The sequence below is a fragment of the Ascidia mentula genome, chromosome 3 (assembly GCF_947561715.1).
Source record: "Ascidia mentula chromosome 3, kaAscMent1.1, whole genome shotgun sequence".
Taxonomy (NCBI): Eukaryota; Metazoa; Chordata; class Ascidiacea; order Phlebobranchia; family Ascidiidae; genus Ascidia; species Ascidia mentula.
Window position 1 is genome coordinate 13118969 of NC_138568.1, and position 68896 is coordinate 13187864.

The window sequence follows — 68896 nt, forward strand, 5'->3', positions numbered from 1 at the left end:
ATTAATTTAAGAAAAATTGCAATTTAAAAATCGAAATTTGGAAAGAAAAGTTATAAATCTTGCACATCACATTGGCCACAGTGTGACGTTTCGTTTAATCGAACAATTATACTAGGATTTCTTACTTTGCAGCATTTTGTATAGCCATATAATTGGTTCTACTTCTTCCTCCTAAGTGGATTAATTGGGGGCTGTTGGATGGCCCTTTTTACGTAAAGACGCTTCCGAAAGCTTCAGACCTTTCGGGGAGCACCAGTCCAGAAACTTCGGAGGGTGAAAGGGTGGTGGCAATGAGTCTTTGTTGAGGGTATTGTAAGATGTGTCGTGGACAGATTAGTTCCGGTTTTTGGGATGTTTCGGTGAGTTGCTTGTCGGTGCTTTTTCCCCTCTTATTTTGAATTTGTGGTGGGGTTGTAACTTTATGCTTCCCTTTGGATTCTCTGTCTGGTTGTCTCGCGTATATTGTGGCCAAGGTACACTGGTGCGCAAGCGCACAACTTGTCAGGCAACCTTCACATTTACGTAAGGGATCTCTACCATTACAAGCAGATAACGCAGTATTGTTTTATGCAACGGCATGATTGGCAGGATCGCCCACATTGTATCAAGATCATGAGTTTTACAGGCTTCGCAGCCCGGCTTTCGCATCTCGCTCCGACTTATCTGGAAAAAGTGGTTGATCCGGGCCTTGATCAACCGGGCCGCGTTATTGCGGTCGACATCTCTACCTTAACCCACCTTTAATATTGTGAGTATTTATGCCCCTTCTGGAAACCCAGTTGTAAATAATTTATTTATTGATTCACTTAATCCCCCAGACAATTGTTTTTTGTGGAGATTTTAATAGTATGGAAAGTCATTTGTAAATTAAGTTTCCCCCGATAAGAACCTCTAACTCCAGCATAAACCTCGCATACTTGTTAACCTTCGAAGTGATTCAGTTCAATTTTCCCGCCATTCACCCAACGCCCGATCCCGAATTAACGGTATTGATGTTACTCCTGTGTTAATTCCAAAGAACAATCCTTTATTTGATCCCACTTTTCTGCTCCTCATTTCGGTTTCCCCTACTTTTAATTTGGTTTCTGTCCAACCCGAGGGCGGAGGTCGTTGAAAAAACAACGTCAAAACTTTGATAAAAAAACTGAAGAATCCCGAACCCAAATCAATACCTTGCAACAATCCCTATAGGGTTATTATAATAACTAAAGAAACACCCTCATTCTTTACTGTCACGAACAATTTTACTTTCTTTCAATAAGATAAAAACATCCCTCAATGACCTATAATTGAAAAACGCTCGAGGCAACCTCTTCAAATCCCTTACTTCTGACAACTAAATTCTGTAGCAACACGCATGTTTCCCTACTTAATTCTTTACATATTTGGAACACATACGGACCGAACACTGCAGACGGTGTTAAGCTTTCCTGCCGGAGCTCCCATAGGCTTTCCGGCAGAAATCGCACAGCCTTCTGGCATCCGGCTCGACGACAGACCTTATTCTTCATTGTAACTTGTTAAACACCCGTTCACACTTTTCTCTGTCTCGATTCGTTGTTAGGATTCGTTGTCATAATTCGCTTTCATTATTCTCTGTCATTAACTTTGCCTCCCAACTATAGTTTCGGTCACTTAACTAAACAACTGACACGCGGTAGAAGTTACTCGCTCAGTCACTAACGCGCTTGAAACAAATTAAACTTTAAGCCACCTGGTATTGCAATCGTGTCTTTCAATTAATAAATAAGTCTGCCACGGAGTTTCAAATCAAGTAGTCTTCAGCAAGAACACGCAAGTGTAACATACGTCACAGAAAGCAGTGCTTGTATTGCGTAATGTTTTGCGTGTGTAACATACGTCACAGAAACCAGTGCTTGTATTGCGTAATGTTTTGCGCGCAGCTTTGCACATGTACTGCATAATCCCACAATGTGACCCAAATGATTGAGCCATCGAATATTCTCGAGTAAAGTGATTCATTCAACATCCTGTTTACCACATAAAATGTTCTCCTATGCTTATGTCACATCACACCTATGTTCTTGTATTATATTACTTCAAGCGCCTCATGATATCACGTGACATTATTGACCAATCAGCTCTCATAATGGAGAGTGTTGAAAAGCCCAGGTTAGACCGATAAATCCATTCTAATTCATCACATTTGATTCTATTTGCTGGCATCCTAACAACGTTGTATTGAAAGTTGTAATGTACCGTCGTAATGAAGAAGATAACAGAAATGAATACAATTATTCGGGAAGAGATCTTGGTTCTGGGTGCTTTATAGAACGGGGCAGAAGCAGGTTTAACCATCAAAGAGACTCAATAACCGCTCAGGCCATCGAGACACTGTTAAATATCTCTGAGACCCTTAGAGTTATTTACACAAGCAGACTTTAGATTCAGCAAAGCAGCGACGGGGAATTATATTTGTACGCTGCACTAGTGAACTTGCCCGACGTGATCACAAATGCTTTAACCAGGTTGGTTTGTTCCGTTTATTTTTGGTAATATTCTATTGCATTGTACTTTGTGATTCTCACGAAATTTTACTTGTTTAGGTGTGAATTTCGTGGCGAAAGGTAGATGATGGTTCTCCATTACCACGACGGACTCGAGAAAAGATGTGGACGCAATGACTAAGCATCAATTATAACCCGGTACTGTAATTTTAATTTAGAAGTTTTAACGCAATATTAATAAGTCACTACGTTTAAAGCCAAACTGCTCCTAAAGCATGTTTTGTCTGTGAAACTATACTATGCTAAGTATACTATGCAAGTAAAACGCCTATCCTATATGGTTATGTCAGTATGTATGTATGTGTGAATTATATTCTTTTGTTTCAAGAAAGGGGTCCTTTAGTTGAGGTAACTCATGTAACTAAAAAGTTAGTTTTATTGGCATACGTGTTTGACGTTACTTAATGGTGAATTGTGGACCCTAGCCTAAACATTTTGTCTGCTTAGAAAGTCCTCCATATGCACAACAGCAGAGGCGCGGCGCAGTTAAGGAACCTGACGTCTAGCAAGGTCACACAGATACAATTTTCAGTCATTATGTCGGAATACCTTAGACCTTCCCTGGTCTTGACGACATGACTTCTATGTCAATGGCATTTAGTCAAGCACGACTGACGTTCCTTTAGGAGAAATTCTTGCACTATTTTAGCTAGGGTTGTTATGGCTGGTTGAAGCATGAAACTGCTGATTAACCTAACTCACGTATGATTTTAAGTTTTGGCCCATATTTTTTGTGAAATGAATTTATCTTAAACTAAACTACCACTTTTAACGTTTTATGGTCTTTGTTGCTGTCTAATCCAAAAACAAATTTTTTACTACTATAAACCTTTTTATTTGTCATGCAGCACGCAATTTCCATAAAAGCTTGATATTTTAAATTGTTTGAGCATTTTACTGCCGGTTTTCTTTTGTACACAGAAAAAAAGAATCACCGTGACAGCAAAACCAAGACGATAATGCGGCCGATAACCACCACAAGTCACCGAATTCAATGCAACCCAATTCGCAACAGCCAAAGGTCAAGACGATATTAGATTTCGGATAGAAACTATCAATCTTCACAAGGAAGGGACATGTGTAGCAACACGCATGTATCCCTACTTAATTCTTTAGACATTTGGAACACATACGGACCGAAGACTGCAGACGGTGTTAAGCTTTCCTGCCGGAGCTGCCACAGGCTTTCTGGCATCCTGCTGGACAACACATTTTTTTCTGACACTTTGTTACAAAACGCCCATTTCGTATCCTTAGGCTTCACAAAACAACCTAGGCTAGTCTTGTCTACTCTCTTAGTCGCTCGACCTCTCTCGGCCCTGTTGTTATTCTCGCCATCGCGCTGTGACGTTCACACGTTATTTTGTTAGTGAATTCGCTGCAATTCAGTCACGTGTTAAACGCGCTTGAAACAAATGAAACTTAAGCCACCTGGTATTGCAATCGTGTCTTTCAAGTAATAAACAAGTCTGCCACGGAGTTTTAAATGCAGTAGTTTTAACAGCAAGAACACGCCTTTAGCTTCAGCAAAGCAGCGACTGGGAATCCTATTGGTACGCTGCAATTCTCTTGGTTTAACACTCTTTAAGAAGGCAGACTTCTGACAGTAATTTTAAATACGAAGGCCTTTATATTTTAGTTACGGGACCCCTACCGTTATTTCCGTTAACAACAATCAGAACACACAGTTTTTTTATTTAAATAAAATCTCATGTTACCTTAACCCTCTGAAATTTTTCAAAAAAATACAACCTCGTACATTCCATACCTTTCATACAAACTGCAACCTTACCGGATCTCATATCAAAATAGCAGTCTTTCTTTTCCCTCGTGGCAAAATCATCAGTCCCCATGGTGTCGGTTCTGAGTTTTTCTCTACTTCTTTCAAAATCTCGGTATCTACGAATCAAACTCTTTATTTGTGAAATAATTTCCCCAAATCAGTATTTCAACCCGGTTTCATTTCCTCACATACTTCGACACTTCTCTGCGACTTTTACCACCAGGCAACCACACGCAATTTGGACTCTTTCGACTTTCACGAACTGTTGACTGACTTTCCTTTCTACCATTCACTCTTCATCCATGTCCTCGTTACCGGGTTTTAGGGTGATCCCCTTAGCCTGATATTAATCCTCTGCTCGCGGCAATCCAGAACCACCCATGTATTCGAATACTTGCCTGACGGTGTGGTGATGTGATCTTGGAGGATATTGCGTCACCAAACTACCACCCTACTTTGATCTATTTTATCTCTTTCCTATCAAAACATTACAACAATCAACACATTTTGGACACCTCGCTATTACCCTACTTAAACACAACCGGATCCAAGTTACTCAACATGAGCATCAGATATAACTTACCTCACGCTATCACACCTCCCCACTAAACACCTCTTGGACTTGACTAAAATATATACCCGCTCTGAATAGTCAATGACCAACATTGACCCAAATTAAAACCTATTTATTTACGTTAAACAAATTCTTTTCTTAAAATCCCTTCTTTAACTGACTGGTCTTAAGGTCATCATCTCTTATAACCTGGCTATTTAACAACCTTAAATTATCAAAATACTATATTCCAAAAATGTCACTTAACTGAATCATTCAGACAGGCACTCTGTATGCGCCCTGAGTTGCCTACGAAACCTTACAACACCTTGGGAAACACCCCCACTTCGCCTTTTAGTCCATTTTTTAAATCTCTGTTCCTAAAATCCATTTTATTTTTACCAACCAAGTCATTTAAATTTTCCTAAATTTGTATTTAATGATGCAATGAATTTAACATTACGAAGCTCAACTATTGCTACGTCATCACCACAAAAGCAATCGCTCAGTTTTGCAATATATTCAATGCATGTGTGTGTTAAATAATCCTGTTTTCCAATGTGAACTGTTAAGTGCCAGACTATGTTAAAGCGTCCTTTGTTGCAGTCTTGGTCATTCTGCAAAATGCAATAAAAACATTTCCAATGGCAATAGTAACGAATTTATTGCAATGTATTATTTCTCATGGAGTCGCTGTATGTGCAAGCGTTTCGTCACTTGATTTCATTTCAAAATGATTTTATTGAGTCTTGTCACTGAAATGTGAGTATATTTTTTTTAGGTGCGAATAAAATCTTTTAGAGGACAAGTTTGGAATTAAGCCTTTAACCGCTGCCTGCATAGAAAGTCCTTAAACGGAAGCACACAGACAAGAAGCCTATAGGAAAGTCGCCTTGCACTATAGCTAGGACAGTTTTGGCTTGCTGAAGTATAACTTCTGACTGTGCAATCAAGCGTTTGGTGTTGCAGTTTGGCAAAACTTGACATGAGCTAAACTAAAGCTAAATTACAACTTTTAATTAGTCTATTCTTTAAGTAGGCTACTCCACTATTTTCGTATAGTCAACGGAACAAACTGCAAATGAAAAAGTACGAGGAAAGAAACTTTTACTTGAACCTTCAATATATGAGCGTACGTCAAATAAGCGATCTATGTGAGTAGAATGTACCACTAAGAATTAGTTTAGTAAGTTAAGTATAGAAGCAAGATCGACTGATTTAACTGACCTCAAATTTAACCACCCTCCCCTTAACATTTCTATGACGACATATGCCGCATACAAATCAGGAAAAACATGTTTTCGTTTTAAATTAGCGTAGTGTAACAACAACATTGCGACAACTTCGTATTTAAGGTGGTTCTATGTATTTATTCAACAAAACGTCGCAGGTGGTCATCGTGTGAGGGTTTATTGTTAAGGTTAAACTGTTAATTTATTGATGGTGACAAAGTGGCCACATGGGGCGCTACAATAAAGTGTTATAATCCCAAATACGACACTTCTGACACCAGCACGTAAGTTATTTAAAGGTGTTAAAAGGAAACAACAAAATCAGGAGAAAGCAGCAACATTATTGCTTTCAAACTAAAATAGAAAAAATTGCGCTGCTTTTCCGATAAACTGGTGATTGTTTTTTTCCCGAGAGTTAACGATTTTCACAGAAGTCTACCTACAAATGTCCGTTTTTTTACGTCCACCTACAAATGTCCGTTTTTGAGGATGGCTAAGCGCGGAAGGAACATTCTCTTTCAAACAACACTTACAAAGATTCACTTGCGACGCACCAATCGTAAATTTATCAAGAAGATTCATTGTTTCAATGTTTATCATTTTTAGTCGAGGCTGACTTAACTTTTTCTAAAAAATTAAATTTTATTGTAAGACAAACAATTATTAGCCCAAATAACTGCTATAGTAAGCCCAAGATATTTGGCCCGAAGCTTTAACCCAAGATTTATAAAGTCGTGAATTATGTTCAATAGTTTTACGCTCTTGAGAACTCAAAATGACGCACAGTTTGAGAACCTCGGTTAGGTATGCGGTTGTGTCAAAGTTTGTGTGTAAAGTAGTCAACGTTAGGGAAGTTCGTCTGAAGGCCATTCTAACTCTTCCGAAACCACGAGCTAGAGGTGCTTCTTGCGCGTAGCCATAGGCGGAAATCCTGGGTGGGCGCAGGGGACTTGCCCCCCTAATATTTTGGTTGGTGCATGGGGACATAGCCTAATATGATTTAATTGTCTCCTCCAAAAATTCATGATTTTTTTATGTTAATTGTTATAACTCCCACGAATATTGAAAGTAGGTTTTGTCGGATCAATGAATTTTAGAAACTGGTTCGTTTATAGGACATATAGCCCATCGTTTTCCCCACTGTAAAGGTCCAGTAGCCTTTGTGCATTACAGCCCAAAGTCGCCATTTCTGTCGCAGGACGACCTCACAGTGGTCTATTAAACAGAAGTTTTAGATGGGTGGAAAATAAGCCTAGGCTACATACCCTACGTTTTGTGTTTATTTCCATATGCTTGAATCCCCGACTTAGCCTATGTGGCAAATAATGCAATAATGTCTGTTTTTTGTAGTTTTTTTGGCAATTTGACACAAAATCTTCGAATAAACGAGCGCCATTGTTTGCTTTATTTCGTGATTTCCCCAAAGTTCCAAACTGTATGTGGGTGCAAAAAAATTAAAACAAAATTGGCGATATAGCAGTATCCTTGCGATACATTCATGTTGGTAATCGCGATAAAAGTTTTTCGGCAATAAAAGGAAATACAACGCGGGTAGTTGCAATCAAATCAAGTCATTTTCCAAATTTTTCGTAAAAGAACTCGCAATAGCGGTGAAATACATTTTATTTTAGAAATACCGACACCGTCATTTTTTCGGAATTATCAGCATGATTCTTTGTTTTCTTCATTCAATCTGTTGGTCGCATTTTTTTGCATTTTTCTTGAAGGTTTAGTTTGTGTTCTTGTGTGGGTATAATGAGGTTCTAAAGCCGAGTATTTTGGAAATGTTTAGTCGATTTGCGTATGAACATCAACGAAGTTCGAAAATACTCTTTTCAGGTTTGAAGTTTTTCATTTTTTTTTCTAGTTTCTTTTATCTTCTATACATAGGCTAGCCTTATCTGCTTAACTGCCAGTGTAAAGGTTTTTGACAAACAGAAATTTCTGTTTTACAGAAAACATTTCCTCATTTTCAGACAAGGTGAGTGATCATTTGAATATAGGCAGTTATATATTTTTGGTTGTTTGCATTCTATGACTGTTCATATGCTGTTGAAACACATTTTTAGTTTGTAAAACCAATACATTGTCCTGTTTTTGCTCCTAAGATGGCTTCTATAAAAAGAAAATTTTCTTCTGATTCGAGCGAATGTGAAAATGAAGTTGAACCTAAAAAGAAAAGAGTTGCAGAAAGGTAAATTGTGTTGATATACACACCACTTTTCCCCAAATAGGCAATGTGATAGGTGAAAGGTATAAAACGTTCGGCAAAGAATTTGCATTTGTGTGAAAAACAATGTTTTATGAACAGTCTGTCCTTGTTAATATGAGCTACTTTATTTAGTTTTTTAGGGTGTCCCATTAACAAAAGTTGCACAGTAAGAAATCTGCTTATTAGGCTTTGTTTCAGGATTCTCTTTAAAGAGGTGCGATTGAATTACATGTAAAATTGTGCAAATAACCCAATAACTTACGAGCAATGGAGCCATTAATATGTTATTAGTGAGCTGCTACCAACAATTGTTCTTATGGTGTTCATAATTTGGCATCCAACAACAAACTTTTTTTGCTTTCAGCAACAAAAATGTTTTATTTGTTTTTAGAAATGACTTTTTTTCACCACAATCTAGTAATGATGAAAGCGATTCTGGTAAGTGCATGGTACATGGACTATTTAATAGTGTAATATGGTAAACTGGGAAATTACCTGTTAATGTTCAATCCCACTTTTAATTTGTAAATGTGTTTTATTAATGTAAAGTATGAATCAAGCTATGTCTGTAGCCAAAAGCTACTTATGTCCTAACATTTTAACAATGAATAGCAGTTTGTGTGAGTGTTTAATTTTATACATATATTACACAGAAAATGTGGAAAAGTTTACTGCAAGTTCAAAGTCTTTCAATGCACCAGAATCCCCACTGTTTAAAAACAAGAGAGCTGTAAGACCCTGCACATTGTATATTTAACTTGTAGTGGTTTAAACTGCAAACTGCTCGGGGTCAAAAGTTTTTTTTTTATAACCTGTGACTACCAGTGCTGTATTACTTATGATTTAATTGCTCTTTCAATAGAGAATGTAAACACTTCATCAGATAAACTTTCAATCACATATAAATTTTGATACTTAATCCAAAATTATAACATTAACAAAATTTACCTGTTTTTTAAAGCTCTCCTTTGCTTTGTGTAAAATGTGCCGCAAACTGGTTAAAGTTGCACAACAGATGAATATTACTTTTGACAAGTATCATTTTTATGTTCTTAGAAACGTTGTCGTTTTGTAAGTGAAAACAGCAGTTCTGATGAAAATGAGGAAGTGGGAAAGTGTAATTCCATTGGAGATAAAAAGCAAGCAGACGCTAAAAACAGCAGTTCTGATAAAAAACATATTTTGGAAATGAGTTCAAGTGAAGATGAAAAGACAACAAACCATGAAACGCATGTTAGTCCTAAACTTGCTGCTCATAAAAAATTTGTGAGGATTTCTCGAAGACGAATTATCAGTCCAAGAAATTCAGGTAGGTTATTAACACGGCCACTTTTACAATTTATTGGACACATCCATATGTGTGCCACTGACATCCATATGTGTGCTACTTTTATGTAATGCAGTGATTCCCAACCTTTTTGTGGTTGTGGACCACTTGGAGTTAAAACAATTTCGCGTACCACCTAGTTGAGTGTTACAAAGTAACCTAGGGGATGAAGTAACGAACATTTTGGGATCACTTACATTTTTTCAATTCGAAATATATATCCGCTAATTATGAAAGGGTGCTGGCGTACCACCTGGAATGCCATCGCGTACCACCAGTTGGGAAACACTGATGTAATGTATGCCTGTTGATACCCCAAACGAACAAGACTATATGTTTTCACAATTTTAAGACTGGCAAAAAGATCTATAAAGTAAAATGTTTTTCTGTGAAGTTGACATCCTGCAACCTCCTAATGATGAAGCAAAAGAAATACCTCACAAAAAATCCAATAGAAATAATGAGTCTGACACAGATTGGTCGTCTGAAAGTGATGAGGATCATATTAGTACTAATAAAAAGAATAGTGTATTGCACTTTTTTCAGGTTTGCATAGAATTTCAATCAATATTTTTGTTCTGCACGTTACTAGGATATATATATTTGTTGCAGGAAAGCTCCCTGGATGAATTGGGAACAATATCTGAGTGTAGTTTAAAAAAAGCACATGTTATTACTGGTTTGAGGCCATTTCTTTCTTGGGATGACTTGGTATGGACAAGGTTTATTTGTGTAGTTTTTAAAAAATGTTGATTTTCGTTACTCTTTGTTTAGATCACAAAACTTGAAGAAACTAAAAATTTAAGTCAGAAATTGATTTGGTCATGTATTGACTTACTTCAAGAAAGAAAAACACTGTGTTCATTGATGGAAAAATGTGGAACGATATCTGACAGGCTAGAAAAGGAATTTAATGAAGTTCGGGATGCAAACACAGAGTCACCTCGGAAGTCAAAATCCATCATGGTTGCACAGCAGCCTGCCACAATCCCTCAAAAGTATGAGGCAATGGCTGTGGGCCTTAACCAGATTACTAAAATATGTTTTGTTGTGCAGCCTTTTCCTAAAACCATATCAAATGATTGGTCTCAACTGGATAGCTTTGTTGCATCGAAATAAAGTAAATGGAATTCTAGCAGATGAGATGGGTTTGGGTAAAACAATTCAAACAATATCTTTCTTTGCCCATTTGCACAGTTTAAATGAAACATCAAATCCACATTTAGTTGTTGTTCCCACATCAACATTGGGTAAAACCAATAAAATATTAAAAAGTATTTACATTTTCAATTTTGTTTTGTTTTTTTAAAGAAAATTGGGTGAGAGAATTTGGTCGGTGGTGTCCATCATTACATGTGCTTCATTACACCGGCTCACAAATAGATCGGAAATCTATTCGGTCTGATTTGCTGAAGGAAAGAATATTATGTGATGTCATTTTAACAACTTATAACCTAGCTGTGAGCACTCCAGAGGATAGGAATTTGTTTAGGAAACTGGAAATATGCTATGCGATTTTTGATGAGGGTCACATGTTAAAAAATATGTCATCTCAGCGGTATCAACAACTCATGAAAATAAGGGTATGTTGATATTGTCGCAGCTAATATAACAAACAAACATGCTGATGATGAAAACAGATAGCATAAAACTACATTGTGATATTGTCACCAACTTTGACAATCATTGTTGACGGCAAGTAAAAAAGTCAGTTTTGAAGCCACTTGTTTTCTTTAAAATTTTATCTTTGTTCCATTTGTCCTCCCAGGCAGAACGTAGACTCCTTTTAACTGGCACACCACTACAAAACAATTTGTTGGAATTAATGTCATTGTTACGTTTTGTAATGCCTGACATGTTTGATGAGACAACCAGCACTTTGGTTCGCATGTTTTCACAGGTAAAAGTAACTTACCAAATGTTTATGATACTTTTACACCAAATTTTTGACAGAGTGGGCATGAAACCGTGAAAAGCAATTTCTATCAGAAGAGAATTGAACATGCAAAACAAATAATGCAACCATTTGTTCTGCGCAGGCTAGTTGCCAAGGTGTTTTTTTTAATTGATTATTAAAAAATTAACTATTGCAGAATGAAAAAAGATGTGTTGCATCAACTCCCTGAAAAACAGGAGACAGTATTTTTTTGCGATATGACATCAGCACAAGAAAAGCTGTACCTAAAAGTAAAGACCAGTTTAAAAAACAAATCAATGAAAAAAAGTTGTAAGTATATGTGCGTGCATTTGTATTTTGCCTTGGAAACAAACTATGTTCTTCATTCGCAGTGCCAAAATCTGAGCTTCGCAATGTTTTCATGGAGTTAAGGAAAGTGGCCAACCACCCGCTGCTACGTCGTGAGAATTACAGCCTAACTAAACTTCGGAAAATGGCTCGTCTTTTGAAAAATGTATTTGGCATGATATATGTTTTTGTGACATTGTTTTGTTAAAAATTATGTCAAAAATTGAAAGGATGTAAATTACATGGAGTCTGAAGAGACATACTTGTATGAAGATATGGAAGTAATGACTGATTTTGAGTTACATAATTTATGTATGGAGCACCGTGTAATTGATAAGTTTCGGTTGAACAATGAAGTTTTGTTTGATTCTGGAAAATTTTTGAATCTTGATTCAATTCTGCCTAGACTGCACAAAGAGGTATGTAAGAAGTAGTTGTTAAAAATATGTAGGCATAATTTGGCCTTTTTTGACTTTTCAGGGAAAGCGAGTTTTAATTTTTAGTCAGTTTACAATGATGATGGACATTCTACAAAAGTATTTGGAAAACCGCCAACATAATTTTCTCCGTCTAGATGGACAAACTCCTATGGCAGAAAGGTGAATTTTTTATAAACTGTGAGAATAAAGTAACTGTTGATGGGGCTTCTTAGTGACCTAATATTATTTTAAGTTAAAAAGACAAATAGATACCTTATTGAAAACACTGAAAACCCCACTAAAAATGCCTCAAATTCGCCATAGTAACAACACACACATCTGTGCTTACTCAACTGTAAAATTGAACCATTGTGACGAGGACAGAATGGGTGGGCATTTTTTCTCCAGCGAAACTTATTTTAATAGAAACATAGATATGCCATCTTTGTGATAGTAACAGAAATTCAACATTTGTCCAATATTAAATAAAACTATTATTTTGTAGACTGAATTTGATTGATACTTTCAACAATGAAGCATCTTACTTTATATTTATGCTCTCTACCAAAGCTGGAGGTTTGGGTATAAATCTCACTTCAGCCAGTGTTGTTATTCTGCATGATATAGATTGCAATCCATACAATGACAAACAAGCTGAAGACCGTTGCCACAGAGTTGGACAAACAAGGTTTGAATGTCGTTTGTTTATTGCACAAGTTGGTCATTTGTTGCATTTCTTACACAGAACTGTTGAAATAATTAAATTGGTGTCTAAAAATTCAATAGAAGAAAGAATGTTTAAGTTTGCACAAAACAAGCTGCAATTAGAAAAGGAAATGACTGAAAACAGTAAGCGAAAGTGGTGGCAAACCAGTATTCTGTGTTTAAAATAATCTTTTTTGTAGGCACTGATGGAATAGACCTTGCTACTCTCATCACAGAATCGTTGTCCTCCTAACCATATTTTTGTTGCAAATGTGTCAATAAATTTAGAACTTTATTCCTATCTGGAATCCTTTGCTGCAATGAACTGTTGGTACTTCAGAATAGACGAGTAAAAATTCCAAATGGACAACTCCGGCCATAATACATCAAGAAACTGCAGGCATGCATGACTACATTGCCATAACAAAAAATCACTTAGTCGTATCTGAAAAATAAAATTTCAGCTTTAAGAGCACAGATTAAGCAGCTGGAAAAGTTCAATTTCAAAAGTCACAAACACATCAAATTACATACTTCCCCTGATGTTCGAATGAGCAAATCAACCTTGGGAATCTGCAAAGTTTCCTGGAACAATGTTTCACTAATGGTGTCTTCCTGTAATGTGCCATTTTCCAACTTTGCGCTTATGTCTTTCATGGCTTGGATCATTTCGTGTCGAGAGGTATATGCCAGACATACATTCAGGCAGCATCTAGAAGTAAAAAGTTATAATATTGCACCTATACAATCAAAAAATTTTTTAGACTTTGCATGATCTTTAGTCAGAAGCATCACTTCATTTGCCATTCGTTGTACATCGTCAGGTAGTTGGCTTAACTCTCCAATCACACGAATTCTCACCCCATTTGCCCTCAGTTGGTCTCTTTATTAAACACAAAATTAGAATTTTATTGTAGAACTTACTATATTTTAGTTCCTAAATATTACCTTTCTTGGATAATAAGTCCAAGTTTATGCCGTGCAAGTTCCATTAGGCTTTCCACCTCCTCTTTGGTTCTCTTAAAGTTTTCAGCACTAAAGGCATACACAGTGACTTGCGCTACTCCAAGGTCTTGACACCATTTTAGTACCTGACCAAACAAATTAAACAACCTCACAATCAGTTTAATATTCAACAAATCTTCAGAGCAGCATGTGCATATAAAAGTAAATTAATGACATTTCCAAATTAAGACAGTGATCCCAGAAAAAATAAAATTAATTCAGAACATTTTACCTCTGAAAGTTTATCAAATCCACGCGTATGTCCTTCTATTTTTTCAACTTGCTTTTTAGCTGCAAACCGCCGATTTCCATCCATTATAAACGCCACATGTTTTGGGATAGGTCTTTTGCACATAAACCGACAGCAACATCTCTGAATCCATGTTTGTTCAAAACTATTGTCAGAACGTACTAACGCCATAAGTTCGCTGTTATCTAAAGACGTTTAGTTTAACGTCCGTAAACCGTAGTTTTATTAAACATATAACTTTCTGTTAAATTGTAGGAATCATTGAGACTTATACAACTATCTTGCTGATGTCGCGTTGGAAAAAAAATACTCATCGGGGAAATACCCTTTCTGTGACGTAGTTTTACGCAACGCGCGTTGCGCGGATGAATATTTTCATTTGTGAAAATGACTTCGCTCCTGTTCGTTTAAAGTTAGGTGTTTTTGTTCAGCAAAAAGCAATTACCTTATTGAGGTCTTCAGTAGGCCTTTTCAAAAATATTTCACCAATAGGACAAATACAGAACGGTTGTTAAAGCAATCGTGACACAAGCTGCACTGGTCTGCCTGCAGAGTTTTTCATGTGATCCAATGGCAAAGTGAATTCTGTTGAGCTTGACAGGAGGGCAGATGTATGGCTTAGCGTTGGTTTATTTCATTGAATTTTTACTCGTACATTATACAAGAGATGGCTTGCACTTCAGAAAATAAATCAGGAGATGAGTTTGGTAGGTTAAATTGGTTTCCATGCCAGTAGAGTTGCCATGTTGAAACTAATTTCCATACATATGTTGATGAGGAGTATATTAAATTATCTTCTTTTCTGTAGATCTTTACCTCCTCATTGAGCGTTTTTTATCACGGGGGCCATTTCACACAGTAGCAAAGGTTAGTAACTATACAGAAACAGTTTCACTAATATTCAAAGCGTTTGTTCTGTGATTTGATCAGAGTAATTTTTCGCAGATGATGCGGGAAGAGATGTCATCTCTCGAGGTACAATGATTTCAAAAAGTGAAAAAATACACACTACATTGCCATAGTATTTCAATAGTTGACTTTGGATAAGTTAGGAAATCGTGTGCTCAAAACATAAATTGCAAAACATTTAGATGATCCCAAAGAGACGTGATTGGAAGGGAGGAGTTCATCTTCAGAGTTTTGCCGAGTTTGTGAGTTTGCGAATCCGCTTTGTATTTAAAGCAATTAGTTTTATGCATGTGGGCACTAAATCTTACATTTCATCCAAGTTAAAAGCTTTGTTGTCAATAATCTTTGTTTTGTGTTTAATAACGAAGAATTGTTAAAAAGAATGCATTTGGTTTTTACCGATGCGACGGCAGGAAAGCTGTACGGCTCTCAGAGAACGGTTCAGCAAAACGCGTACGTTTGCTTTGTCTTGCCTTTTTCTCTCGCCAGCCAACCGCCCAATCACTCGCTGTTCTGTTTGAGTGACGTTGTTCCTGCTCGTAATACTTACCCGGTCGTGCGTGACGGGGAAAAAAGGGAGCTTGTTGGACGGCACTTTTACAAACATTGCTGTGTCACACGGTTTTATTATTTAGGGGAATTTGGCTCCACAATATTTTTACTGATATTTAGCAAGTAAAAAATTGCACAAGCAGTAAAAGTAAACCGTCATTTAAGAAATGTTGACATTATACATTATCATAAAAAGGAACCACAAACATACGGTAGCCATGTTTTATGCATGACATTTATTCAAAAATTTACCTGATTGCCTCCCCAACAATATTATTGACCTTTTTTTGTAATAGTATTTATTTGTTTTTGGTTTCAGCAAAAAAACTACGGCGGGATTCAACCAGATCACCTGTTGCAGATTTGTACCAGAATAGCCCCACTGCTTGAAAAATACGTTTCTACCTCGATTTTCCAAGATTCCGCTTTGCTAAATACCGGCAGACGAAATTCCCTCCTTCGAAGTCGAGAATCTGCTTCCCAAACCACATGGGGTTTAAAACACTTTGCCGCATCGGTGAACGGTTTATCTTTAATTCCACCAACCTCACTTCAAATTACCAACAGAGGTGCGTGTTGTTAATTGCCTCAAAAAAATTATTATTCGTACATAACTTGCTACTTACATGCAGTTTATGAATGATGTTAATAACCTTGTGCAACAAAACAACTCACAAATAAAGAATGGTCCAGTCAAATGGTAGTGACTTATACTTTGTTCTTGTGGCTTTGCTTTCCAGTTTACTCTCTGCAAGGTCGAGAACTCAGACAATCATGTCGACGAAAACTTTTGCTTCCGGTCACTTTGTACGGCAACATGAAAATGTGTTTACGCTGCCTTGGTCATCTCTCCTCAGTTTATTGTGTTTTATTCGACAGAACTGGAACAAAAATTTTCACTGTAAGTATTGACCTAAATTTAGTTTTTTTTTCGAGAAAGTGTTGTTTCGAGGTTATGTACCATGTGCTGGTATATGAAATGTCTGAAGAGAGATATTGAATGGGTGAGATTCGTTTCTGGCGTGTTTAGAGATTTCAAGAAACATTCGTTTATTACAAACCCCATCATATCTACTTTGAGCTGTCCAAAAATATTTGCGTGTTAGATGTAGTAACATGGCGTTTGTTTGCATGCCCAGGGTTCAGACGATTGTTTGATAAAGTGTTGGTGTGTGTGGTCTGGCCGTTTGCTTTTCACATTTCGTGGACATCAAGCAGAAATCTGTGATATGGATGTATCTTTTGACAATCGGCTGCTTGCTGGAGGAAGTTGTAACAAGGTGCTGCTAATTTCCCGTTGAATAACTTTTAATACTGACACGGAAGTTGTAACTTTTTGAAATTAACTGTTTCAGGTTATTCGAGTGTGGAATTTACAAACTGCCGCTCCTGTTGCAATCCTTCAAGGTCACACGGCTACACTTACCTCATTGGAGGTGAGGATATCATTTTTCTAATATTATGTTAACCAAGCAAACCATTAAAAGGCGCGCATTATAACGTTCAAATATCTTTTTAAATATCGTTACGGTCAGAGTCAAAAGTTTTTGATTCGTATATTATATTTACATATTTTTTGTATTGAGTAATTTTGCCCCCAAAAAGTAGAATTTCAAGGCATAGTTGCGTTTTGTAATATCTGTCATTAGCCTACGAAACTAGGCCAGACCGCACAAAACATAAGCATGTTTCTGTTTTGAAAAAAGCTTTTAGACTATATGTGCGAGCCTATATAACCATTATTAAAAAATTCAATAAATCCACATAATATCCGAACCTTAGACACCCGCCCTGTTTCTCACCTATATACGTCGATATCTGTTGTTAGGCTGCCTGCCCTGATTTTGAAACGTCTTCGTCGAAAATTGATAGCCCACACGTCCTGCGATAATGCAGTTGTATCTTTTATGCTTTGGTTTCTCGGTTAGTGGTGTCGAATTGTCTGATCGACACATAGGCGTATCCAGGATTTTTTGAAGGGGGGGGTCCAAACTTTTTTGGGAATTCCACGATTTTCAGGTGTAAACTAAGGTTAATTGTGGTCGAGAATCGCAAAATACGAACGCCAGTGTTTGCGCCAATCGTCACATAAACGGTGGCTTCCTGGCTTGCGCAATTGTGTAGCGCTATGGAACACTCGATGCAAATTTTTGCGGCAGTACTTGCGCCGCCATTACAACAACGTGACCACTAAAAAACGACATTTCGTCCTTGGACTAACGAAAAATGACACTTGTTTCGTAATAATTGTACATGTTTGGTAACAATGTCAAGTGTTCGCACGGTGCGGTTTTTAGGTCAACGCTAACCGAGGGCTAGATTCCTCTACAGCTACAAAGCAAATCGCTAAAGAAAGTTTGTGGTTTTCACGCAGATTTTGACAAAAAAAAAACAGTGGCGTTTGTTTAGCTAAACAGACCAAAATATTTCACAAAGGGGGGTCCGGACCCTCCCGGATACGCCCATGGATCGATACATAACGTTACTTTTCATTCGTTTAGAATGCAATGTTAATGTTTCACAAACAAAGGGTTTTAAACTCAAGTCTTTATTGTCTGTGGATTGAAACAACTATGATCAATAAAAACAGAATTTTGGTTGAAGTTTCCCAAATTATTGGCTCCTAAACCTCTTAACGGTTGCGATTCGTTTAGGAACCTGCACATCTCATTCAAATTCCAACTGCCTCATAACTGATGTTGCTGTAATTATGTTACTGTGATCATTTTTACCTTCCTAGCACTATTTTATGTTTAAAACGAAAAACTTCTGTGGGTTATTAAAAATTTATCCCCGAATTAAAGCATTGTTTGGCATACCTGTCCAAAACTTTGTATTACATCCTGGTATTGTTGTTTCAATATAGATTCATTAAAAACTGACTTGAAAATTTAGTGTGCTGCAAGCGAATTCTGAGGATCCAAGTATGCAGTGACTACAAAGTTTAAGAACCACTGTGCTAAAATTTGATTGAAACATTTTGTGTTTTGTCTGTTTTTTTATGTTTCTTATCGTCAATAATTTTTTTTTTTTTTTTTACTTGTCAAAATTACAATTTATGTTTTTGTTTTCCAATTATAGTTCAGCCCTTGCATCCATGGGGAAACCCGATACCTAATCTCAACTGGACGTGATGGAAATGTTTGTTTTTGGCAATGGAACATTAAAACTCTGGTATTTTGATTTGTTTGAAAAAAAAACATTTCCATAAAATCACAAGAATGTCGTGTATGGTGACAAGCACATAAGTTCATGATGCACTAATTATTTACAGAAAAATTGTCTACTTTTGTTTGACTTTGAAGCATTAGTATCTTAACTTAATATTATGAAAGTTTGCAATAAACCATTTTCCTAGAAATAATTTAACTGAATATCTTATTGTTTTTTATTTATTTTCAAGATAATGTCGTGATTTTAATGATTTTATGCTGAATTTAGGAGTTTTCAGCACAGCCTATCAAATTCCAAGAGCGTAACAGACCTGGTGTTTCGATGCTGTGTTCATCATGGAGCAGTGGAGGCAGATTTGTAGCAGTTGGTGGATCAGATTATTCAGTGTACATTTATTACATTGCTCCAGAGTTGGAAGTTCCTTGTAGACTTACAGAGCTGACATTACATGCTGTAAGTAAAAAGAATAAAAATAAATATGTACTTGGGCCTAACATTAATAAATGTGCAAGTCATTATTGATGAATGTTTTTGGTTTTAGTGTGATGTTGTTACAAATTGACTGTTTCAAAATCTAAAGTTTTCCTTCAAAAATAGAAACAAAATTTCCAAAAATAGTTGGTACAATAGCTAAAAACTTAAAAAAATTATAAAAAAGGATACTATTGCATGAAATAATGTAATAAATTTTACTGTTTTATGAGTACCTGACTCAATAATCCTGGTGGTTTTATTGGTACCCATGTCATTTTTGTTCATCTGTATGTATAATTAACACCAGTTTTTCAGGAAAAGTAAAATGATTTGATGAGATTTTAAATAGTGTTAAATGTCCGGATATAATCATTCCTTTATTTGCAGGACAAAGTAGACAGTATTTGGTTTGCTCACAATGGCTTGCGATTTGCAAGTGGATCTTGCGATGGAACAGCTCGTATATGGACATTTGAAAAAAATGAATGGAAATCTTCTTGTCTTGATACTTCAACAGAAAAGGTAAACAGTTGTGTAAACATGCAAAGTTTTACAAAATTGAGTACTTAAGATTTATCTAAAGATAGTCTCAGTGTTCATTATTGTTTAAATGTAATTATGTGAACAGAACAATGACTCTGGATCATCTGACAAAACTAAAATTAAAGTGGTGATGGTTGCTTGGGATTGTAATGACAAACAAATTTTCACTTCACTCACTGACTTTACAATTAAAATTTGGAAGCCTGATAATTGTGAGCTTCGAGGTGTATTGAAGGTAATCATTCAATGTGTGGTTTAGTGTGTTAAAAATTATGAATGTTGAAATCTCAATAAAGGTTAAAAGTTAAATGCCTCATATAATTTTGTACATCAAAGTACAGATTTTACAGCAGAGCATAAAACAAGGATTTTTAACTAAAACAATTTTTTGTGTAAAATGTTTACACCCTTAATAATAAAAATAAAATCATCACAAACCATTTTATTGTGGTGCAATAAAAACTTGTTGCAAAAATAAGGGCCATGATGATGATGCCTACTGTTTGGAAGGACATCCAACTGATGAAAGGATCTTGCTTAGTGCAGGACATGATGGAAAAGTTTTTATATGGGACGTTTGCAGTGGAACATGCATCATGCATTTTTATAATATGGTATGTACTGTTAATTTGTACAACTTCCAACCTCAAACAAACATGTTGCTTTTAGCTTGAAGGTCAAGGTCATGGTGCAGTGTTTGATGCCAAATTCTCCCCAAATGGAGATCATATTGTTTGCACAGATTCACATGGTCATTTACTAATATTTAGCTATGGAAATGGCCTTGCATACAAAAAAGTAAGTGCATTATAAATGTGTGTATTTCAGTTTTGCCAAGTTTTTTATTGTGCCCCACTGTGTAGGTGCCAGAAGAACAGTTCTTTCATACAGATTATCGGCCTTTAATCCATGACTCTTTTGGGTCTGTGTTGGATGAACAAACACAGCAGGCACCTCACCGGATGCCTCCACCATTCTTGGTGGATGTTGATGGAAACCCTCATCCTGCACATTTGCAGAGATTAGTTCCAGGCAGAGAAAATTTAACAAGCGAAAGTTTGGTGCCCATTGTTGCAGTTGCGGAAAACGGTAAATTATTTATTGATGTGTTCTAGCCTGTCTCCATTTTATCATTCATTTGATCATTATTTGTTCTGTGACTTCAGGACTACAAGAAGTGTTAGGTGTAAACGATGGTAACATGGATGATGACAATATCCCCCAACCACAGGCAAACATTTCGGACCAGCAAAATGGTTTGCAACTTTTTTCATTAAAATGCATCAATTTCAGTTAGGAGCATTATTGTAATATTTCTATGTGATGAATGCACAGATGTCGCACAACCAGATTTAGCATCTCCATCACGAAATGTTGCTGTGGGATTAAGGAGAGAAGGGGAGGTTGCAGGTGTGAGACAAATGCACAGCAATGCCCCAAGAAGTCAGATGGCGTCGGATGCAGATCTAATGGCTTTAGGAAGGAGGACTTTGGTGACAAACAACCTATCTCAGTTTAGAAGGTTAGGAATCTACTTGCTAAAACATCCTAAATAGGTTATGAATTTAATTTGCAACAAAGTAATCAGCTGGTGTTGTTTAAACATTACAACAATTTTCTTTCAACAGGTTAAACGAGAAATTTTTTAAAGAACAAGGTGATAATGAAATATCATACTATAAGAATGAGAAAAAAAATTGTGTAAAACCACTTTTAAAACACAAAGAAGTGAAAATTTCCCCTATAAAAGTGACGAGAATTTCAACAAGAAGAGTGAAGCAAAGTATTTTGGTATGTTTCAATCAAACCGTTTTAAATGTACTCCAGAGTTACATAAAAAACTTCTGCTAACACTGTTTGTTTGTATCTCGAATTGTGACAAACCAGTAAACATTGATTTTTTTGACAGTGATGAAGTGTGTTTGTGATAATTCAGCTTCACTTAATCTTCCATTTTTAAAACATTTGTAATAGATTTAGAAAACAATCTCTTTTTAATGATATATTGCAACTATACAGACAACAAAATAAAAAGCAAAAATTCCATGACTTAAAACAAACTTTGCCTTAAAAACATTATGAAGGTATCTGAAGAAGATGAAGAAGATGAAGATATTGTAGGTGAAGCAAGCAACGACAGCGCATCATCAACTAGGCTTGCACTAAGCAGATTTATCAACAAACAACGTCATACATATGGGACAAGATCCAATATTGCAAGAGAAAGTGGTAAATTTCATTATTTGTGTAAATTATTTAGTTGTTAAGGTATAATTTTATGTTTGAAGCTGAGAGTGATTTGGAATTAAGTGATGAGGAAACGCATGAAAGATCCAAAAGCATGCTTAGCAGTGAGAGTAGTAACCTACACAGTGATAGCGGTAAGGATTCCATGAAGAGACACAATTCTACCCGTAATAAAAATTATCTGTTATAAAATAAGAATAAGTGTTGCTTTTATTTTTACCTTTATAAATATACATGAATAACTAGATAGTTTTTATTTTACTAACATTTGAGTAATCTTACAAAAATTCTAGCTGCATTGTACATTGCTATGCAGATTGTAGCACTAGTGTGACTGATGATAGAGAATCATGGACGTCACCACAACATTCCACTTCAATATTGGATGACAACAGAATTGGTAACTTATTCCTAATTATTTGTCTTGAATGCGGTCAAATTAACATTAAATATACATAGGAATTAAAAAAATTTTTTTTATTTAAGGTGAATCTAGAACAAGCAACAAAAGAGCTCAAAGAAAAAAACGAGTACGTTTACTATCTGCCGTATCATGGGAGCAAAACCAGTCTGATGGTGGGAACAGTAATGAACACACGTGTTCTTCAAATGGTTTGTCTTTGTTGGTTACAGGCACAGAATAGTTTTTTGTACTAATTATTTCACACAAATGACAGGTTCTGATGTCGAACCAATCAATATTCATGAAATAGAGTCTTCAAAGATGTCACTGAGAGCAAGTTTTGGTGAACAGGTAGATAAAACAACTGAAACCAGAATGCTTTTGAGATATTTTTGTTGTTTTTACATTGTATTTGAAACTTCAAAAACTGAAAAAGATTTATTTAAGTCTTTTTTGCTCTGTGGGAAAATTACTTAATAAACTATGATAATTGCATTTATTACCAAAATATTTGCCATATACGCTTATAAAAAACTAATATTAAATTACGCATTTTGTGATTTGAACAGATGGAATCACCTTTTCCCATCATACCAGGTATAATACCTCCCACTGAATACCTTCCAACAAAGTGGATTCATCAAGAATTTCCACGCCCCTCTCCGTACTTACCACAGATTGGAGATGAAATTATGTACATTAGAGAAGTAAATAATAATTGCATGCAATAATTCCCTTTTACAATATTTGCATTTTTCTGTGGGCTGTAGTTTTGATACATACCTCGATTTTCAGTGGACCTCATGTTTATCAAACTGTAGCTGGTGTATTTTACTGTTTTTCACTAAAACAGAAAATTCCACTACTATTTGTTTTCTAACTATATTTTAAATTTGCAGGGTCATCATTTATATGTCAAAGTTATTTGTGAGAAAAAGGTTTGGAATATTGGAGACGTTTCAGATATTTGTTACAACCAGATTCAACTTAGGTGAGATTTGTAAACTATTGTGCAGCTCGAAAAAACTTTCGAACAAGTTATCAATGCCCTCATATGATTATGATGTAAATAGTATATCCATGTTTTCCATTGTGTTGAAATTGTGTGTTGCTATAAAAGTACCTATGAATGAACTTAAAATATTAGTTTGTACTAAAAGTAAGTTGTTTTATCAGATCTGTAGAATACTGTCAAGTTGATGACATCACTTTTGAAATTGGTCCCCCAACATTATGCAACTTGAAACTTGTTCGCCTTCATGAAGATGTTGATGATGACCAAAAAGTTTTTTCCTTTAGGTTTCATGATATGCCAGATGTGATTGACTTCCTTGTTTTAAAACAACAGGTACCTTAACTGTTTAAGTGCTGCTGTTACTCTATAAACAAGTCAACAATATTGTTTTAAAATTTGAGTATGTTGCTTGTGAGCTGTCACTTTTTACTGTGTATACATTTTGCACACTTAATTAGTTTAAATATTGCAATTCATGCAATAATAGTTTGTGCGGGTACTGGACACATTGTACACTGTAAAGTGTTAAACATGTATGAAGCTAGTTTGCATCGAAATCAATAAAAATGTTTCTATTTTAGTTTGATTTGAGTCTTCAACGGGAATGGAAAGTAGGTGATCGTTTTAGATCTATTATAGATGATGCATGGTGGTATGGAACAATTATATCATCATCTGCTGTTGACCCAATCTCCCATGAAAATATTTTCCAAAGTCTTGAAGTAGAATGGGACTCTGAGGTAATAATACTTTTATGCTTCATGATATTTTTAGTTACATGATGAAATTTTGATTGTTGGCAAAACATGGTGTATTTGTAAAATTAAAACTAAAAAACAGTTAATAATTGTTGGCACATAATTTTGAGTCACTTTTTGTGGTTCATATACTGTATGTTTTTTAATATGAAAATTAAATAGATGTCTAACAATACCTGGTCAATAATTTAACTTGTGGGCAGAGCAGAATTATAATATTTACTTCTAACTATATTCCTTATTTTCTCTCCTCTACACTCATTTGTTTTACCAATTTTAGGAAATTGAACGAATGTCACCATGGGATTTGGAACCGATTCCCGATTCCGAAATCATTCCAACAAGAACTCGACACCAAGAAAAACTCCAACAAACTTGTGGTATTTTTCTGCAACATTATAAACATCTAATTCATCCATATTCCATTAAAGCAGTATTTCCCAAACTGTATGTCGTGACACCCTATAATGTGTGGTTTTCAGTTTATAAGTAGGTAGCATAATAATTTGATTTTGAGATTTTTTGTGAGTCAAAATACAGTTTGTGTCAGTCTTCTCCGACGGAAAATTTTAAACGCATTAAGAAAGCTGCTCGCTTTGTTTAATTTAACTTTCTCAATTATCATTCGATTAGGAAAATTCTTTTCAATGGTGCGTGGTTCGGCGAATCTTTCGTAGCATAGGTGTAGTTGCCACTGTCTTAATGAATCATGTTGGCGGTTATTTCTTTCGAAAGGTTTGCCGATCGCTACAGAAGAAATAAATGAAATTTTTCGAGTTCGTCAACTGCCCAGCGAATGGTGGAGTGAACCACGTGATCTGAATGACGATTTGGTGGAATTGGTCGACCGTGAAATTAGCCGAATCGCTCATGCCGTTGAAGTACTTCTAAACATCAGTAAGATTACAAAACGTATTATCCGCCTTTCGTATGCCCCGAAGCAACAGGAGGATTGTTTAAGCTCCATCGATTTGGCACAAATTAACTTATTTTTTACAAATTTGCTAAACTGCAAAGGTTTATAACGCGCTTCAACAGATAGTTTGCAACTTGTGATTTTTTTTCAGAAATGTTTTTCCAGTTTTCGGGTCCCGTCGATTTAAAGGTTTATCCTACCTATGTCCTTGCCGTCCCCTATCCAATCGACCTAACCCTGATCCTGCTAAGATTACAAAGTCGATATTATCGTCGATTAAATGCACTTGTGTGGGATGTTAAGATGCTTTCCAGTAATGCGTTAGCTTTTAACAAAGCGGATTCAAAAATTGCCAAGACGGCGCAGGTTGGTCAACATATCACTTAAGCATACTAATAACAACAACAACGCTTAACACTGTTTTGTTTCAAACGTTGGTTTGCACTATAGCTACTAACGCTATGTTTCGTACGTGTAAATTATGCAAAGATTACGTCTGCAATATATTTTATGTTTTCCAACGCAATTAAACTGATAAATGTTTTCGTTATTTTAGTTTTTGGAAAGTCTCCTGTTATCTTTCATCAGTGATAGGGAGTGTGACGACATCAACCTCAGGTTGGATGAAATTTCGATGGACAACCAGTTTTTTGATGCAAAAACCAAGGAAACAGTAAGAAATGATTATATTATAGTCAGACACTTTGTTGGACGTATGACGTAAGCCTACATGTGATATTTTTCGCATGACAATAAAATTTTTGTCGTTATACTTTGACGATGTTATTTATCAAACGTGTATCACTTACATTATTTTGGTAACATCCAAAATATCTTGACAATGGAAAAACCTTATTTAAAAAAATAGTTTGTACTTGGTGTTCCTATTTTTACAATATTCAAGGGAGCAAGTTTATTAATTTAATAACCAGTAGCAATTCCCTTGTTCGCTCTTGGTTTGGTCAATCACCGCCAAACTTTTTTTATGAATTAGTAATATGCAACCTAAATGAATGTATTAAAAAATATTTCGCACGAATTCGTACTGGGATTGATTTTTGCGTTAAAGTGACAACTGTTTTGTTGTTATTTGAAATTTAGAAACGATACGAAACACGCAAGAAATCCACGAAATACCCAAAGCGTGTAAACAGCAAAAAGAAAATATTAAATAGAGTGAAATCAAGTGAAGAGAGTGAGGATCTTCCTGATGTGGATGACTGGAAACGTGCTTGCACGGAACTCCTTACCCTTGTGTGGGATACGGAGGATGCTACCCCATTCCGAGAAGGAGTAGATGAGGATGATTATCCGGTTAGTTTCTTTTGTAAATTTAATTTCAGCAGAAAGAAAACAGATTCGTTCTTTTTGTGTTTCCTCTTGTTTATTTTTTCTCTGCAATCTGATGTGATTTGAAATATCTATGTTGCGACCATCTTTTATGTTTTAGGATTACCGTGAGTATGTTGACGACCCGATGGATTTAAAACAAATCCGAGAAAAGTTGGCGTTTGGAAGTTACGAAAGTCCCAAAGCGGTCAAGGATGATATATGTCTTATCTTCAAAAATTCAAAAATTTACAACACCAACAAGAAATCTAAGGTGTGTAGTATTTAAAGTAAAATCAAGACTACAAATTTTGGGGAAACATATTTTTGATACTTTATTTAGTTTTTGGGCTTAGTGATAGTATGACTCGCAAGTTGTAAACCCATGTGTGTAGTAACATGCAGCTAGTTTAATTTTCAAAAATGCGCTTTATATTATACTTGTGCTTCAAATCGTTTTGTATTTGGCCAAGGTTCACCTTGAAAAGTAATATGGAGTAATCAACGCAGTTAATTTTCGATAAGCCCCATCTTATGAAATTAATAGCACAAAAATCTATGTTCTGTTTAGATATACAGCATGACAATAAGACTACAGGCGTTGGTTTTTGCGCGAATTGACCCAATCATCACGGAGTGGCAAAATAAAAAGGACACATTTGCGTCCATAATGACCAACCGTTCCTATAGCAAGTAAGTGGACTTGAATTTTGCTTGTTTTTAAAAATATTTGTAAGAAACGTGTTTTTCCCTGTACTCTATCTCCCGACAGACGTAAGATTAGAAAGAGATTACAAAGACGGGTCGTTATAAAAAAAGAGGAAACAGAGGTGAATGGAAAAAATCTTCGGGCAATGCGAAGTCGTACATTGATGAATTTGCCAACGGAAAATGATGATGAGCCTTGTTCATCCACATCAATCAACTCAAAACGCTTCGAAACTCCCAACATCGACTCTGACTCATCAAGCGTGACCACGCGGGAGGGCCGAGAGGAATCTGTTGTCAGGAGATCTCTTCGTAAAAGAACTCGAAATAATGCTTTGATCGATGATACGAGCGATGACCCGGAAACATCAGTTGTGAAAAAACCGAAACAAGAGCAGGAACATACTTTTAACCTTTCTTCTCCGGTGGTCGGGTTTCCTTCAAGTAATGAGAAACAAAAATCAACATTTTCTAACACTTACGAATATGATCCCGACTTCAACGATCGTGAAATTCCTGCTCAAAGTGATCATTGTGAAGGTATTTTGTGTTTTCTACTTTTCTGTTTGATAAAACTTTCACCGAGGCTGATGTTTAAATCCATACAGATGTGGCCGATTCGCCGTTTTCTAACGGATCATCCGACACAAGTTCAGACGAGAACGAAGAATCGAACTTTCAAACACATTCAAAGTTTACAAGCGTGCGATCATCTAAAAGAACTATAAAAAAGATAGCTTGCTTTGTTGAAGACGAATTTGAAGAAAATGATGAAATCAGCGACGATGCTGCCGATTCACATGACATTAAACTGCCAAGACTTCGAAGTCGCCGAATATTGGAGAAACAAAAACCTTTGCGAAAATCATCTCGAACAAATGGTCGGCGCAATGCTGTTTACAATCAGACGTATTCTGAGTTGAGCGATCACGACTCAGACGAGTTAAGTGATCACGTCACAAGTGTATCGAGTCGCGGACGTATTCGTCGTATGTCAACTAAAGCCATGGAAAGTCGTATTTGTTAATTGATCGCACTGTAACTAATATGCAAATAATTATGTTAAGGTTTTTGCTCTTTTCTCGATGTGTGTTGTTCAGTGCCTCGAATTGTTAACATTCTATGTCACTTTTTAAAGTTGGATTCATTTCTGTTTTGCACTCATTCCTAGACGCGGATGGGGTGATTTCGTCGGATCGACTTCGCGACAATAATTTATTTTTCAAAAAAAATTTCAATCTGACCAAAGTTGTCATGTAGAATTGATGAAATTAGGTGACTGGTAACAACATTAACATGCTACCAAATTACACAACTCTCTTCTCCACGGTTCATATTCGAATCGGCACTGCAGCTGAAAGCTTTACTGAATTCATCGAAGTTTGACATCGAGCCGATAACCCTGCAAACAAATTTACAGAAAAAAGTGTGAAGCATGAAATTATTGCCCCAATATTTTCCCACATAATTCCGTCTGGGGGGGTTGGGAAATAAAGTTTAATCTTTATTTAGGTGAAATGTAACTTACCTGAATTTACCAGGGCTGTGAACATCAGTTTTAATGGAATCCTTGGCTGCCTCTGGCCTGTAATGGCCGCAACGGACCTTAAATTAAACAGGGCTTTAAACATTGGCAAGGCACCAATTATGATTTATTTCATTCATGAAAACACAAATGCAACAAATACATACATTTGCGTATCCAATGAAAAACATTTGATCATTATTGAGGGAAATTCCAGGTAGTGGTTTCTCTTGGCCTTTATCCTTAATCCATTCTTTGTATGCCTGCATTGCAACAACATTTTGTGCATTTGTAGAACAAATCCCATAAATAGCAATTAAATAGAAATCAATTACAACCATGCTTGTTTAATTCAATATTTTGCGGTTTCATAACAGCTGATAGATTTTTAGGAAATTCGTACATAAAACGACTCCCTCAATCCACCATTGTCAGCGATGTTTTCTCCCAGGGTGTTTTCACCGTCAAGCTTTAAACAAAGACATTTAAATTATGGATGCATTCTGTAAGCTTGAAAAAAACACAATGATTTTCGAAAGGTTGTGTGTGAAGTAAAAACAAACACTTTCAACTGTGTTGAATTTGTAATCTTACATTTCCCTCGGCTGTATCCCAGTAATAATTGTCGTATTGATCAACCAGACATTGTGTCTCTTCGTTAAAAGCAGCAATTGACGCATCAGTCCACCACTGAAGTCTATTTCCATTCTTGTCGTATTGCCTTCCATTGTTGTCAAAAGCATGAGTGATTTCATGTCCGATAATTGTACCTATTGCCCCGAACTGAAATGAGCTGAAAGTAAATAGTTTGGATGGCCTTCTTTGCTCAATTCTTTTTTTCCGATGTGCAAAATTCAAAAGACATCATATTTTTCCATTAGTAAAGTTTTAAGCCTTACAGATGTACAACATGACAAACCTATGCCAATACCCATCGTTACCACCAGTCCAAACCAAAAAAAACGAACACGCCAACTGTTTTTTTTTGGGGGGAGGGGGTTAGTTCATAACCGTTTTGTCCCTTTTTATGTCGACATACAAAGTTAATTTGTGGTTTTGGACGCCAACACACTTCCTAAAACTTTCGCAATTGATGAAATTAAAGTTTATTTGGGTGAAAACCTAAGCACGAATAGGCTATCGCTTGGAAACTTCGCCAGTTTATTGCAAAACATATGATGATTCAAAAGGACGACCCAAAACCTTTGACATAGTTGTCAAAGAAGTTGTTTACAATTGCAATTTTCTGCGAATCAGATGCTTAAGGCAATGTATTGTACAATATTATGACCAGTTAAGTAATAAATGTACATTTTATACTTTAAATTTGATCGAACAAAGCTTAAAAATGTAGCGCCAGGAGTAAACGCATGCTATAGCCCCGAATTTGGTCCAAATATTCTTTGACAAAATGAACAAGCCACTATTAGATTAATTCAAAATCATACAGTTTAAGGTGGGCTTGAACAAATTACTCAAGTAATTTAACAATTGTTAAAATACTCACAACATGTATTCATCTCCCCAAAAGAACGGATATTGCAATTCGCCAGCTGGAAATGCTAAAAATACAAATAGCCGTTTGTTGTTGTTGATTAATGTTAGCAAAATACTATAACCAAGGTTATTAGTAATCGAATCAAATCTTTTCAAATTTGCACACAAAACTGCCATGAACAATTAATATGAGAATGCAATGACATGCGGCATTCATAAATTCATATGAGGTTGCGAGTCAGGCGTTATACCCAGTTGCAGTAATAGGGAAAAAACACATATTTGAAACATTTCTCCTTGTTACAAATCATGCATGGTTGTTACACCACAATATACTTACTTATCCTGTTAAGTGTGGGTGAGTAGTATGCGTTAACAGTAGTGGGGGGTGTACTCCAGCCCTCTTTGTCCACCGTTGTGTCAATGTACGGCCAGTCTTCTTGCGCCGCATCGGCGAGAATATGAACAACGTTGCCAAAATAATCTGTTTGATCTATTACAATCTACCATTCAAACAAACTCATTAACTTTAAACTTAATTTAATCATTTTTTTATTCCATAATTTATCAAGCTATAAGAGAAAATCCGCTTCAGGTGTAGATTTTGCGAAAAATATTAATAATGCCAAAAGGTTCCTATTAAATTGTCGTCGATCATTGGTTTACCATCTTTAGTTGCTCATGTCAAAAAACCTTGCCGACAAATTTTGAAATAAACGACACACATTTCGGTCATAATTAGGCGCCTCAGAATACTGCAAATTTAATACGTTTTCTTCTTTATTTTATTACTTTGCTTTTTTTAATATGAGTTACAAACATTAAGGTGTTTGTAAAGTTAAACCTTTTAAGGCGTCGTTCTCCCCCCTATTGATGATTTATCCCATCACCAACTTTTAAAAAAAAGTATATTGTGGTGATAATGTCATTGGTACCCAAACATAGATTAAATGACGTAACAAATATAATTTACTTGTTTGCAAATAAAGTTCGTTTCTAATACACAGCAGTGCATACAAATAAACTTTAAAAAAATCCTATAAATACTACTGACATCTTTAATGTCTTCAGCTAGGTAGGTTTTGTTTTTGAAGAATTCGGCGTAACCGATCTTGGGGTCAATATAATCGCACTTTTCCCTGGCAACCACTTTGCTTTCTTCATCCATCCATTCAACTCCAGTGTCAAGCAACCATTTAAAAGATGTTTTGAGCCGATTTACCATGTCCAAAACCTAAAACAAACAAAATATTACCCTAAATGTATGCCTATAATCTGTTCAAGTATTAAACATGAGTAGTTGAAAGTGTTTCGTTGCGTATTTTAGTCATTGAATGTTGTGATGACATATTTCTTGGTGTCATCATCAATCATTTAACCTATCACTTGAAATGGCGAGTTAATTTATACTTACGTCCAACCATTCTTGCTTAGCACTATTTTGACCAGGTTACGTAACTTCACTCATCTCGCAGCCAGCCAAAAGTTAATTATTTTCAATATTGGTCTTTGTGGCGCTCAACACCCTATGTTTGCATACCCTGACATGGGTTTACAAACGCTAATACTTTGTATGCGCAAAATCTTTCCACGTAAAGCATTTGGCAGAGGATCGTAAAAATCCTTTTGTGATTTACAATATTACCGCAGGTAGAAGTATGTGATACGAAATTTCTACCTGATTATCGAGTTCAATTTGACTCTTGATCCCAACGAAATTGCGATTTTAACATTGGTAGAAACGTTTGACCCAAAAGGTTTCGCACATTAAAAAACAGTTTACAGAAAAATAAAATTTCTAATAATTGCGTACTGTGTCTTTTTTTTCCTCTTCAAAATAATTTTCAATAAAAAGATTTCCTGTAGGTCCCGGTAGCACAGCATCCACATAATCAACGCACGAGTACCAGCGTTCGTTCAAGCTTGTCTGGCCAGTAATAACCTGAAAAACATTCAAACATGAAAACGTGTAGTCATATAGTTAACGCTTTCGTTGCCAACTAATGGTTGTGGATACGGATCATATATGCAACTGGTGCAAGTAAATGTTGACATTAGTATGAACGCCCTTATAGTTTTACAATAGGTGCTTTTCACAGCCCTGCTTGCAACATGTGATAGTAGTGCCACAAGAACACATCTCCCCTACAGTGTCAGTCGCCTTGTCCCTAGAGCTCATGTTGTTACGATAAATTAGCTTAAGGTCGGTTGGGAATACATGAGATCGCCATGTCTTAAAACTGCCAGGCTTGCAATTATGATTTCCAATTACGCCTTTTAGAAAATTTACTTTAAGTCAGAAAGTAACTTTTGCTTTATATTCTGATTGTGATCATTCTCAATTGTCAGTTGGAAAATAATATTTGAGCTAATATCAGGTTTATAAAGCAACTTTGTGCAACATACCTTGTTAAACTCTAACAGGCGATTTTGGTATTTCTGACCGAGATTGTTAACACGATTTTTCACAATTCTCCAAACCATGTAGTTTTGCTTTATTCTGTCAAACAAAATGTGTTTAGTTATTTTGTAAAAATCCGCATGCAACTGACAATAATAATAATAATGTTTACCTATTTGGCGTATCTTTTAGTAAAGTAACCAGGTTTTTAAAATAATCTGGAACTCGGACAATTAAAACTTGGCTGGAATCAACTATGCTTGTTTTAATGATTTCATCTGCAAGTTTCGTCCAAGGAAACTAAAAATATTGTTTTGTGCATGAAAGATGTCCAATATACAAAATCCTCAGAGTTCTCACATCAGGAATTAAAGATTCCATTTCGCCCAACGTCATTTTATTGTAAAGAGCGTCGCTTGTTCTGTTCGCGCTTGGTATCTAAAACAAATATTAGTGCTTTACTGATATGGGCTGATTTAATTACATGTTTTTATCGCTGAGGCTTTTTATCACTACAAGAGGCTTTCCTGGCAAAAATATTCGTAAAAGGCAGTCGAAACGTTGATACTTACAAAAATGTTTGCCAGGAGAGCCCGTCCTATAATGAATTAATTATATCGTAACATACCAAGATATTACTTAACCCAAAAAAAGTCAGACTGATTTTGTTAAAGCTAGTTCTTTATGAGCATATTGCTGTGCCTGAATACAATTTGTTTTCTATTCTGGCATGACAAATTGTTTTCTTACCTTTATTTGAGCCACCTTTTTTTCAAAATCGAAAGCGTCTGTCATTTGTTGTGTAATATTATCTTCGTCGGGCACAACACTTGCATCTTGTTTAATCATGATCACTATGTCTATCATCAAAGATTTAAGTGCATTTTGATACTGCAAAATTAAAAATTCTTTTTACGAGCAGCACATGTTGGTTATTCTTGTCTGGAAACAGTACAAAGACACGTGGGCAACAGTAAATAGTTTTTTACCGGAGGAAGTATTTTTGATTTAAAATAGGCTGGGCTGAAATTGCGTTCTTTTGGTTTGTAATGCATAAATAGTAAAAATGTTGATAAATGTCACACATTCTTGCCAAAGATTTCATGAGCCTGTTTATCGTCAAACTCGTATTTTTGGCAACAAGTGAACAATACAGCGGCATAATCGTTATCGCTTTGGTTGATCACTGGATCAAGAGTTTAATGGTTTGGGGTCTGCCCCGCTGATGACAAAGTTTATCAACGTAGGGGTGAGTAAAGTGTTGGTAACAACCTAGACCAAACATTAATCATGTCTAATATGATTGCAATTATTTTCTCCACATTCTACGGCTATAGCAGCGTCAGAAGCGCAAATTTATAGCAGACAAAAGACACAGTAATCATAATCTATCGGAATAGGCCTAACTAATTTTAGTTTTGTGCTGACATTTTTCGAAGGTTTTACAGGCGGTCAGCTGTTTTATCCGGTATTCATTTAAATTACCTCGCTGTATAGTAAATCGTTGAGGTAGTAATCGTCAGTCATTGTGAGGCTTGCTTGGTCTACCTACAAAATCATTGAATGTCATGTTTACCATTGCATTGGTAAAAACTAAAACCGACCTTCAGGACGTAGACTGAGGAATTTGTGTCGTCAGTTCCCACGTAAAAGTTCACCAAAATATCATTACTGTATCCTCCTTGTAGTGTTGCTAAAGTTCCTATTTCATCGTAGTCGCCATCTGCCCAACTGGCGTCCAGCACAGGCCATTGTAAGTCACCAACAAGAAAATTCAATAATGGCTCCACACCGAGGTTTTCGATTTCCTCTACGATAAAAAAGGACAAAAAATAATTCTTTTAAAATGCTTTAGGGACCCTGCAGGCCTATCTACCGTGAAGTTACAATCCAAGTTTTTCTTGCCTACGTTTTCAGTCTGGTGATTTTTAGGTTTTAACATGAGAGAGAAAGAAACGTGACTTTATTGATAAGACAGAAATTGTATTCCAATCACGTGTAATAAATTGACGTACCCATGTCAACACAAGATGCATAGAGATGTTTTGCTTTTTGAATCGCTTCACCATCATCAGAATGGACATCGACCTCCAACAAGCCTAAATTACTTGTTTTAAAGACTGGACTACTGCAGTTTTATTGCAACACCACTAAACAAGCAAGCTGTAAGGAGTTGTGCAAACAAACCTACTTTTAAGGTTTGTTTTGACTCGATTCCTCAGCACGCTGTATGTTTGGTAATTGCTGGCATCGCCAGGTATTGGGTTTTCTTGAATCCATTTTCCACAGGCAAACTCGAAAAAGTCGTCGCAAGGATCACTTTGCCAATTAATCTTCCCATTGTAATATGCAGCTATAAACCGAAGAAGACTAATTTAATAACCGTATGATAATTGCAAACGAATTTTATAACGTTTTTCTTTAGGTGCTAAATGTAAGTTAGTAGTTGAAATTCCTACTAGGTTATTGATCTTTTTATTATTGATTAACAAACGGCTGATGCTGTGCAGCTAAATCAAATTATATTTGCGTAAAGACTGCAGCTTAACCGGTTAGCCCCGTTGGGATAAGTAGCCAGCTATGACTTTGTTTACTAATGTATAAATGTTGATTTACAAGATTTTGAAACGTTATGTGGTAAAAATGTGTAAAGAGGTTATAGTTAAAATTTAGGAAATTTAGGCTTGTGTTTGTGGATTACTTATAGGACACATATGTCACAAGGCAAACCACATAACAAAACTTACAAACTTCAACGCATTGTTGTGAAATACAAACGTCCGATTCTTCTGTACATGAAGAAATTGACACCACGCCAGTATATGCTGTAAATATTTATAGATTTAAAGTTTTAGAATGTTTTTTCGTAAAGTTTAACTTTTCATTTTGCATGAAACTTACCTAGCGCAAACACAGTAACAAACACGACTGTAGTTGCAAAAAATATTCCAAACAATGTCCACGCCACTCTACAACTTGCCATTCTAATTCTAAACCAATTCTACAGAAAATTTAAAACTATTTAACGGGACCAAGTGATCTGCCGTTTTAATTTTCCCAATTTTTTTTGAAAGTTCGGGGAAATATGGATTTACAGCGACCTCCAGTGTAAAACAAACACTAGTCTAACACTGATATTTTGCGTATTACACAAGACACAAACTAAGGTTTGCTGCACATCCATTAACCTTGCTGTTCACTGTTTTGCAATACTCCAAAACTTTTTGGACGTTTTTTTTTCGTTTTTTCCGCAAACAATAGTAAATATGCAGCAAATGTGTTAACTGAACGGAACTCAGATGCAAAGGTCAAATTTTTTATTCAAAAATCGATTGCAAAATTGCAGTTCTGCTCGATTTCGGATTATTTGCATAATGAAGTAAGTTTGCCATGTACAATGAATGTTTCGCTTTTTGCTAAAATGTGGGAGAAATTCCTCTGCAAATATACAATGACGAGGCCAAGATTGTCTCAGTTCTGCATGTAAAATGTCGGTGTCGTAGGTCATCAGTAATTCGTTGTAGGGACCAATGGCGATGTGTTGAAGTCTTTGCTAAGGCATGCTAATTAACAGCAATGTCTAAATTTTGGCATTTATATTTAAATAACATAACGAGTCCATCATTACTTTTCAGGTTTACAAAATATGCAGTTTGAATGTCAACATTCCTATTTGAATACGAAATAAATTGTCTAGAAAATATAATGTTGCAGAAACACTCTGATGTCGAATAAAATCTTCCCGACAAATTTTAGTTGATACCTACCTCGGAGTACAGAACGTTTGCATCAACCATTCGTTATGAAATAAAACGTATGTTTACTAAACGCAAGATACAGGACCAAACTAACATCGCTATAAACCAGAAACAGCCAAACACAAAATGACGGAAATACAGGCGTCGATAAAGCAAAACTAATTATGAAAATATATCAGCTGAAAATTCTTTCTTGTTGAGAGTTTGCGAAATCTTAAAAAAATGAAATGTCAAAAATTTCACAATGTCTGTGTGCGAATTCCGCGTTATTGTCTGAATGCAAGGTATGCGGTATTATTTTTGTTGACGTGTTGGAGCACCTATTTATGCTCGTTTCACATGGGTGAGCAAGCACGTTATAAGTTAATAAAGTTTTAAAATTCCCAAACTTTAAATTATTGTCAGAGAAATGTTGTCTGGTTCATTATTACTATAAAAATAATTAGGTAATTTTTTTCACAAATTGATACACCAATCTCTGTGATATTTCAGTTTTTCTGATAATTCCCTTTTTATAATATTGGCGAATAGAACGACTTAGTTTGTCATAATTCATAGCAGGTCGATTCTTCCGAACACCCCACAGTCGCGCAACTTCCACGGAATCTTCTATCTTGAAAACACCTACAGAAACATGAATTGCAAGTGAAAATAAAGCTAGATGTTAGCTTATAAGATATGAGTTAGATCCAGTTTTGGATATTACATTTAAAAACAAAAATACATAAAATATCACCTTGCTCTCTATCAATCCAGCGAATATAACGACCATACCGGTCAGGTTGCAACAACAGTTCCTTTAAAAACTGCCACAAGTGGATCCCGCTTGTGTGATTGGGCGTCATTGCTTCAACTAAATTTCCGTTAGATTCTAGGAAATATTTTCAATATCTTTGAATCAAAATAAATAAAAAAAAATATGCCATAACTTGCTGGTTATCATGGTGGTATTGCAAACGCGATCGTTTCAAGCATTGATGAAAGTGCTACGTAAACGCCACGTTTTACGATTTCAAAATTTTTAAGTAGTCCAACAAAAAAGTTTTAAACTAACTTTACCTGCATGGGTATCTTTCTCTGTATTCCCATCTGACTTATGTGGTACGTTGCTTTTTACGTCAGGTAAACAACACAATTTTTCGTCACTTCCATAAAGTTTTGCAACTATCAACAAAAATTGCATTTTGCTAAAAATGATAGGTTACAAGTATTAAATCATGGAATCAGAATATTTCCATTATTACGCTTAGGAATTTAAAAATAATTGATCCCATATCCATACCTTTGGTTAATAAAAGACACACATGTATTCTCACCTGATCTCCAAACATCCAGCCGTGCATGTAAAATATCGCCGCATAACGGCGCCAAAGATCGCATCATTTTTTCGGACATCGAACAAAAGTTTTCCCCCGACATAGAAAAAGCAGTAACGTCAACAGAAGATAGCCGACATTGGTGAACTGTCCACATAACCCACTTCTGTACTTGATTTGCATTCCATTTTCGCGGATCTGCAAAACCATGTATAGTTTAACAAATGAAACGCCGTTGGGCATTCCTACAACTGCGAGACCTGCTGATGCGAGGTCCATGCAATTAAATTTCCTTTAAGTCATGGGTGGACTTCGTCAAGAACAGCGTGGTTGATTAAATATTGTCGACGACTGCTTATAAACGATTGGATTGAAAATGAAAGACTATTTTCCTTACCTTTATCCAGGTTAAGTAGAGAGCAAGCGAACTCCACTTCTTTTACGGCTTCGTTTTGGTATTCCTTTTCCAATTGCTCCATGCAATTTTTGTCCACTGCAGAAAGGTCGATATCTTCAAACAAATAGTTACAAATACTGGAGCTTTCCGCAGCACTATTGTCGAGGACAGTATGATTGTCAATCTTTTTTAGGCCATTGATATTCAAGTCAGTTCTATGACGATCATTTTTGGAATTACGCCAGTTGTCTGCGGTTGCCTCACAATTACTTTCAAGCGGTCGACTGATTGTATTTGAAATGTTTGAAGTTAAAGGGGTTGATTGAATTATCTGCTTTGTATGACAGACATCATAATTACAATTCGGGAAAGTGTCATCCAAATTCGTAAACCTGGAATCACAGATAAAACTGCTACAATCAGAAATATACAAATTAGAAGTTGATTCCTTTTTGCATAATGGTGACTCTGTGATGCTGTATGAATGTGCAGCATTGGTTTCTTCATCGATTGGATCACAAACAGATTCAAACTGGCAACAGTTTCTTTTCGTTTCCCACACTCGTTCAGTTGGCGGCAATGGCTCGCTTAAAGTGTCCACCGCCTGCGATAACAAACCTTCGTTCAACAACTCACTGAACGAGCATTGACGATTTATTTGGTACTCGTGATAACATGGCGGGACATTACTTTTTGGACAATTCCTCGGGAACTCTTTTATGGTATTTTCGCTGCCAATCGGTCCTTTCGGTTTTTCACAAAATACTTTTCTGTATTTCATTGTAGTTTGTTTGTTCGGAGTTTGATGAGAAACCTTTCCGTTCCTCTCTGGGGTTGAATAAATTTCACTGCTGTTTGCAAAAACAGTTTGGTTGGGAATGCTACTTTCTGATTGAATTTCTTGAACTTTCGTCACGTTTGTTTCACAAACTGATAAACTTGAATTCGAATTTTCACTTTGACTGTGCATTTGGTTGTTCATCAAAGACACTTCGTCTTGCATCGCAACAGAACCATAAAACTGAAATTCGGAATTTAATGTTGATTCACGTTTGGGTAAAACGAATGGAACGTGACGGGGTCGGGATTGAAAGGGTTTTGCGTCTTTCCTTTTATGTGACCATTCGTCACGCAAAAACTCACCGATCTCTGGTAAACTATACGATTGCTCTTTTCTTGAATTTGTCCGCCAGGCTTGAACAGAACCTGATATTTCACAGTGGCGACGTTTGGCCATTACTGTAACATTCTTTTTGTACCTAATATTAAAACATGGACTGAACCTGGTAATAAATCTTGAACAATAGCCTCAATGTGACAACAACCACAGCAGTAACTTTGCTTAAGCGGTGTACTATTGTGCAGTTTTGAAAGGTCGCTTTGTTTTCCTTTTCTTAGTATTTTGTTCGCACAAGCACTTACCGCGACAAGTATTCGCACTATACATACAAGCTGGCATTGCCATGAGAGGATCTTTTCTCATGTCTTATAATAACAGCTTCCCTCACGAAAAACTCATAACACCCTCAAACGCTTCAGTAACGCAGTAGTAAGACTGCCTCAATTAGATTATTAGAACTGCTTCAAAGATACATACATAATTCTGTTAATTCAACTACGACCATTATTTTTTTACGCGCCACTTAAAAACCTGAGGCTAAACAAAATGTTTCCTGTCGTTCCCACATAGCAGGGGGCGTTGGTTTAGCAATAGAGCTTTACAAAGACAAGTTTGGATAACTCATATGGCGGGGAGAAACTATACCGAATGAACTAACGACGGCGACACCTTCACATTGTCGGCTTGTTTGTTCTCACGATCGGGCATCAGAAGGAATATGGTGAACTTCATTGTGTCTGCGCGCTCTCACGTCAGAACTTTTACCACACACCATGTGTACGCTCCTAGACAACTTAACTTTGTTTTTTAATAGATCTCTGTTACATTAATCACATTTTCTCTTCTGTTGACTGATGAGCTTGATATGACTCTCGCTTTATTCGTCCCCGTTCGGTTTTGTTCACTAAACAAAATATACGGGTAGGATTTGTCCATTACCGGTTTTGGAAGGTTTATGAGGTGCAGTTTATGGCAACCACTTTCATGTCAGTGCTTTTAGACGTTTTCCAGACAGTATAAAAAAAATGACCTTTGCGTTGATACGTATCCACCAACCAATAGTAACGCATTGGGGAGTAACTGCAAATTTATTTAAACGTTACAACCTTGAAACTAAATCTAACAAAAGATGTGACCAAAAATAAAATAATAACCTGTGCGGTCACGAATCATAAATAAACTGTATCAGTGGAAGTTTTTATATCACTGTTAGGTAAAAATGATTTCAAGAGACTCTTTAGGACAGAAGAGGGACATTTGGTTGTTGATGGAAGTGTACTTCACTTGTTACTCTATTTGGGCTGTAATCGATATTTGCGACAGCTGCCATATAGACTCGATTCAATACAATTTGTGTCATCGCAATTTCCATTTTGTTACAGTTGTTAATTTGTCGAACTACGTCGACCCCACAAGCTTCTCTTAAACTCCACATAAAATAAACTATTTTGCAACAACACACCATTATTTTCGGAGGACCTGTATTAAAAGTGATAAAATACAATTTTACCCACTATTATTCCAAAACTCATTTTTACGCAATAATAACGATATTCGTCGCTACAAAAAATTTGATAATGACATTATTGGGGAAAACAAATTATTGGAATTGTTTTGAATTTGTACTCCATTAACGGTTGGTTTGGACAAAGGTCCACACATATTTCCATGCAATGAATGTCAGTGTGTTGTAATGGAAGCCTATATTTGTTTTACCCATCTACCCACCCAGCCAATCAAACAAAATACTATTGAAACCAAAATCGTTTTTCAACCTGCAGCCAGGTGCAAACTCTTGATAGACGCACATAACACAGCAAACTTTTAAATGGGATTTTAAGTGAAGTTTTTCACGTTCTAGGAGTTATTGTGATTATTAATTCTTTTCGTGGTTTATTCGTACCTAAATTCGAAACTCAGTACATTTATACAAAAGTACGAGTTCGGTTTATTGACCAATTTTTTTTAACCACCAACATTGATCAACAATCTATATGTCGGCAGCATTTGCAGCCTTTTCTCATTAAATTTCAAGTGCCATTGCAGCGAAGTTTTAAACCTGTTTAATCAATCACTATTGAAATCGCACCCGTCAGGTTTTTTGAGAGCACTGAGAACAGGCTAACTGCGATTTAACTTCCTGTAATTAGCACTTGTCAATTCTAAATAGCATCAGACTGACTGTCTAAACTATTGCTTTTTTCCCGCACTACATTCCTCTGTTTATATTCTTAAATTGTAACCACAACAAATGATACCATATGTACATTTAATTAACTTCGCCAAAAGTGGTCTCTAAAAAGGCATTCATTTGTTCTAAACACGGTCAACAGTTACTTCTTTTTGAGAGAAGCAAGAGCTTTTCTTCGCAACTTTTTCTCATTTTCATTCGCACTGGACTCTGATTCTTGAGAATCAGACTGGGATGAAGTGGAACTGGAAGATTCCTTTCCTTTCTTTCTTGCACCTTTCATAGACTGGCGAGCTTCCACATCTTTCATCGATCGTTTGGGCGGAGGTGGGTTCGTTTCATCTTCACTATCAGACTCGCTGGATGATTGAGAGGATGTGGGTGAAGGTTGCTTTCGTTTTTGGACTTTCTTGCTGTGCTTTTTGCCTTTTCGTGAAACAGTGCTAGATTTTTTGTCCCGTTGTTTTTCTGCAATTACAGTAAAAATTATTTTTCATGAAATACTTTCAAACTAGTAAAGGATACAGCAGATTTAGTGACAATCGTAAATTACTTTTTTTCTTTATTCTGTGTTTTTGTGATTCCTTCCTGTTTTCAGCGTCCGAATTTAATTCCATTTTTTTCTTATTTGCTTTTTTCTTCAAAGGTGGAGATAAACCAGAATCTTCAGAATTTTCACGACGTTTTGTTTCCAAATCTTTAGGTTTTTTAATTTGTCGATGCACAAACTAAAAATGTTATAAAAGTATTATAAACCATACTATCCCCCTTTTCTCTTGTTATAGAAATGCAACACTTTTAGGAAACTTTAGCAAACACTTACATTAATGCATCAAGCTATAATTTAGATCATCACCTTTTTCTGAGATGTTTCTTCTTCACTATCAGATGAGGAGCTGCTACTGCTGCTGCTTGAACTTGACTCCTAGTGTTTCAAAGAACAAATGTTTGAGAAGCAGCTGCATATTTTATATTCGCCTTTTTTTTAAACCAACCATTTTTTGATGTTTTCTTTGTTTTTTGATCTCCGCTTCATGTTTGTGTTGCTTCACTTTTTTCTGTTTGTGCTTTTCGTGTTTCTTTTTCTGATCATAAATTGGTTGGTTTGTGGCATGTAACTTTGTCGATATATCGGTATATGCTTTTAAATATCTTTTTCTTAGGGTGCATGAAGTTACAGTAAAAAGTTTTCAAACAAAAAGCATAAAAAAAATTTACATCACTAAACGATTTATAAATAATTTTACTTTACAACTATGTGTTTGCAGAATATTAAAGAAATTTGGATCAGTACAAACCAAGGTCCCCTGGTAGTCTGGTGATCATGTACTATATGCCGATGTATTTGTAAATAAAGTTACCACAGTGATCTTGCATGCAGCTCAGTTAGTTGACTGTTTTATTTGAATATGTCTGCTGAAACTGACGATGTCTTGTTAGGCGAAATATAATTTTGTGAATTAAACATCAACTAACTGAGCTGTCTGCATGATCACTGTGTAATTTACATAGAAATACATTATTTTACTAATTATTTACCGAAACATGTTTTCTGGGGTCTTGATTTGCTTTTTTTCTGACCATTTCAGGTGAAGAAGAAAGTTGATCAGCCGAAGACTTTTCATCACTATCACTATATAATCATATTCTTTGGAACATAACTGACGGTTTATATATCTTTAGTACAAACAAATTAGCCAATACAATGGTTGAGAACTTCATGCTACAGACGTTTCGATTGTTTTCTCATTTTCAGTGTAAAATTTTCTCATTTTCAGTGTAAAATGAAGGCGAACCGGCAAAATGGTTTGGGAGTCAAATAAGCGCAATTATTGAGATATTCTTTGTTGCAAGGAATTTAGTGAGCAACAAAATATTTAAACTGATAAAAACTAATTTTCTTTTTGTTCAAGTTTGGTTCTACAATTTAACATACAAGTTGGTATTAATGCATCGAATTTATCATGACTGAATATTTCGACTGTTTTAGGTAAATGTGTTGTAATGTACAAAAATCTTACCTTTTAAAAGCAGTAGCTACTTTTTGTTGAACCGGTGCAGTTTGTTGTACATTGCCTTGTCGGGGGGCACGGGCCCAAGGGTCTGGTGGAGCTTTTCTATGATTACCAGAATTTCTTTCCGAGGAGGAACCTGAAAACATTCGATATATTTTGTTCCAAAAACCAACTGATTTTCAGTTATAGAAAGAGTCGGCCACGAACTTGAGTAACTACTGCTGCTGCTGCTCCTGCTGGTTTCTTTTCTCTTACTTGCCGGATTGTAATTGCTTCTTTGTTTGAAATCATCTCTTGACTTCAAACCTAAAACAATACCAAAGTTAAGAAACTTGCTTTTTCAACATACTAAAAATGTTCCATGAACCTTTGAAATAAATCTCTAACCACTAAAAAATGCATTTTCATTTTTATAGTTTTTGAGTAAAGCATCATATTACCACAAGACAACCCAAATCAGATACTTTACCTCATATCAAACCTATTTAATTTTACATCAAGTATCTTTTTTATAGTTTTTACTTTCAATCACTTTACCTGTTTTTCGGGAAGTTTCATTCCATTTCCGTCCCTTTCCTGACTCAGTTTTTCTAATACAATATTTGCAGCTAAATGAACCATTATTGGCCATTTTTTCACTATTGCTTTTCTGACAATTAAAATTTTATCTCACCAACATACACAAACTATTAGCAATTTTTTGATGAAAAAGTTATAACGAGCAATTATATGACACAACTGAAGTTCATTTATCCCCTGCACAATACCTTGGTGGTGAAGCAGATGAAGATGCATCTGAAAAACTTTCATCTCTACGATAATTCTTTCTTCCCCTTTTTTCTAATAATTAAAAACACAAACAGATTGATACATGTGTGGTACATCAAAAACAAGAAATTATTACTTACTATCTCTATTGTATCTTGGTGAACGCATTCTAAAAACAACAAACAAAGTTGGGGATTAAACTAAAATATTGACAAACATGGGTGTTAGCACTTATCTGTCATGTTACTTATTACTATAAATCAGCACATATTACTTCATAATCAGAAGTCAAAAAGTCATGTACACATAGCAAATAAAAAGGACCTGTCTCTGTGTTTTTTCCTTCCTGAGTAATCATGAGATGAAGACCTTGAACGTCTTGATCTGGAATAAGGACTCCTGGAATAAGGTCTTCTGTGTTTGGTCCTTGGAGAGCGTGAACGTTTATGTTTCCGAGGAGATGGCGATCTTTTTGCTACATGTGCTTTATAATCTCTGTGCCTAGAGTGGTTTGGAGAATGGGATCTTGAACGAGAATGGTGTCGATTTCTACTGTATGGAGATGCAGAGCGTTGTGTTCTTGAATGGCGTAAAGTATGTTTATTGCTATTGTTTTTCTCAGTTCGTGATTCAGTTTTACCATTTTCCTTCTCCTCATCCTTTGCTTGTTCCAAAGCAACAATCCCATTGGTGGGTGATCTGATAAAAATAAAAGTATCAGCAAAATTTAAAGTAAATACTATGGAAGAAACATGGTTATACATTTCTGCAATTTATAACCATTGTTTACAGTTGCAATACTTGGAATCGGTGATTTTGTTTTGTTGTAGATGGTGTGGAAATAATGCATGAATCACTTACTCTTTTTGCTGTGTTGTTGCATCACTTTTATCCAATGGGTTCCTGTTTTTTATCTCAACTATTTCTTCTGGCAAAATTTCTTTTTTCAGCAGTGAAACTGTTAAAAGTCATCCACCAAAAAACAAGTTTGATTAATTTAACAGAACACACATGCGTAAGTTTCATGATGAAATATACTGACAATTAGCAGATGAATCATCATTCCTTTTTTCATCATCTTTATTTACAGTCGCAGTAACTTCTGTCAGCTCTTTCATAGGTACAGACCTTAAATACAGACCACAATTATGAGCAGGGTGTCGATTTATGCCTTTTTCGCCATTATAAGTGTCCGACATGCGACGCCACTGTTCGACATGGGTGGTGTAAATAAATGTTGAGTTACCGGTATGCAGCACCACGAACAGACCAACGCTATTGTTATCTACCGAAGTCAATAAATTACTATAATAACTTAAATAGGCCTAACATATCAGTCACGCCAATCTTGCAACATTCATATTGTTCTTACTAGTTTTATTTTTTAAGATTGGACGCCAACGATTATTAACATGTAGTTGTCATTTTTTTGCCGTAGATGCTGGTGGCTAAAGTGGTTCAAAGAACTTAATTATTTGGGCAGAAATTGTATTTCGAGTCACTATCAAACAATGGCATTTAACTGAACGGTTACGTAGTGTTGAAAACTTAACGGCATCATCGTTTGGGATCCCCACCCAAAATAAATGTCTGTTTAGAATATAAACTTTAGATGGTTAAATAAAGGCAACCACAATAAATGTTTGGACAAAATCCTTGCAAAAACCCGCCAGCGCTTGCTTAACGTTCAGCGAATAAGCGTGTTATGTTTAAAACCAACCATTGTTTCCAAACATTGGGCATTGTTACCAAACATGTTGCATTGTTATGAAACAAGTACCATTTTTCATTCAATCGGACCTTAAAAGAGACATAGCAGCCTACAACATGCAAGATTTTAATTGCTTTATCATTATTTCAACTTGTATTCTAAACTTAAGTAAAAGAATCCTGTAATCGAAATAGGCCTGGTCGTTCTCATGCTTTAGTTACCAAATAAGATATTTTGGTTGTTCGACATGCACGACAATTTTTCTCAAGATCTTCGACATGCAATAAATAATCAATGCCCTGATTATGAGTGGTGAATAGTTGGCACATAAAGGTGAAAAATGAAATCCCTAAAATTATTCGTAAAACTCTGTTGAAGAGAAGCAACAGACTTATTTGAAATTACACCATGTATATAACTTTGTTAGTTTTCAACATGTAAGGGATTGAATCACACTCCACAATTTTTAAATGTCAGTATGAAACAGCTATGATACTTTGTATTATTAGTGATGAATTACCTTTGTTTGTTGCTCTGCATAGGTGACAAATGTCTGGTTCTGGGACCATGAGATCTTGAACGTGAACGTGACCTCCTGCTTCTGTATTTTCTATGATATCTATCTCGTGACCTGCTCCTGGATCGCCTACAATATACAATTTTGTAGCAGCAAGTTAACCAGTTATTTGTAAAAAAACCTTCTATCCTTCTTCTTTCTTTCAGATTTTGAGTGACTTTCCTGATTTTCTGTTGATTCTTTTTCGACTTTTAAAGCAGCCAATTGTTCAGCTTCAAGCTACATAAATATATATGTGTTGTATTATCAAGATGTCAAAACCATTCTTTGTATTTCAGTAACTATTTAGGAATGAGTCAAAATTTGTTAATAAGGGCCACTTTTGATCAGGTAAAGGTGGCTGAAAAGAGTGTCCAAAATTAATGTGGGTATAACGCTTGAAAGATAAATATACTACATGTTCAGTCCTAGGGGTTTTATCGCGTCATTATCATCGTACACTTCCTTTTCACTTGTAAAGAAAGTAAATGCAGAGCGTTTGCATAAAGTAGGAAGTCACTTTAAGCCAAAGTTCAATCCAACTTTAGTTAGCCATGTGAAAAACAAATTTTAAATTGAGGGACACATGAAATGCGGTCATGAGCTGGTCTTTAAAACATAATTGGAATAACCCATCTCTACCTACTCATAATAAAGTTCCTAAAACTCACTTGTCTCTTTCTTATTTCATCCTTTTTTTGCTCCAAGAAAACTTCTGGAATACCAGTTGCATTTTCCTGTGCTGAAGACAGCAGAGGCCATAACTCACCAAGAAACTGACGAGAATTTTTTCCATTTAGAAAACCAGTCAAGTTGATCTGAAGAACTTTAGGATCTGGAAACTAAATAGTCAGCCAAAGGGTACATTACACATGATTTATTAACCTAAAATATATAGGGTTATTGTTTACGTCGGTTATTAACCTGATTCTTAATTTACACAAATTAACATTTAAAAAATTGATAGAATTCACACATTTTAACATAAAAATACACTGTTTTTATATTTGTTACTTTTAGGTACAATAGTGATCACCAAGGGTGCAACTAGGGGGGCTGGTTTATCGGCATGCCAGGTCCCTTTGTTATCTGCGTACGTTGGTACAACGCCAAATCATATTTGCATTTACTAAACAGTGATAAGCGTTCGATTGTAACTAAGGATTTCCTTCATATGTCACGACATAAGTTCCGATACAATCTACGGTTATTTACTGCTTTACTTTTTGTAGTTCTGTGAGCTACATATAACCTAAAAAATTAACAATGAACCTTTGTAAAAAGAAATTTATTTACATATTTAAACACACTCAAATAAGATCAACGACGTGGAGCGTCTGCCAGAAATAGTTCAACAATTTGCTTGTAATTCACATTCACTTGCCTGTGTAAAGCCATCATGACAATTCAACTAAGTCTTTTGGCACTACAACTGTTTCGAAAGTATGTCTTCAATCTTCTTAAATCTAAAAATCTGCCCAAATATGCATTTAGTATCTTCCACCATTTCACATACAGAGAGAAGGTCGTTGGTTGGCTTTTGTAGCTTGCGTGAAAGCGTTAGCATGGCTCCTAATACAAATTTTATAACCGCTGCAGATACAATGAAATCAAGAAAAGATGTTACCCTGCAGCTAAGCAGTGCGGCTTTGTCTGAAGTGTTAGTATCATGGTCATCCTGTAATGTGTGCAAACACTGTTAAATCACAGGAAAAAGTTCTACAAAACGAACCACAGCGACAGCGTCATGTCTTTTAAGTCATCTGACTGTGCAAAGGGCAACCAAAGTGGTCTTATTGTAATTGGGAAAAATTGCTTGAATGGTGTTGTATAATGCTGTTGTACTTTGTAAGTAACTGGATTATTTGCTCACTCAAACCGTTTCCTGTTAGATCCTCAATGTGGCTAAATCCTAAAAAGCTTTCTTTCAGGATTGCCGTACCATCTGAATGGTCTTCTACGTAGCGCAGTACGAGTGACAACTATTCCACATTACTAGCGTCGCTCGTTTTATCTGCTAAAAAGAACATTCCTGCCCGTTTTTCCCTCTTCTGTAACTTGTTCATGAATATTCCTCAAAATTATATCAAGGTTTTGCTCCTCAAGAAAATGTATAACTGAGGCAAATTCTTCCAAGTAGTCCTTTTTACTCTTTTATAGTTGCTGACTGTGTGTACTCAGACTATATATGATTTAATTTTTAATCGCAGCAGTCAAATGATAGCATTTACTTGCATGTTCCCGTAGACAACGCCTTCCAACTGCCTAGTGCTGTGTCCCGGAAAAAGCTATTTCCACATGCAGGCCAAGAGTTCATCCACCGACAGATTTTGGAGCAAATAGCACAAAAAATTTGCAAAAACTTCCGTTGTTTGCATGACTATACACCAACCAATTAAATTCACTCAGCCACTTGCGTTGAAACGATGAAAATCGATCTTCATCCTTAGCTTTTCTTGGGTAACGAGGAAAATCATATTTAACAGGGGGTGTCCTTTTTTTTTTTTTTTTTTTTTTTTTGGTTTTTGAAGCAGTTCTAATATTAAGCCATCTGAAAGGCTGAACCTTGTTGCAATATAACTTCCAATATCCAGTCTGTTACTTAGGGGTCCCTGCATCTGATTTTTTGAGGCCAGAACCATTACTTGTTGAAGCAACGCAAATATCTGAACACCTCATTTGCAAAGTGGTCGAAGGATTAATAAAAGTATTGGCTTCGGACGTGTCAACTTCAGCAGCTTCTGGTAAATCTCCAGTTGAAACTAACTTTTGCAAAAATGATGTAATTTTTCTCATTTTCTTCGGTGGACAAGACATTATTATTGAGTTTAACTGTTATAGTTACAGAAGAAACTGACATGAAAGAACGACATGCGAGAAAATATGCTCAAGCGTGCTAAAGTGTAATTGTATAATGGAACTGTTTCATAAAAATGCAATTTCTGGCTCACAATGGAACTATTAATTTTATGTTCTAAGTATTTAAGCATTGTTTTAGTTAAAACAAATGATATCGGTGGCTGTTGCCCGCCCCCTTTCAATTCCGCTAGTTGCACTACTGGTGATCACCATAAAAATACCTTTTATTTATTTTAGCAATTCATGTATGTAAAATTAAAAAAATAAAAAAATTTTATAGTTGGTGCTGATTGATGAATAACTCACCCGTTCTTCTTCCAAGCTGTTATACACATACGCAATCACAACATCATCTTCGAATCCCAGCATTTGGGTAATTCTTTGAGAAATCCAAGGCTTGATCGTTTCCATATTAACTTTTGACATATCTATCTAAAATTATATCAAAAACAACATGATTTGATCAGGCCTAAGAAAGGCTAAATTCAGGAATAGGGGTCCACGGCCTAAAATGTTCAGAAAACCCTGGCCCGTGGTAAGTTTTTGTCCCATTTCATTTGTTTCACAGTGTAAACAAACAAATTACCTTAACCTCCAAACCATCTGCAAACTTCATGGACTTAAGCAACTTCTTTTGCTTATTTGCAAAACGATTATCCTGGTCTGCACTGGTTCCCTTAGAAGGTTAGATACAATGTAAATATATCACAATTTTTAAGAAAACGAATGTAAAGAAGTGACTGCATAACTAGTTCAATTGCTATCATAATATGATCTCTAAACAAAATTTTACTCTACCAAACATAAAAAATACAATTTTGCGGCAAAAACGTCAATGTATAGGTTTCAAATACAAATTTTAACAAATTTAGTAACATTCTTACCCGAAAGAATCCTGCATCCATACTGTTGTTTGGCTTTCAGAAAACTTGTAGTAGGCAGTGTCAAGCACAAAATAACCCAATCTGTGCTTATGTAGTTTATTTCAAGCACATGTCATCTACAAACAATTTATTTTCCAAACTACAAACATACAATTATCCAGTAATCTGTAAATTCTTTTGAATGCAAACCTGCCATTTGACAGAAACAGATTACCTGTCGTGTTATTGGGTGTTAAGATAAAACAATTATTATGGTTTACTCCAGTATTATTCAACCTTTTTCAGCAACGGAACACTTTTTTATTAAAACAATCTTGCGGAACACCAAATTGTTTGAAGTATTGTGGCATTGCACTTAACCAGCAACAGGCTCGTGCATTTACATTGAATTATGATTACAAAACGAGTCTTAATATTACACAACATTAAATAAAGCAATTTACGATGAAACATTCAAACTGGTGATAGAAAGCTATTTACGCCCTTTGTGTAAACAAGTGATTTCCGGAACACCGGTTCAAAATCACTGGATTAGTCAATCTAATAATCATGCAATGTTTGAGCACTTAAATCTACTTTACACATTGTGGCTCCCAGACTGGAAAAAATGTCGTGCGCGGAGGATATGTCCTCCGTGCACTTTTGCGAAAATTTTGACGATAATCCGCGCAATATTAATGAGCTAATGCATTAACATACGAAAAAACGTTGCGATCATCCACGCAATTAACGATCGCCGAAACAAAATCCTCCGCGCAAAAAACAAACTTTCAAGTCTGGTGTGGCTAAACATGTACAGAATGTTGACCAACAAATGGACAGTATCTATGCCTTCTGACATTTGTATTGGATATGGTAACTGACGGACATTTAAAAACGCAACAACATATATTGGTCAGATTGGAATTTTTTTAATTTGAGTTTTAGTTGCACAGAGATGATGCAAACTTGTGAACTTTTGTCATAAGGTAATCCCTCGGGTAATTATTTTAGTTACATTTATGCAGAGGGAAAATTGACTTAATTACCAAATGTGTATGTTTACATAAACTTGCATTTTGTGCAAAATCAATGGGTTTTTGAAGACATAAGTTTGTCGTAACATAATTTCTGCAAACCCCATCAACAAAATGAAAACTTATAGCCTACAAAACCAAACAAAAACACACTCCGACAAACATTTTTAGTGACTGTGCATTACACTTTCCATAGACACATTGTTTTAACTGCCTTTTTGCATGACGTTTCTAATGTAGCGGCAATTCGTGTATCGTGAATCGTGTAGTAGGCTAACGTTGTAACGTAGGCCTATAGCTTTTGCTAAGACGTATTTTTCTGTTAATAATCAAATCTACGGGACCAGCCTTTAGTATCCTGACAGCTCAACCTAACTTTGGCACAAATCCTAATGTTTTGTAACTTACTTTTATTAGAAAATTACCACCCACAACTCAAACTTCGACTGCCAAGCCAATCAATTAACGCAAAAAAACCACGCCGGACCAACAAGCGCCACCAAAATGCTCATCACGAAAGAGGCGACTATGTTTCCAAAAAGTGTTTCGCATGATTAAACACCTTTTTACTGACACACGTAAATTGCAAATACAGTGCACAAAGTCATTCAATTTCATGTGTAGCGGACGTAAGTATTGTTAGCGCCATTCACGTGTATATCGTTGTACGACCATGAGCTGTGCTCTGCAAAAACGGTCAATACAAATCACCTTTACGATCCTGTGTGGTTCGGGACCCTTCTAAAGTGCTAAGAAACTTAAAATTGTACTTCTAGCCAATATTCCACCTGAGACAAACCTTTTACTCTTGTTGCATTTGGTGCGGGATAATCATATATAGTTCAGTGAAGAGCGCTAATTCATAATTTATGATCTAGTTCTCGAAAATGCTGTAACATTTCCCTCAGTGCTTTATTCGGCATGACCGGATATTCGGCAAAAGCATGGTTAAAAATTATAATTTTTGGTTGTGGTTTTTAAAATAATATGAACTCGGTAAACATGCCGTCCACTTCAAAGTGGAAATACAAAAAAACTGTTTGGTTCTCGAAGCGTCAGGCGCAGAGGTTAGAAGATATTGCCGAATACTAAAAGAAACGAACAGAAAAATACTAAACCTTGCGGTTTAAGACTGAAAGTGATTAACATTTTATTGTATATTTTATGTAAAACAACTGTCTAAAACTTTTTTTTTTCAAAAATAAAATAATCTGTTGTCATTTTTCCCTGAAAAAAAAATGGAAGTGCTCCTCTAGCATTTTTGTGAAATGCTGCTCAATAATGCAGAACGGTTTGTCCCGAAAAACAGTAAAACATGTGTAGAGTGAAGACATAGAAAACGTGTTGTTTATTTTCAACATAATAATGAGTTTAATTAAAAGCACAATAAATGTATAATATCTTCCATAATTTTTACCGAAAAGGTTTGCAAACGTCGTTTTCAAATCAGTTATACAACTTAAATGTGAAACTGCAAAACGTATTCAGTGAACTGCAAACTACATTTGCAATCTATCTATAGATACACTGTAACCTTGTAGTCATAATTTAAAGCTTTATGAAATATGCCATTTACACAAGGAGTTGCATGGGGCCGTTCTGCTGACAAAATACATGGACCCAAGGACTTCGAAAACTGGAAACAGAAAAAAAATTCAAAAAAGGGTAAAAAAATTCAAGAAAGAATAAAAAGCAAGAAAACAAGGAAGAAAGCTTTGTATTTGGAACATAACAAAATTGCTGAATTGAAAGAATCTTACAAGCAGGTACTATACAACCCAGATTGGAAAGTTTTATGCGCGGAGGATTTTGTTTCGGCCATCGTTAATTGCGCAGACGATCGCAACGTTTTTTTTCGCATGTTAATGCATTAGCTAATTAATATTGCACGGATTATTGGTAAATTTTCGCATAAGTGCACATGACATTTTTTCCAATTTGGTATACAGCCAACTTACACTGAAGATTTTACTGTATGGCGAATAAATACTCTGCTAAAATAAATTGCAACATAACACTACACATAAGTATAAACAAACTGTGTATAGTGCTGGAAACTTTGACGTAGTGACATATTTTAGTTAAGACGTTGTTTTGGTAAAAACTAAACGCACACTAACCATGGTTGTAAAAAAAACTTTTAACTTCTAAATGCAAGGGTATTATGTTGTAGACATCTGTTATTTGCACATTGCAGATTAAAAGCTTTGAAAATTTTGATGAATATCCTTTGTCAGATGAAACAATACAAGGTTTGAAGAGCAATGGTTATGTAAAACCAACTTCCATACAAAAGGCATCTTTAGCTCCAGCTCTCCAGGGTAAAGATATTCTTGGTGCTGCAAAAACTGGGTCTGGAAAGACTTTGGCTTTTATTATTCCGGTAGGCCTGGGTCCTTTTTCTCTCATTAAACCCGCATGTTGTTCCAATTGTCGTGAGTTAAAACCTGTGGACCCTGATTTTTCATATGCTACTTTGGTGATGCAATATAGGTTATGTTGTTGTGTTCTTTGCCATTGCACGATTTTGGTAAAACTTACATTTTTATGACTGTGCAAGGATTTTTAAAACACAGCTTGATGACAAAAAATGCAGAAATTCAGCCTTATGTAAACCTTTTTTTTTACTTCAGATCCTAGAGTGTCTTTATCTTCATCAGTGGAGTTGTATTGATGGACCTGGGGCATTGCTCATTACACCCACCCGTGAACTTGCTTACCAAATATTTGAGGTTTTGCAAAAGGTATTCTTGCTTGTATCTTTTTGATTAAATATACATGTAGTGAAATGTGTCCTGTCAGTTTTGAAAAATCATGTTTTGTGCAGGTTGGTTGCAGGCATACATTTTCTGCTGGCCTTGTAATTGGTGGAAAAAATATCGCAGAAGAAGCTTCGAGAATTCAAAATACAAATATTGTTGTATGCACTCCTGGACGCCTTCTTCAACACTTGAACAGTACTTCCTACTTTCGATTAGACAACTTAAAATTGTTAGGTAAGCAGTGTAGAACAACATTGCACTTCTATCATTAGAATTGTAAAAATAACATTAGTAGTGTGGAACTACTTCTTTTGTCTAAAGTTCAAAAATGTTAATGATCTAGTGATATATTAACACCCACTGTAAATAGAAATTTTATTTTAAAGTTCTAGATGAAGCTGATCAAATACTGGACATGGGATTTGCTGCCACGATCAACGCTGTAATCGAAAATCTTCCAGAAACTCGACAAACTCTTCTCTATTCAGCCACACAAACACAGTAAGCTGTTCTATTTCTATTAAATTAACCAATTGATAAATGTTTTGAAAACCTTTCAGATCAGTAAAAGACCTTGCCAGACTTTCTCTGCAAAACCCTGTGTATGTTTCAGTACATGCTGAAGCAACACATAGCACCCCTGTTGGATTGAAACAAAGGTTTCTTGTTTGTCAGTTGCATGACAAGCTTGATGTTTTGTATTCCTTTGTGCGCAATCACCTAAAAAGCAAAACATTGGTGTTTTTTAGCAGCTGTAAAGAGGTTGGTTGTTTGATAATGCTAATTATATTCTGCTAATCGATGCAACTTTAGGTGCAATATTATTTTTCAATTTTTTGTCGACTTCGCCCTGGTATATCAGTGATGCATATCCATGGTCGAATGAATCAGCAACGCCGTTTGTCTGTATATCAACAGTTCTCTTGTAAAAAATTTGCTCTTTTATTTTCCACCGACTTGGCAGCAAGGGGTTTAGGTAATTCACTTTTATGAATATAGTTATGCTTTATACAATGAAAGCATGTTAATGAACGCAAATGATTAACCATTTTGTTTCTTCAAGACTTTCCCAACATTGACTGGGTGGTCCAAGTTGATTGTCCAGAGGATTCTTGCTCATACATTCATAGAGTTGGTCGAACAGCACGATTTCATGGAGGGGGGAATGCCCTGCTAATGCTACTGCCTTCAGAAAAAGAGGGCATGCTGGAAGAGTTCAACAAAATGAAGGTGTGTTTTGTTAATGAACCTGGCTTGTATACTTTGTGGTGCACCTGAAGTGTATTGGTTTTTGTATGAGGCTGATGTGTTTTATTTGAAGACATATAAATTATAAAGATATGGTGCATACTATTGTTTACAGGTCCCAATTACAGAAACTTCAATCAATAATGGTAAAACCACATCACTAAATAACAAAGTTCAATCGTTTTGTGCTGAAGATAAAGAATTAAAAGAGAAGGCTCAAAGGGTTTGAATAATTATGGTGTTTTTTGTTGTTTAGATGTGTGTTAACATCTACATTTTTAGTGCTTTAAAGCTTACATTCGATCAGTTCATTTGATGAAAAACAAGAAGGTGTTTTCAGTATCCTGCCTACCTTTTGAAGCTTTTGCTTTATCACTTGGGTTGGTGTGTGCTCCAAAAATTCGTTACTTGCAACAGGGAATGACTAAATCAAATGTAACCAAAGACAAGTTTCAAGTTAATAGTTGAGTCATTAATTTTTAAAAAATTTGTGGCTTAGACGAGTCCTCATGAAAGTACGAGTGGAGCAGATTGGTTACAGGATGAAGATGCCGCAACTGAACTGTTTATCATCAAGCCTGATAATTCGACTGATGAAGTAAGTTCCAAATGTGGTTCAATAAGCTTTCCTTTGTTCTGGTTTGGGTTCTGTGATCAGGATGTTCTCATGTAATAATTTGAATACCAATAATGCTTTTTTAATAAAGTAGAGATAATAATATACATACACTAAAATTTCAACAACATTGTGAACAACAATTTTCAATTTTACTCCAGTTTTGCAAGAGTGTAACAGTAAAAAAACAACTGGTTTTGTCTGTTTCTAGATTAGTTCAACACTTCCAAATGAATTACCAAATCCCATCTCTTCACGGTCAAATACAAGAACAAAAGTTGCAGAAGCAAAACGTTTAATTAGAAAAGGAATGAAAGTGAATCAACAGATTAAATTCAATAATGAAGAAGATGTAAGTTTCTTGAATATAAAGTTGATTCTTAGATTTGAAACATTGATAACATTACACATGAAGATTTCGAAAAATATTATTGATTTAATTTTGTATGTTCAAGGGTGGTGAGGAATTGACTGAAAGTGATGAAGATCATGATGGTAATCATTTTAATTGTTGTCTTTTTGGTTGTTATGAATTTCCACCAAAAAATATGCGGAATCACAAACAAACAATAATATTTGTTGTATTTTAATCCCACATTTGTAATATTTGGTCAATTAACTATAAAATACATTTGTTAGTGGCACTTTTTATTGTCTTTTAGGTATTTTAAGCAAGAAAGTTAATTGAAAACATGTTTAACATAAAATTGTTTACCTACATTTGGTCAAGTTATTTCAAAACCTATTTAAATCAGACCAAGTATTGTTACCATTTTGTTGGTTCATTTTCTGTAAAGTTTACAATACAATTTATTTACTGATATCTACCAGGGGGTATTAACATCAGCACTGCCAAGCTAAATATGATGAAAAGAGATATAAAAGACCGACTTAAACACAAAAAGCAGGTGCAATTGAAACACAAAGAAGCCAGAAACTTAGCAAAAGAAAATCGACGCCAACTCCAATCTCAAAAGGTTTGTTCTTACCAGTTCACCTTGAATGCTGATCGCCATTTTCGGTTTGTTCACTGGTTACCCTCTTTAATATTTTAATTGTTTGAAATGTATCAAGGCATGTCCACAAAGTAAATGTTTTGTTTTGTGACATGGGTTGAATCACATAATGTAATGAATGATCTATTCTGTAAACCATATAGGCGCCATATTAAAACCTTTTTTACTTATTTAGACAACAGAAAGGGAGGAAACTGTGGTGCTTTTTGGAAATAGCAATGATGGAGATGTAGAGGATGGAGATGGTTGTTCATATTCAAGTGACGAAATGGATTCTCACCCTTTTAAAAAACAACGACATGAAATAATGGAATCTGAAGGTTCCATGGGCTTAGACCTTGCTGATGAGGAGAGTTTAGCATTGTGCTTGATAAATAAAACCTAATGTTATGTTTGGGAAATATTAGCCGTTGCTTTGAAGTGGGTTTGCTGAAGAGATTAAAGAGGAATATTACGGGAACTTATCTCAGTAAATAATTATCTGCCAATACGAATATATGAAAAGTTAAACAACGTTAGACAATAAACATGCTTAAGTAACTTTAACTCGAACCTTTCAGATGTTTCTGACCATCAAGCGCATACTCTGGTGCGCCTCCATGTGCTTGCTTTTATCGTTGTACGCTCTTTTACGATACAACCTAGTACTGGTAGAATTGCGAAAAACGTATCACCAGGTTTTGGTCAAAATAATTCGATATTATCGTGTAACTGAAATTTGCATAGTCACACCACGTTTTCTAAAGTGCCCTTAATTGCAATTGACATACAGCAAAGTTGGAAATCTTTTACCGCCACGACAACCTTTTGTTGATCTTGGTTTGGCATCGGTGACGTAGCTCGTCAGACTGTACGCGTACCTAAGATAACGTGCGTGTACCTTGTTGACGTCTTGCACGTTACTTCAAGCTTGGTCGATAGAGTCATAATTCTGGAAGGAGCGACACCACGTGGATTAATAATGAACATGCGTGTTAAGAAATTGCACGTTCGCTATTATTTGTATGTACCCTTGGGGGGACGTTTGATGGCCGACAGATTCATAAGTCCAATGCAAACAGGCCTATCCATATATCGTGCTCCGATCTTATTATGGAACAACGTCCTTGCTGGACAAAAAAGCCAAAGCTAGAATGCTGTTCATCATAATGCTGGTAAACGAGTGAGTACTGATGATGAACACTGTATGAGTTCGAAACGTTTACCAGCATTATGATGAACAGCATTCTAGCTTTGGCTTTTTTATTTAGACTATTTAACTCCAGATACTTTGCACCCAAGTCCTTGCTGGATTTATACGGTTTTGGAACCAACAAATTAAGTCAACAACGGAAAACAAAAAATTTCGTGCAAAAAGATTAGAACGACGCGTTTTGCCCCATACCAAAAAATACATCAACCAATATTCTGTAATAACAAATAGCAAAGAATCTCCTTTCATCAGAATGCAAAAAGTTGAGTAAGATACAAAAATTTGATTTGTTTCTGTTTTACGCACATGTAGCCAACATAAAGTAAGAGTGCAGAGATCACGACGGACATAACGTTGTGTAATACTTGTAATTCTTCACACCCTGGGGCAAAGTAGAAAATCATAACTGTAAGTGATGATAAGTATTTAATTGTTTGCGTGTATCATCTTTCTTGCTTGCTATTGAAAAGTTGCTTCACTGTGCATGTTGACGATATAAGCACGAGTAATTCAGGAATTCGATACCACTTTTTATCCAAACAACGAAACAAAGCTGTAAAAGCTTTTGTGAAAAAACTTCCAAAATTTCTCTTTTGAAGTAAATGAATTCAATAAATCACCAGATTTTGTTGAATTATATTTCGTATAATCATTAGCTTTGATTGAATTTTCTTCTTAATGCATCTGGAACCGCTTCCGCGTATCCGAACAAACATCAACTGTAATCTAACGTTTTGCGGTTTCACGTTTGGTGGAAATGAAACTAGAGTGAGTCGGTCACGCATAAAGTTGAATAATCTTGCCAGAAGATTTTATGTGGCCCCGGGACCGCAGGTTGGACAACCCTTGTGTGGAGTCTAGACGCGTAAAACCGATGACAGCGTTGTTGTCTGAGCCGGAACGACTGAAGGTTTAGTTTGTACCGTAGAGTTACTGAATCGTGTCGTCCGAGTCAAGCACCTTTTTCGCTTTAGCCATGCATCAAGGGTAGAAGATTTTCGAATCTAAATTTCTGTTTAGTGACAGGTGGTTGTTTTAAAATAACCATAGGCAAGGTATAAATTCATTATTAGCATTGATAGTATCTGCATGGTTGGCGACAATGTGATAGTTAACAAACGTGAGGTAAATCAGTATTGCCAAGTGCGTTCAACTTTGGAATAACTTATATTTAAGATCAGAAGTTAAATGAAATGTGAATTTTTATCGCAGAAACGCTAAGCTGGTATAGACCAGCGGTAAAACGGTAATATTTCGTTGCTAAAGTGCTTGGGCAGTGGATCGCCAGTGAAAGTATGTGAACTATTTTTGTGGGGAAAGCTTATATGTTGTTAGGTGGTTTTGCCATTATTTTTAAACCAGACGATTGGGGACGTTTTTAGCCAACCTAAAATCGACAGCACTTGTTGTGGTGAAAGCAGTAACTTGACGTTTCTGGGTCAAATGTCCGCGGGAGGCTGGAAAAGCAAGGCCGCCTATCATCAGTCAGTAAGACAAAGCTCGTCCCTTTTTCGTGAGAGACTTGGCATGTATCCGTTTTGAAACTTAGCAGTTAGCACGACAGTCTAGAAGATTTTGCCCTATTAGGTATTAGGCATACATATCCGTTGTCCCCACAGAATATTAATGCGCATGTCTATATAACGGAAACCGACGCTTATTATGTTGGTTTGTGAAACGGGCATTAAGTTCACAGTTACTGGGGCGGCGTCTCAAGTTTCACTAAAAAACGTATGTTTGCTGTAAATAAATGCTGCGTGCCGCCGTTTCGCGCTACAGAGGATGATCATAACTATGTAAGCGTAGACTTGCCCTTCAATGCAGGTGTTCATATTTAAAGTTTCGTACTCACCAATGTCTAGTTACAGATGATGTGCCGTCTATCACTGAAATTCTGCGAAATATTTTCTAGTGTTAAGTCAAGTGGTTTCTTGAAACCCAATCCAATGGAAGGAGCTTGACGTGAAGTGGAAGTGTATTAAACATGCAGATATTAAAAGAATCGCTTCTCGATGCAACGATTGTGATTGCAAAAAGTTCGAAGCATGTTAGCAAACAGTCGGGATGTACCTTTTCCTTCTTCCTTTTTCATATTTTGGTGACTGGTGTCGTTGTTGGCAGCAGCCAACACAACTCTTCAACTTCTTTAAATACTTTGAACACAAGCGATGTTTGCAACGGAACTTTGTCATTTTCATTGACCAATTCCAATGTGGTGATGTTTGATGCGAAAACATCGACTTCGCCAATTCAATTTTTGCTGTCAAAACGATACTACGAGAATGGTCAACCTTTTAAAGTGGAATTGTCAACAAAATTAAGCGAAACTTCGACGAATCCGCTTATTACCTCGTTTTTTATTCAAGCCCACAAAGTTAATACCAAAGAAATTGCTGGAAATTTCAAAACCAGTATTTCAGACAGTGAGGTCAGCGTTGTAGGTTGTGGAAATGTTACAAACATGGACACTTGTACAGTTACCCACTCTCACTTCAGGTACTGATGTTATGCTGACAAAAACGCGCTGCGATTTTCATAGTTGTAGATATGTAATCATTTTCTTTTCTACTAAAAATGTTAAAGAACAAATTTTTACCATGTTTATAGCTTCGTATATTTGATGCATGATTAGTTTTCGGACGGTCCTTTCAGACATCAACAAACTCAAATTTATTTTGATTTTGTTACATTTACATTTAGACCTCGACATTTGATCACCCTGTATTGGTTGCCATCATCGACACAAAATATTTCAGTCCGGTTTCGAGCAAACGTCCAACTGTCAACGAACGAAACATGGAAAGGATTACTTTCCTTTGAAGTAGTTCCCAAAGCAAAGGGTAAATATGCTTGAAAATTTTTTCTTTAAATACTTTCAACTGTTCATCACACACAAAAAATAGCCTAATTTTTTATATCGTGTACAGAGTGTGTTATTGCAAACGGCAGTGGATATCGAGGTACTGTTCACACAACCGCTTCGGGAATTGAATGTCAGCGCTGGGATTCAAACATTCCACATAAGCATTTCACGTAAATGCTGCCTCAATACTATCTACAACATTTTTAATCCATTTCTTTTAGAAATCCCAAACATTATCCAAATGACGACTTAACGAGCAATTTTTGTCGGAATTTGGACAACGACACTGCTCCATGGTGTTACACTACCAACCCGTCGAAACGATACGAAAAGTGCATTATACCTCAATGTGAGTATACTTAAAAGTGTAAAAGAAACCAACGTTTTGATAAAACATACGGTCGACTTGCAAAACATTCATAAACTCTCATCGTGAGCCGTCTCAGAACCCAAGAGATATGCACAACTATGATGTTCGCCAACACCGAGATATGTGGGATTATGGTGATTTCTGGTAATTTCACAGGTGTGGAAAACCTTCCGAGATATTTTTACCCTTTCGGTCTTAGTGAGGGGGACAGTTTCCTGGACAAGAAAACCAACCTAACGGAAACCAATGAAATGTTGGTTACTCTTTGTGTGAAATCAGCCAAACTTACGTCTTTTAAAGTAAGATAATTTGACTTTGGTACATTGCGTTGTTCACACTTATGTAAACCTATTTCCAGGTATCTGAAAACGGACTTCTTTTATTCAACAACAAACGTGAGATAAACAATTTGACACCAGACAATTTTCCAATGTCACCGTAAGTTAGTGGAAGTTAAACTATTCAAGATGATCTTTAAAGTTGTTTGAAGTAGCCCCACCCCTCTCGCCCATATGTTTCATAACATTTCTCTCAAAACATTTCTGTTCTTCGGCTGAACAAACACATCTAAGCGGTGATGTGTGAATAATTGTCATCGTGGAAGAAGAAATGTTCCTCATGTGTGACTAAAATTCCACTTCTCTGTGCACATGGCGACCACTTGGGAAACTCAACATCAGTTTTTGGTTTTCAGGTTTGCGTCTTCTTTGTTGCCAAGCACCATGGCTATTGCTGGGTTTTGGACTGACCAAACTCGTTTTAATTTTACTTCAAATTCTTCCTTGGTATTTTACCGACAAAGTGTGGATGCAAGTTTGCTGAATCGAACAACAAATGATGTTAAATCACTTTCCGCCCAAGCGATAAACAAAAATTATTCAATCGATGATTTCAACTCCAAATTTGCGATTGTAGCAACTTGGTGGGTGTTTGGACAATTTTGGTGAAATTGCGAGTTGTTTTAAAGCCTTCTGCAGCAAAATTGTTTTACATGGTTGTTACAAACACGCTGTGTTGAGGTGGTTAAGAAATGGAATAATTTAGGCACCTGATGAAAGACGATTTCCGGAACAAAGGTAACTCGTTTCAAGTAGTTTTATGTGGTGATGAGCGATATACGTTCATCGTGTTAAACTACGACCACAAGGAATGGTCAGATGAAAATCTTGCCCAGGTAAAAAATATTCCTTCTCTATTTCAAGTTAATAATATGTTTGACTCAACATTTTTAAAGATTGGTTACGATTTTGGAAATGGTGGCAGCATTAACATCGGAAGATATCAAATTGCTTCCAACTTGTCTCGTTACGTCAACGAAAGGTCAAACGTAGGAGTTGCGGGCCGTTGGCTTCTCGATGTTTCACCACTGCGCCACTGCTCTGGGAACGTCGGAAAAAACGCCTCCTCATTGACGTCCCATAGGAGTTTTGGAGCTGAATATCGTCTGGTCGATCCGTCAGCGACCACCAAGAGAGAAAGGTCACAATCGGACAGAGAAGCCATTGTTCAGACACAAGTCGTCGCCGACCCGTGTAGGGAGAGTCCCTGTAATAATGGAGGGACTTGTGCGACTGACCAAGAGGGGTGAGTGAGAAGACCCTTTGTCAACTAAGTGCATCAAAATACATACAACAACGTATTGTCAACTTGCGTTTTCCTTGTTGGCGTAAAGTTGGTATTCACCGATCCGTTTGCAGTATTGTTGAGTAAAAATAAATGTAAATAGGTAAAAACTTCCAACTTACTGGAGGGAAAAAAGGGCACAAAAAATGTCAAATTTTAAGATTATTTCAAGGATTGTGTATTAACACACTAAACTATATTTTACATACACTGCATTAGTTAAAAGATCTTCTCTTGTTAAACCAAAATAAACATGTTTTTTGTCCTAAAAGATATGGATCGCTATCACAATGTAGACACGAGTTTGTCATTCCATCTACCTAAGAATGCACTAAAGCGACCATGCAGTTTGGTTGTGGTATTTAAGTACATTGATAAGCACATCAGATAAAATGTTTCTTTTCCTGCGGGCCCTTCCTTGTAGCCTGAGGCACTTCGTGGTCTTCTAAGGCATTTAGACCTCTTAAAGCTTTACCAAACTTCAATATACATGCAATTTGTGCCAGATTCGTGTGCGATTGCCTCCCAGGATTTGCTGGACGCACGTGTTCTAATAACATCAACGAATGTTTGAGCCAACCCTGCAAAAATGGAGGCATCTGCACAGATCTTATCAATAGCTACAGGTTGAAGAATTTTGGCTTTTTCTTTTTCTGTTATTCTCATTTATTTAAGTGGTAAAAGTAACTCATAATTGAAAAAGATATTTCGTCTCCTGTTTCTAATTTGCGCGACTAATTCAAAAAAGTTTGATTTAGTTGTTCATGCACGAATGGTTTCACGGGTAACAATTGCGAAAGAAACTTGGAAAGTTGTACCGATGGTTTCTGCCTGAACGGAGGTAAATTTCTCAGTGTTTTGAAACTTTTGTTTTGAGTTTTGTTGGGACGAAATTTAAGGTTGATCGAGAAAAAGATGTCGGCTGTATGACATGATTAAATTTGGTTAACAATGTTCGCTGCATGCAGGTGAATGTATAAGTGAACCGGGTGGAACCTCATGTATATGTGCTGATGGTTATGAAGGGAAAACTTGCGATGTTGGTTATTGTTTTGATGGACATTGTTTATCTCCAACGCCATGTCTCTACCTTGTAACTATGACAACAAATTGCACTTGCGCAACGAATTCTAAGCTTTGCGTCGTAAGTATTCTGGCATCCAGTGAAAAAAGGAAATGAATTTTTTTCCCGCTTTTTACTTTTAGGCGCAGTCAGTCAACATGTCCACCATCCCTCGTAAGTTTATAAAGTTTTACTTTTCTGATTGTAATTAGTTCTACTCATATCTTCGAACTTAACATACCTTCAAAAACGAAACATGTTACAACACAATGACCCAAACGTGCGTGGTAACTGACAATTCACTTGAAATCCAGGATGATAGTGTACGACATCTTTTTAACGCTTCAATTCCCACTAACCCAACAATCTGTAGAAAGCACAAATGACGTCATGGGCGACTTGGAATGTCAAAACAAAACGAGTTTGATCACAGGAATAAGACAATATGTTTATCCTTCCTCAGCTAAACCCTGGTTTTAAACTAATTAATCCGTTTAGTGATTTAATAGTTGTACAAACTCTGGGGCACTGTTGGGGTTATTTTACTTGATTGGTTGCTATTATAAAGAACTTGATTTTATGAACATCAGACACAACTTTTTTGTGTTTTATTTTGATTAATACTACCACACTTTAATAGTTTTAACCTGGAGATGTTTGAAGCTATTTTAATATAAGTGTTAGTGCGCGCTGAAACAGTTATGATCTTTTAGCAAATGGCTATTCCAATGAGTATCGTTTTTTAATGAAAATGTTTATGTGCGAATTCTGTTCAAAGTATAACAACATTTTTTTGACTGCAGCACGTAAATGTCCAATGCAACGATCGGGAAACTCATCGCATGGTTACATTACCTGGAAAAAAACAGAAAATGGTTCAGTTGCTTCTGTTCCTTGTCCAGTTCCGAGTGACAGAAATGTCACCAGAAGATGGTAAATTATTGTGTATAAAGTACAGATACACTAAAACCTTGCCGAGTTTAATTATTCGGTCTCTATCAAATAATTAAAAAACCTTTTTATGCATTGATCACTGTTAGCATTAGTTGCTGTCATTTAAAAACATTTATGCAGCGCATATGAATTATGGGTAAAGTAAATGCTCTATTCTAGCTAGAATAAAAAATAATCTATTTTATACAGTTTGTAAAATTTAAGTCAGAATCAATGCACAATTACTGATACCAATGCAACAACATGCTTCGATAAATTATTCCTTAAAAGTGAATTCATGTTTACAGTGAACATAAACTGAAACCGACCGAAACCGATAATTCGACAAAAATAATCCGACTTTTAGAATGACTTGGCTCGATGTATCAGTATATAATGTAACGCGGTATTATAAATCTTCTTGTTTCGTCACATTCAGTGACGCTTCAGGATGGTTGGCACCTGATATTACCAACTGTCAGCCACTCTCAGAAACAAGCTTGTTTCTTCAGCAACTATTTCTTGGATCAATAACATCAGGTAAAAACATGTGTGGCTTTCGCCAAACATGAGATGTGACTAAGCGATTGTTTTTATTTAAATTATTGAGAATGGCTATAAATAATGAAGTTACGTGCTCCTGTGTTAAACACAATTACTTAAGAACAATCCGTAAAAAGAGTTTAAAATATTATTGGACGTGAGGTAGCATGGAGATGGATTTTTCTTCATTGTGGTTCATTATGTGACACGATCGCAAAACATTTTTGCATCCTTACCTAAAATATGCACCTTTGCCTGGCACTTTTCTATACACCTAACCTCATTTTTTACTACTTACAGAAAATGCACCGGCAATACTGAACCAGGTCGCCCAGTTAACAGCGCTCGATCCAACAGTTCTAAATGCATATGACTTGGGAAATGTGGCTGTGATACTTGAACGCGGAATTGAAGTAATTGAGGTTATGGATGAAACGACAGTGACAGACGTACTTTCAGCCACAAGCAATATCTTCTTGTCACCAAAACACGAACGACGAATTGCTGGACAAGTTTCATCGTCCAATGCTCGGTATGAGTTCGCACCAATTCAGAGAGACAGTAAAGTATTTATGTCTGTCTTCTGGTCTGTCTAGTTACGGAGGCATCTGTAACTGGCGAATTACGTATTTATGTTGCAGTCAATAGAGCACCGAAACGTTTGGAATAAAAATATTTGAATTCAATAATTTGTAAATTTGCAGGTTTATTCGAAACGTTGAAGCAACAACTGAAAAGTTAAATTTAACCGACACCACATCATCTCACGTCACATCGTCGTCTATAGATGTCGGAGTGACCAAAGTATCTCCAGCCATCGAAAGTGACGTTTCATTCGTGTTGTCCGATGATCTGACAGTAGGATGCACATCAACATTTCTGCGATGTTTGTAATATTTGTTATATTTTGCAGTCCGAGCTTAGCTTTAATACGAATACCGACCAATCTGTGAAAGCATCAATAACTTTACCATCTGAAATAATACAAAACACGTCATCAAGCAACAGATTACTGTTTGTTACTTTCAAAATGTCGGAACTTTTCGAGGTGAGTTTTTGTTGATTTTCCGGGTCGTTTAAATTAACCCGTCGCCCGCTTTGATATTTTCTCCAGTTTACAAACAAATCTTCAATTGAATCCTCAAATGCTCTATCACAACTGGTTGTCAGTGATTTGGTTCTCAGTGCTGCAGTCGGTAAGATCGCATTCGAACAAATCGCGCATTGACACGTTTGGGCTACGTTAATTTTTGATGACTTGTTTTCGTTGACAGGCCAAACTTCCGTCAGGAACTTGAGCAATCCTGTTGTTGTTTCTTTCACGCACGAGGAAGCATCCAATATCCATTGTGTATTCTGGCAACCACCAGTATGTTTTGTATCTTGCCAAATCATCTAGATAAACACTCTACTAAAGTCATTGCCGAAAACGATGTGCAGCATTTCCCAAATGAATTAATTCTTACAAACAGAACTAACGCATCATTGTTTTTTCGGCAAAACTATTGTAGAAGCAATTGTTTGCAAGTATAAATGACTTGCAAGTTGGCGTAATGTTTAAAAGCGTTGTTTTGCTGTTTACCTCGTATAACATTTTAAACAAAATGATTTGTTTTTAGGGTCCGGATGCAGCTGAAGGTTCGTGGTCTACTGAAGGATGTCACGTGAAGAAAACATCCGCGACAACAACCACATGTGAATGTGATCACCTGACAAACTTCGCCGTGCTCCTCGTAAGTTTATTTGCAAGCAGTTTGGAAACACAAATTTAATATGAAAGTGTAATATATACTGTTTGCAGGATATTTACAACACACAAGGCATGATTGGAGAAACACACGTGGCTATTTTAAGGATTCTAACGTTTGTTGGATGCGGACTGTCTATTTTTGGCCTAACGGCCACTCTTTTATCCTACGTATTGTTTGGGTAAGAGATTGGAATACCTAAAAATGTTGCTCAGTTCACCTAACGATTTGTTTTTCAGCAAACTAAAAAAGGATATTCCGTCGAAAATTCTGGCAAGCCTTTGCGTGGCATTGATTTGTGTCAATTTATTTTTTCTTGTACTGCAGCCATCCTATTTTAAGTAAGTATTACATAAATTTCGGAGACCACTTGAAAGCAGTAGTATGGTACTTTTTCACTTAACTTGTTGATGATATTATGACGGTGTGTTGTAACTCTTGTAAACATTTATGTTTTTATAAGCTCAAGATCTTGTGTCGCTGTTGCTGCTTTATTACATTATTTTCTCCTTTGTTCAATGATGTGGATGGGTTTGGAAGCCCTTAATATGTATATCGCTTTAATTCGTGTCTTCAATGCATATTACCGAAAATATTTGATCAAACTTTCCTTGGCTGGCTGGGGTAAGTCGATCTGTCTTTCGCATACATATTCCACCATGTCGGTTTTATAAACAGTTTTTGTTCGCAGGAATTCCTTTTATTTTTGTGGCAGTGGCTCTCGGATTGCATTTTGCCGTGGAACCCAGTTACATTCTACTTGAAAATCAAAAAATGTAAGCTGTTTATTCATAACAATATTTTATTTCGGAAACTTCAAACCGAAGTATGTGTATGTTTCAGATGTTGGCTCCGACCTAAAGTTTTGTATGGAACGCTCATTGCTCCATTCGGCCTCATCTTCATATTTAACTGCATTATATTCTGTCTCGTTCTTGGGCAGCTTTTGGGCATCAGCTCACACAGAAAACTTTCCAAGCGTGAATCACGCCGAAGTAAAAAGGCAACAAAAGGAGAAAATGCTCGCAAGTTCAGAGGAGCAGTGGGTGCGCAAAAAAAGTTATTAATCATTTGGTTTGTTTGGTTTTGACGTGTAAGCATTCATATTCAGGTCTACTGGCTTTACTGGGAATTACATGGGGTTTGGCTTTTGTTTCCTTTGGAGAGGCTCACCTGTTTTTCTCCTATGCCTTTGTTGTGCTAAATTCTACGCAAGGTGTGTCTAATATCAACAAATACATTTCTCTGCTGTTTTATTTATCTTTATTTTAGACGAGATGTATTTAGTCTTTATGTCAAATTAAATATGCGTCAGATTTAAGTTTTTGATTTTCGCAGGTTTTTGGGTGTTTGTTTTTCACTGTTTACTGAAGAAGGAAATCAGCCGAGGTTGGCAACATCTTCTACAGGGTAAAAAGTTGCGGGATTTGAGATCGAGTTCAAAACAATGGACCAGGTAAGCGATGAACTTAGCTTGGAACTTAATTCTCTGAATTTCATCAGTTTGTAAGTGCGATATAAGAGGTACCACAAATGTGTGAATCACATTGGAAGATAATACAGTTATTTCAGACATTTAAATATTGGATGTTCGCAGTAACTGTCTAATCAAATTAGG

General features: G+C 36.0%; 7 protein-coding genes across 7 annotated transcripts in view; 4 read left to right on the forward strand and 3 right to left on the reverse strand.

Moving 5' to 3' along the window:
- Nucleotides 1-7796: 7796 nt before the first annotated feature.
- LOC145896089 (SWI/SNF-related matrix-associated actin-dependent regulator of chromatin subfamily A containing DEAD/H box 1-like) lies at nt 7797-13329 on the forward strand. The gene is made up of 20 exons (XM_082984927.1): nt 7797-7935; nt 8052-8077; nt 8205-8290; nt 8700-8746; nt 8962-9038; nt 9365-9617; nt 10030-10181; nt 10248-10346; nt 10410-10633; nt 10692-10885; nt 10947-11218; nt 11404-11535; nt 11589-11674; nt 11729-11862; nt 11925-12046; nt 12111-12299; nt 12361-12479; nt 12805-12987; nt 13045-13148; nt 13205-13329. Exons 1-20 carry the CDS (start codon nt 7881-7883, stop codon nt 13255-13257), a joined length of 2607 nt encoding a protein of 868 aa, XP_082841053.1. The 5' UTR covers nt 7797-7880; the 3' UTR covers nt 13258-13329.
- LOC145896090 (dehydrodolichyl diphosphate synthase complex subunit DHDDS-like) lies at nt 13303-14546 on the reverse strand. Its single transcript, XM_082984928.1, has 5 exons — nt 14242-14546; nt 13953-14095; nt 13771-13887; nt 13539-13716; nt 13303-13449 (listed from the first exon to the last, which is right to left on the reverse strand). Exons 1-5 carry the CDS (start codon nt 14428-14430, stop codon nt 13303-13305), a joined length of 774 nt encoding a protein of 257 aa, XP_082841054.1. The 5' UTR covers nt 14431-14546.
- A 281-nt stretch (nt 14547-14827) lies between these two features.
- Nucleotides 14828-28512, forward strand: LOC145896034 (bromodomain and WD repeat-containing protein 3-like). Its single transcript, XM_082984831.1, has 36 exons — nt 14828-14966; nt 15068-15126; nt 15205-15234; nt 15351-15410; nt 16040-16289; nt 16461-16621; nt 16860-17000; nt 17076-17156; nt 18802-18894; nt 19162-19347; nt 19756-19890; nt 19997-20146; nt 20391-20525; nt 20581-20709; nt 20775-21000; nt 21078-21167; nt 21247-21433; nt 21540-21702; nt 21996-22140; nt 22200-22292; nt 22475-22558; nt 22645-22770; nt 22836-22912; nt 23131-23268; nt 23461-23552; nt 23738-23909; nt 24158-24316; nt 24615-24714; nt 25070-25231; nt 25402-25616; nt 25807-25923; nt 26352-26564; nt 26701-26853; nt 27151-27272; nt 27352-27827; nt 27896-28512. The coding sequence occupies exons 1-36, from the start codon at nt 14927-14929 to the stop codon at nt 28312-28314; spliced, it is 5379 nt and encodes a 1792-aa protein (XP_082840957.1). The 5' UTR covers nt 14828-14926; the 3' UTR covers nt 28315-28512.
- A 14-nt stretch (nt 28513-28526) lies between these two features.
- LOC145896035 (phosphate-regulating neutral endopeptidase PHEX-like) lies at nt 28527-35751 on the reverse strand. Its single transcript, XM_082984832.1, has 19 exons — nt 35612-35751; nt 35458-35535; nt 34902-35063; nt 34726-34809; nt 34315-34520; nt 34196-34258; nt 33461-33601; nt 33071-33148; nt 32883-33010; nt 32716-32809; nt 32123-32251; nt 31364-31543; nt 30650-30812; nt 30320-30374; nt 29407-29605; nt 29216-29281; nt 28980-29075; nt 28816-28892; nt 28527-28689 (listed from the first exon to the last, which is right to left on the reverse strand). The coding sequence occupies exons 1-19, from the start codon at nt 35691-35693 to the stop codon at nt 28587-28589; spliced, it is 2184 nt and encodes a 727-aa protein (XP_082840958.1). The 5' UTR covers nt 35694-35751; the 3' UTR covers nt 28527-28586.
- A 5805-nt stretch (nt 35752-41556) lies between these two features.
- Nucleotides 41557-50470, reverse strand: LOC145894377 (uncharacterized). Its single transcript, XM_082982942.1, has 19 exons — nt 50286-50470; nt 49988-50077; nt 49708-49833; nt 47214-47384; nt 46685-46782; nt 46507-46632; nt 45318-45403; nt 45137-45233; nt 44600-44974; nt 44416-44444; nt 44275-44347; nt 44045-44097; nt 43715-43813; nt 43514-43643; nt 43032-43125; nt 42488-42577; nt 42349-42417; nt 42046-42220; nt 41557-41960 (listed from the first exon to the last, which is right to left on the reverse strand). The coding sequence occupies exons 1-19, from the start codon at nt 50304-50306 to the stop codon at nt 41635-41637; spliced, it is 2328 nt and encodes a 775-aa protein (XP_082839068.1). The 5' UTR covers nt 50307-50470; the 3' UTR covers nt 41557-41634.
- A 2358-nt stretch (nt 50471-52828) lies between these two features.
- On the forward strand, nt 52829-58037 carry LOC145893971 (putative ATP-dependent RNA helicase DDX10). Its single transcript, XM_082982391.1, has 15 exons — nt 52829-53067; nt 53499-53684; nt 53935-54045; nt 54129-54297; nt 54450-54564; nt 54624-54825; nt 54877-55039; nt 55127-55293; nt 55427-55534; nt 55594-55746; nt 55811-55909; nt 56139-56279; nt 56383-56422; nt 56759-56904; nt 57119-58037. The coding sequence occupies exons 1-15, from the start codon at nt 52867-52869 to the stop codon at nt 57326-57328; spliced, it is 2211 nt and encodes a 736-aa protein (XP_082838517.1). The 5' UTR covers nt 52829-52866; the 3' UTR covers nt 57329-58037.
- A 1964-nt stretch (nt 58038-60001) lies between these two features.
- Nucleotides 60002-68896, forward strand: part of LOC145894645 (uncharacterized) — an 11295-nt gene continuing 2400 nt past the window's right edge. The window contains exons 1-28 of the mRNA XM_082983277.1: nt 60002-60631; nt 60836-60975; nt 61063-61168; nt 61220-61347; nt 61525-61667; nt 61727-61806; nt 62063-62290; nt 62413-62542; nt 62603-62952; nt 63498-63617; nt 63750-63832; nt 63960-64135; nt 64198-64228; nt 64858-64987; nt 65427-65527; nt 65831-66062; nt 66235-66388; nt 66444-66578; nt 66645-66726; nt 66805-66899; nt 67150-67263; nt 67332-67459; nt 67518-67619; nt 67742-67902; nt 67970-68054; nt 68122-68324; nt 68390-68494; nt 68617-68734. Of these exons, the coding sequence (XP_082839403.1) occupies nt 60120-60631; nt 60836-60975; nt 61063-61168; nt 61220-61347; nt 61525-61667; nt 61727-61806; nt 62063-62290; nt 62413-62542; nt 62603-62952; nt 63498-63617; nt 63750-63832; nt 63960-64135; nt 64198-64228; nt 64858-64987; nt 65427-65527; nt 65831-66062; nt 66235-66388; nt 66444-66578; nt 66645-66726; nt 66805-66899; nt 67150-67263; nt 67332-67459; nt 67518-67619; nt 67742-67902; nt 67970-68054; nt 68122-68324; nt 68390-68494; nt 68617-68734 (4172 nt within the window). The 5' untranslated portion in view covers nt 60002-60119. The remainder of the gene's footprint in view (nt 60632-60835; nt 60976-61062; nt 61169-61219; nt 61348-61524; nt 61668-61726; nt 61807-62062; nt 62291-62412; nt 62543-62602; nt 62953-63497; nt 63618-63749; nt 63833-63959; nt 64136-64197; nt 64229-64857; nt 64988-65426; nt 65528-65830; nt 66063-66234; nt 66389-66443; nt 66579-66644; nt 66727-66804; nt 66900-67149; nt 67264-67331; nt 67460-67517; nt 67620-67741; nt 67903-67969; nt 68055-68121; nt 68325-68389; nt 68495-68616; nt 68735-68896) is intronic.

What these genes read in the sequence shown, in the direction of transcription:
- LOC145896089 (XM_082984927.1), top strand. Translation starts at nt 7,881, where the DNA reads ATGTTTAGTCGATTTGCGTATGAACATCAACGAAGTTCGAAAATACTC. An exon ending in TGTTTAAAAACAAGAGAGCT is followed by an intron (nt 9,039 to 9,364) that starts GTAAGACCCTGC and finishes TTATGTTCTTAG; the next exon opens with AAACGTTGTCGTTTTGTAAG. An exon ending in AACAACTCATGAAAATAAGG is followed by an intron (nt 11,219 to 11,403) that starts GTATGTTGATAT and finishes TTGTCCTCCCAG; the next exon opens with GCAGAACGTAGACTCCTTTT.
- LOC145896090 (XM_082984928.1), bottom strand. Translation starts at nt 14,430, where the DNA reads ATGGCGTTAGTACGTTCTGACAATAGTTTTGAACAAACATGGATTCAG. An exon ending in GGACTTATTATCCAAGAAAG is followed by an intron (nt 13,888 to 13,952) that starts GTAATATTTAGG and finishes TGTTTAATAAAG; the next exon opens with AGACCAACTGAGGGCAAATG. An exon ending in TCATTCGAACATCAGGGGAA is followed by an intron (nt 13,450 to 13,538) that starts GTATGTAATTTG and finishes TTTATTTTTCAG; the next exon opens with ATACGACTAAGTGATTTTTT.
- LOC145896034 (XM_082984831.1), top strand. Translation starts at nt 14,927, where the DNA reads ATGGCTTGCACTTCAGAAAATAAATCAGGAGATGAGTTTG. An exon ending in CATTTCACACAGTAGCAAAG is followed by an intron (nt 15,127 to 15,204) that starts GTTAGTAACTAT and finishes AATTTTTCGCAG; the next exon opens with ATGATGCGGGAAGAGATGTC. An exon ending in CATTTCGGACCAGCAAAATG is followed by an intron (nt 21,168 to 21,246) that starts GTTTGCAACTTT and finishes ATGAATGCACAG; the next exon opens with ATGTCGCACAACCAGATTTA.
- LOC145896035 (XM_082984832.1), bottom strand. Translation starts at nt 35,693, where the DNA reads ATGGCAAGTTGTAGAGTGGCGTGGACATTGTTTGGAATATTTTTTGCA. An exon ending in TGGGGAGATGAATACATGTT is followed by an intron (nt 29,606 to 30,319) that starts GTGAGTATTTTA and finishes ATTTACTTTCAG; the next exon opens with CTCATTTCAGTTCGGGGCAA. An exon ending in GGGATACAGCCGAGGGAAAT is followed by an intron (nt 29,282 to 29,406) that starts GTAAGATTACAA and finishes CTTTGTTTAAAG; the next exon opens with CTTGACGGTGAAAACACCCT.
- LOC145894377 (XM_082982942.1), bottom strand. Translation starts at nt 50,306, where the DNA reads ATGGATGCAGGATTCTTTCGG. An exon ending in ATGAAATAAGAAAGAGACAA is followed by an intron (nt 46,783 to 47,213) that starts GTGAGTTTTAGG and finishes ATATTTATGTAG; the next exon opens with CTTGAAGCTGAACAATTGGC. An exon ending in ACCCCAGAAAACATGTTTCG is followed by an intron (nt 42,578 to 43,031) that starts GTAAATAATTAG and finishes ATTTATGATCAG; the next exon opens with AAAAAGAAACACGAAAAGCA.
- LOC145893971 (XM_082982391.1), top strand. Translation starts at nt 52,867, where the DNA reads ATGCCATTTACACAAGGAGTTGCATGGGGCCGTTCTGCTGACAAAATA. An exon ending in AGACAACTTAAAATTGTTAG is followed by an intron (nt 54,298 to 54,449) that starts GTAAGCAGTGTA and finishes TTTATTTTAAAG; the next exon opens with TTCTAGATGAAGCTGATCAA. An exon ending in GCCAACTCCAATCTCAAAAG is followed by an intron (nt 56,905 to 57,118) that starts GTTTGTTCTTAC and finishes TTACTTATTTAG; the next exon opens with ACAACAGAAAGGGAGGAAAC.